The 72,089-nt window shown below is 38.9% G+C and overlaps 3 protein-coding genes across 4 annotated transcripts in view; 1 reads left to right on the top strand and 2 right to left on the bottom strand.

The window, feature by feature from the left end:
* The window catches only part of LOC139688425 (Y+L amino acid transporter 2), a 215,676-nt gene extending 211,903 nt beyond the window's left edge, over positions 1 to 3,773 (bottom strand). For both annotated transcript variants that reach the window (XM_071585996.1, XM_071585995.1), the window contains exon 1: positions 3,534 to 3,773. The gene's annotated coding sequence lies outside the window, so the exon portion shown is untranslated. The remainder of the gene's footprint in view (positions 1 to 3,533) is intronic.
* Positions 3,774 to 43,038: 39,265 nt separating this feature from the next.
* On the top strand, positions 43,039 to 46,840 carry LOC139687655 (pseudouridylate synthase TRUB1-like). The gene is made up of 6 exons (XM_071584895.1): positions 43,039 to 43,503; positions 43,651 to 43,728; positions 43,812 to 43,949; positions 44,038 to 44,158; positions 46,351 to 46,496; positions 46,587 to 46,840. The coding sequence occupies exons 1-6, from the start codon at positions 43,302 to 43,304 to the stop codon at positions 46,838 to 46,840; spliced, it is 939 nt and encodes a 312-aa protein (XP_071440996.1). The 5' UTR covers positions 43,039 to 43,301.
* Positions 46,841 to 50,744: 3,904 nt separating this feature from the next.
* Grx3 (Glutaredoxin 3) lies at positions 50,745 to 68,123 on the bottom strand. Its single transcript, XM_071585260.1, has 8 exons — positions 68,010 to 68,123; positions 65,273 to 65,375; positions 65,028 to 65,189; positions 63,669 to 63,801; positions 59,982 to 60,109; positions 56,018 to 56,124; positions 54,209 to 54,319; positions 50,745 to 51,311 (listed from the first exon to the last, which is right to left on the bottom strand). Exons 1-8 carry the CDS (start codon positions 68,057 to 68,059, stop codon positions 51,125 to 51,127), a joined length of 981 nt encoding a protein of 326 aa, XP_071441361.1. The 5' UTR covers positions 68,060 to 68,123; the 3' UTR covers positions 50,745 to 51,124.
* Between the last annotated feature and the right edge of the window lie 3,966 nt (positions 68,124 to 72,089).

Genomic DNA, 72,089 nt, shown 5'->3' with positions numbered 1-72,089 from the left:
GCTAGGAGAACGGACCGCGGGGAGCTGAAGGCAGAGACATGAACCCTCGAGAGGTGAATGCCCTCGAAACCTTTTTAAGATTCCTGGGGGTTTCTCTCTGGCGGTCAGTCGCTCCTCGCCACCCTAATCCCCTTATCCTCTCTCGCCAGCTCCCCCCACTCCCTCGCGCATCTCCCCAGAAACGAGCTTTGAATCCTCTGCGGTTTGCTAGTCCTCCGAATCTGTGTGAGGGACATGGGATCATTTATAGGAGGCAGATTTAGAGATATATGGTCATAAGAATTCGGGTAGAAAGGGTGTTGGTAGTAAGTGGAGTACATTAAAAAATCTTTGCCTATGGACGCAAAAAGACGGTTTACTAAAGAGTATCCCTCCAAACATTACGGAAAGGAAGCGACTCAAACACATATAGGTAAGAATAAATATCGAGTCGTGGTGGAGGAATGTTATTCCAAAAAAATAGGAGGCAGAGAGGGCGAGGATTGAATTGCCGGTGGTAATAGAGCAGTATGAAACGATTGAGCTCCGCTTTGAGGGAGCGTATTACTGATTAGCCGGAAGACGCGTATAATCGAGAGAGGGGTCACTCGTAAGGCGAAGACGGTCACTTCCGGCGCCACAATTTCCCGCAACTTCACGGTCCGAACGGCGGACCCACATGCGGGGTCCTAGCGAGAGAGAGAGGACGGGGATGAGGGGGACGGGGTCCCCGACACGTGGCCGTCCCCAATAAGGAAGGGGTGTTAGGAGACTTATATGGAGAACGGTGCAACTGAAGACAAGCTTTGGTCACCAAGGGAAAACTTAATGAGCCACTCCCACTGTCCGTAATACATGGGACATGAAATTACTACCAAGAAAAGAGTAATCTAACAACTGTTGACACTGACTGCCTAATTTATGTGCATTTGAAATAGCAGTAATAATAATTACTTTAATTCAGAATAGAACCAAAATTAATTTTCAGAATCAATATAATTGCCAATTATTCAGGAAAATATTTAGGAATGCATAAATTCGTTTCCATAACCAATTTAGCGCAATGCTCCGACGTCTTATCATGTATTAAAAGCTTACGTGGAAATTCAAATCTCACAAATCTTTTCAAACTTGCTCTAGACTACAATAATGGTCTCAGTGAAACTTTGTTTGCCTCACTGAGAAATATTAAAAGACCTTCATTGAAATGATAAAAGGAGAAAGAAGAAATAAGATTTGAATATTGATACAAATGAAGTCAAAGTACCTGTTAACTAGCATACTGTGTTTGTGAAGTTTTCGCAAGAATAAAACTTTAATTAAATGACGAAGAGAGGAGAGCACCACATGTTACCGTAAGAAAGGAGATTATGTTATTAATCAATGACTTGTGATAAGAATGGATATTATGAAAGTGCCGTGATTAGTATCGTATGCAATTATAAACAGTATGATTATTTATAGTCAATATTGCAGCATGGAAAGAAAACATTTGATAAGAAGGGGCACGACGTACTTGTACACAAGCCATTAAGTGTGAAGTGTATCCAACAAATAATGCAGCATAACGAGATCTATAATTATTGTCGGAAAATGAAATTTTCGACATAGCCCTTAATACCAGCGAAGATATTGCCCTGTGTGTAGCCCGTTAGTACCTGCACCTTCAATCTACCTTTCAACGTAACTCCGGGAAATGCAATGTAAAATTGTCCATATGCTATAACAAGACCTGGCAAATAAACTCCGATGTCATTACGCTTGCCTTAGCGACCTGGTAAGAGTCATAAATTATGGTAAACGGAAGGAGAATTGCCTATGCCGTAATACATAAGGATAATCAGCGCCGTGAGGATTAAATACAAGCTTTGGCAGAAACACCCTTAGAGGATCTCGTTAGGCGTTCAAAATCCAAAATGTTCTGTGATGTTCATTTTACAAAGAGTCTGGCGCCACTAAAGATTACTTTCCCTGGATTGAGATTACCTTGAAAAGAAAGCAAAAGGATGTTGTAGCTGGAAATGCCATAATGCAGCTTCGTTGAGTAAGAAAAGGATCCATCATAAAAGCAGTAAATATAAAAAACTACAATTAGTTATAATAATACATTGACGACCTGAAGATAAGCCTAAGATCAACATTTTGAAAGAAGTATGTCTTCCTCGCCACTGATGCGGGGGGATGAAGTAGTTGGGGTAACAATTGTTTATATTTAGCTCGCACGGACACAGCCGAAATTAGATAGAGTTGGAGGTATACAATAAAACAACCTCAACATGAACAATTCAAGTGAAAACTGAAGCAAGTGGAAGACATCGTATTTTCTAGGAAGCGGAATCGTTAGTCCCGAGACAGTGGTCAGAAAGTTACGCTGGTCCGAGTAATGAGATTTCCTACCATAAATCACTCAACAGTCAACTGATAGCACAAACTTAGAAGTAAAGTAACACTTCTTTTAAACTAAACTGCGGAGCTCATTAATCCATGGTAATGAGGTGCCATTGCATAAACAAAGTTGAATAACGGACGAAACGGGCCGTAGTGCTAAAGGAGCAATCACTTGAATGAAAGTTTAAGGGAGCGAGGGCATTGCCAATGGAGAAGTCCTAAGAAGAACAGGAAAAATTAATTTGAATATTCAGGGAAGGGAAAGATACTAGGAGCAAACTAAGGCTTAACAATCTCTCAATTGAGTAAGCCATGAAATAACAAATAAAAGTGAAAGAGGAGAAAATAAAGCTATGAATGGAATCCTGGGAAACTTTATCAGAGTGATATGAAAAAAATGAAAAGAAAAGCCACGAAGAAACTTGTGCGGTGAGCTGCAGTGAGCGAATCTTCGGATTGATCGCCGCTTATTATAAATAGGGCTCTGTGGTCCATGTTTGGGATATTAGGCTCAACTCGTTCTGAAAACTCTTTAAATTGTAATTATTTAATCCGGATAAACACGACGTGATATTGGCTAGTCGGTGTGTACTTAAGCGCTGGGTTTTCCAGGACACATCTGTCGCCATGCAGAGAGATTTGAAGCGCGTGGAGTCAGCGGGGTGCCCACCAACGATTAAGGGTGCAGGGTCGCGGGACCGGACTAATATCGGCCCACGGAGCCGTGGAGCGTGGGGACGAACTAAGAGACCACACGAGTGGGGCACCAATGTCCACCAAGTCAGGGCGCCCGCAATCCTCATCTACATTCCATCACATACCGAAACATCCACATTTCTCCAACCCCCGACTAGGTTCGCAGCCTCGACAGTGTAACGGAACACTCGGATCGACGAGAAGCGAAACTCGCCTTCCGCTCTCACAGGGGCGGAAGAGGTTTCGGGGCGGAAGGGTTCGGAGATGAGCGCCCTCAGCGAAAGACGTGCGGCAGAGAGAAACCCGTGCGTTTTCGACCAATGTCACCCGAGAGCGGAGGCCGCCGGGGGCGAGGGGGAGGCGCCGGCTCACTCCCGTCGGCTGGTTTGCCCGGTGGGCAGTAGTGGCATCGAGAGGGAAACGCACCACGAGGGTAGGGAGGAAGGGGTGAGGCTGGGAACCTCACTTACTGTGCGCTAGGGCCTCCTCTTCCTCCTCAGACGGAGACCTTCTCTGAGTCACGAACGGGAGCCGCACCTAGAGCACACGCGAGAGAGAGACCAACGGCCTGCCGACCGTGAGACACTCTTGTCTGTCACAATCCTGCACACGGTCCGAAGACGACGGCCGACGACTCTCCCCTTCGTAAGGGTTCCCGCTTGGTCGAGAGCCGATTCCACACTGGACGCCGAGTTCGCGATTCCCAGTCTCTATACGACGGCAGCCCCCTCCGCGCACCCCTTTCTTTCCCCCCACCCTCGTCCCACTTCCCCTCCCTGCGGGGAGGGGGCAGGATCCATCCCCCTCCCCACACCACTTCCATTCACCCCTTCCGCCCTCCCGCCGGTGTGGGCATCGCTCGACACCCCTTCCTCCCCCCTCCTCCACTACCCCTGCGGGCCGCGCTTCGATATCCGCCGTGTATCCGTCGGTTGATCGGCGTGGACCGTCCCCTTGTATCCCCTCCCTCTGCCTTCCCCCGCAATCGCCTCATAGCGAGTTGAGAGCGACGTCATTACCGCTCCTCCAATGGGACGGAGGCGGCAGGCTCGGCACCTAAATTTCTCGGCGTTTCGGACACCAACCCGGGGGGGGGGGGCGCGTGCGGGCGGGGACTGAGAAGAGAGATGATTTGGGCGGCACGTGGGAACACTCTGGTGTGACGTCACCAACGAACTGGAGCGAACGATATATATTTTATTCCCGCTCCATGTTGAGTGTGACGTCAAGGGTGTTGATGACGACATCTCTCTGCCCCCCTCCATAGATAGCGAGAGAGAGAGGAGGAGGAGAGTAGAGAAAACGCCAAACTTTTCTAGGGTTTAGAATTCGCGCAGGAGGCAGGGTACGTATGGGAGGGAGGTCCAGGGAATTGGGGCCAAACGTGCAGAAGATCGAGTGTGACGTCACTCTCATCTCATGGCGGACGGGCTCGGCGCACTTCCGCACCGGCACAGCATCCCGCGGGTGGGTTGAGTCTAGAGGGTACGTGGGGTCGGAGTACAACATTATGGGGGGACGGGGAACCCCTAAGAATCTGACCCTTTCCCGCGGTCGAGGTGGGGAATTCCTTGCGTGGGAAGGCCGACCACTTAGTATTTCAATATTTCGAGGCCGCATTTCACGATGTAATTTATTATTAAGGTATGATGGATCCCAACGAATAGGTGGGCATCACCGGATGTAAACAATAAACATATACATAGGAAAATTTTCTTCCCTTCTCCTGCTATCCTTCCCCTTCACCAATCCCGATCTGTCGCCATCCCCTATACTGCCTTCCCTCCCACTCCTCTTGCTCTGAATGGCACATAATCAATTACCTTGCTTGAATACTATTCATACCGTGTGCCCCATATGCTGAAGGACATAACTCTGTAATAAAACCATTAATTGTTTTTCCATTTCATTAGCCATACATTTTTAAAGAAGGTAGAATTTGAGCCTATTGGATTAAAGGCTGCAGAACTTCGCTCTTGATCAGGCTCCTTTCTCATCATGCTAATTTAGAGGTAATTGGTAACACACCTATAATGTAATCAAATTGAAGAAAATCATTCGAAGAAATTTTGGAGAATTAACGAAGATAATTTTTTTAAAGTTGGATCAAGTTAAGAATTATTTTTTTACAATCGCGTCATAGATTATTACACTATGACATATTAGATCCAAGCGTAGCTATTATGCAACGGAGTATATTTATAGCCATGATCAGATGAATTGTTTTGCTGAAAATGCTTCGAGAGCCAAACCTTCAAGTGACTGCAAAAAGTAGAATTTCAATCAGTTCGTATGAAAGACGCTCATAGCTGAACGAAGCGTAAGATATTATGGTACAAGAACAAACAAGGAAGTCGACATAAGTACGGAAAGTAGCAGGAATGAACCAGGAAAAAACCTTAGCATAAAATGAGGCCTTTATCCGTTTATTTTTCCGCATCCTTGGGTTGTTTCTTTTGCGCTATTTCCCTGTTCTCCAGCGACCACGTACTATGCTTGCACGCATCATGCTTTTACTTGTGCAAAGGAAACGGCGACAACGACTCACAGGCCTTGGGACTAAGAGGCGGTATTTTTCGGCGGAAATGAGCGATGGTCAACTCGAAGAGGAAATACAATGGGAAACCGCACACGGCGCTGCGGATGAGAGCAGAGGTGAGGAAGTCGAGAGTGCGACAGCAGCAGGAGAAGGGTGAGATACGCCATGGTACACCCGGTCCCCTCACGCCCAAAGGTTCACGATGCATTCTTTCATCTCGACGCCATTTCCCTGCGGTATAATTACCATATCACGTGGTTTCCCGTGTCCCCTGACCTTCCCTAACCCCATATCACAGTTTGCAGCAAGTTTTCCACCCTCTGGAGAAATTACGTAACACCTGCCACTTTCACCCTCTTGCTGATCTTTTGGAGGGTTTTATGACCGGAGTTCCGAAAAATCAATACGCTATGCATCACAGTTGACTGTCACCTCTTTCACCGCGTATCGTAGTACGAAAGCTATTCATTTACCGTAGCTTTCGAGTTGGGCGTGCACAATTTTCGTGCTTCTCATTTAGGCTCAATCTCTCAAAACTTTATCCGCTATTCGTTCCACAATTTCCCACACCCCTCCTATCGGGAGACTGCACATGGGCAGCTCCTCAGCTGATATTCAGGAAAGAATGGAACACAGCGATTCCACTCGGGAATGTGCTATCTTTCGTCGGGGTCGATGCCAAGGAAAAAAACGGGTCTGAGACGGAGAAAAATTAAAATATTTTCGACCGCAATTAAATGTAACTCACCTAAAACGACCCACGCGTATTGAATCTCTGCATACGCCACCGCCTTATGGAATTCACTTCAACGTAGCCGCGGCGGAAGAAAATGAATACAGGAGGGATGAGGGCGAGCGAAATATCCCCTCTGGGTACTGCACTGTGGCATACACACCCGCCCTCACGCGTAGTAGATACACGATCCATTCCAGGAAGCCTCATCATTGGGATCCACCCGTAGGTGGTGGATGGGTTCAGGGCCGTCAACCACCGGGATCATTTTGGAGAGAAGCGCACTTTCCCGGGGGTCGTGGGTTCAAACCCCACTGGCGAAACTCCTGTCCATCGAGTTGCCTTGGCGTGGGTTTCCTCGATGCGTACATCAGTGTTAAATGACCTTATCCGTCGTCCTCACTATTCGTTCAATTCTAATAAGGCTGCGATGATTAGGATGTTTGGAGTCCAAAGTGCTTATCCCAACAAACTCCGCGCTTAGAAATCCCATACAGTGCCGGCAAGTGGCGTTTCGATTCGGGAGGCATCGAGAATTCGCGTCGCACGGCGCGACCAGATGCAGCGCTCAATTAGCACTCTTAGTACTTATTATATGCATTCCCTTCCGAATCTCGGACCCAGGGGGCGAAGTCAACCTACCTACCGGCGCCAGCGGGGCCCAAAGCCGCCACCTCCTCGGTCACCACGACATGATCCCGCCTCTCTCGATCCCTCCCCCTCCTCGAGAACCGAAGCGAGCGCGGCGCGTGGCTTGGTGCGACTGAATCGATACGTATACGGCCGCCGTCACACGCTCGACTCCCCTCCCCCTCACCTCCCCGTACAGCAGCCTCGGTCCGCCCCTCGCTCCCCTTCGAGACCTTCGAGGGCGACTCCGCACGCGCCCTACAGCTCGACGCGGATGAACGGAGAGGGGGGGGGGGGCGGACGGCGTGGTCACGGGGCAACATGTGCTCGAAGGCATGAATCCGCGACAGCATTTCCCGTTGGTAATAATCAAATACATTTCTAATCGGGAAAAATGGACTGATTACAGAGGCGTGGCACGTGAAGACGCCTGGAAACATCAGTGAAGGCTTCATGTGAGCGATGAAGCATATGGCACCACAATATGAGCGTAGAGACAGGAGAATGAGCAAATATTGGAGAAATTTGCGTAGAGAAAATTTTTTGAACGGAGAGGAGGAATCTGTATCTACACATAACCTCGCTAGCCATGTCGCAAAAATATTATTCCTTACATGAATTTGAATATATATTAGCAAATATAAAAATCAAATCATAGCACGCACTTTGCAACTGGCAGGAGCAAAGATTTTCACGGACATTATCATCTGCATTCATCGACAAGTAAACGACTATTGAATCAAAACAATAACTTCAGCGGCTTCGGAAACAATCAATAGATGCATGAGTACAACTTTGTTCAATGCAACAATTTCAGAGTGTAAAAATCATTCGCCTTGACTGGGATCTTTCCCAGTCAAGGCGAATGATTTTTACACTCTCAAATTGTTGCATTGAATTGCACATTAGCGGATGACTCCGTTACGTTAAAAGTTACTGTTGCGGCATCTCCCGCCGTTTCTTTGGAATTTTACAACCCCGTTCTGACCCACCAATATCTGAAGATAAGAAATCGGGTTTTGCTCCAGGAACATGCCTCATAATTAAGACAGTGCTCAGCAGTCGAAGTGAGGAAGATAATCTTCAAATCAGTGTGGGGAAAGACGCATCGGAGCAAGTGGAATTGTTTTGCTATCACGCCAGTAAGATCACAAAACTACGAACCTACGAAGACAAGCGGGGTTAGGTGAGCAGAAGAGTGAAAGTGATGAAGGCCGTCTGACGGCAGAACAACTAAAAAACAGCAAATAGTTGAAGTTTACGCATAAGAAAGCAGTTCCATACCCCATGTTGTACATGGAGTTTACTTACCTCCTATGGCAGTGTGACCAAGGCAACAGACAAGGAGCAAATGAAAAATGATGAGAAACAATGGAAACATGGGTTACAGAAAATAAAAATGATAGGATAACAATGAAGAATTACTTAATGGAGTGCAGAGACATAGAAGACCAAGGAGAATTTAAGGACTTAAGGAGAGTGAAACTAACTAGACATAGCCTAAAGCTTAGTTTGCCCAAGACCGTAATTGAAGGCAGCATAAAAGAGATGCCTAGAAAAAAGCAAAGGATGAATTATGAGCTGCAGATATTAGAAACGCTTGCGCGGGAAGTTGTAATTATATCACTGTTTGAGAAATGAGTAGGTAGCAGGATAACTGGAGCTGCAACAGACTAAAATTTGAATTAATAATTCTTGCTATTGATATCATATAGAAGATTTCCACACTTTTTTTAGTATTATTTAATTTTTTGGCATTGACTTATTTTCTCAAAAAGTGTGCTGACAATATTATCGTAGAGTTGGCCCAAGGACGGGCGTCGTTCATTGTCCACGATTGCTTATTCGTCGAGTACACTCGCATATGTCGTATCGGGCCCCTTTATGTACAGGTCGACGCAACATCTGCAACCCAGTAGATGTAGAAGGCTTAAAGCGCAGATAAGAGTAAGACAGTAGAACAAGTGGAAGAAAATTATGTTTAGTCCTAGTCCATTATAATGGCATACTATGAATCATAAGAAAGGATTATTAAGGAACTTTGTTGGAGAATGCGTACTTATGAATATTAGGCTAGCCGTTTCACTAAAAGCTGTGGAAATTAAAAAAAAACGTTTTTCAACTAAGGCAAATGAGTAAATATTAAGAATTTTTTCGATTCAGAGATGAAACCACGGAATATGGCCTTTGTAAGACTAAACTGTTCTAACTAGCTAACTATATAGCTAACAATGACGTTTTCTCAGTTTTTGCAGGATATCGAGGATTAAGAAATCGGTCCAAAATTTCGGAGGCCCTCCCTATCGCCACCTTTGTAGAGCGGGGTCATGTGAGTTAGTATCCAGTCTCGAGATATTAAACATTTTTATATCATCTTGTAAAAACAGTTTTTAAATAATATATGAAATCTTCCAAAAGTTCCTTCAGTATCCTAGCGGGAATTTCTTCCGGACCTGAGACTTTGTTTTTATTTTTTGAGTTGCTTTTCTATTCCTCTTTGAGATAATAATGTGCCACTCACGAGATCTTTGGCAAAGGGGAAACTTGCTTTGGACCATAATATTTTAAGATATAAAAAAAAGAAAAAGGGCATTGATTTGACATCCTAAGGCGTGATAGTTCACTGAAGATCATATTGGAAGAAAAAACGGAGGGGAAGAATTATAGAGGAAAGCCTAAAATAAACTACGAGAAGCAGATGATGGAAACTTTCGTTACCAGGAGCAACAGGAAAGAAATAAAGGGATTAATAGGGGACCAGAGAGTTTGGATAACTGCTAAAAACTGATTATCCAATTCTTAACCAGTGATGGCAACTAATTTCTTAATCAACTCGAGGGAAATGTCTAATGATATCTGTATTTGCAGTTCACCTGTGACATCATTGCTGCCAACACCATTGAGCCAAACAAACGAGTTTAAACTTTGAAGATCTCCAAAGCCCGGCTAGATTCACCGCTGAATCATCATGCAATTTTAACACCATTTATTTATAGCAAAATTTTGGTATATTTCTCTTCGAAGTGCACTATTTCTGCTTCTTGTTAGAAAAACAAACGTTGGGTTTCTCAATTTACCTGTCAAAAAATGGTTGAAAGGGTTAGAGAACCTTATCATTCCTCCAAGAATCCCTGTCTGTAACAATTTTCAATGTTGCAGGCACTAACTTTACATCCTTTTGATATTCACTACAGTGTGTTCATTTTATTCCCTTTCCATTTAATGCTTCTGACTCGCACAAATACCATAGATATGGGATTGTATAGGAGATTTGATTCACTCAAAATAACCCCATTATTAGTTTTTCGTAATAATTAATGAATATCTCCCCCCAATCAATTGAACTCCAACATTAAGATCAATATTTTAGCCGTTTTATTCCTAATGGATTCTAATTTCACGAAGAGGGTTTTAGATGATTTCAATCACCTATTCGTCAACATAATGTTACCCAAATAAAGGATGGAGTCTCAAAAGGATTGCCCATTATCACCCGTGATTTTCGACGTATATATGGATGAAGGGACAAAAGAAGGATGGGAAGACCTAGATACAGGAATGAAAGTTGGGAAACTCATTAAATAAGTCCGATTCGTAAATGATCAAATTATGGCTAATCAGTAGGCCAAAGGGTTGCAATCACCTTTTAGCGCATTAGAAGATCACTGCAATAAGTATGGAATGAGAATAAATGTAAATAAAACACAGTTTATGAGGTTTTCGAGAAAGAGGAAGGCTAAGCTTAACGTTAAAATGGTAGGGCCTAAACTACAGTAAGTAAAACAGCTTCCTGACTGTGTATTTTGGGCCAAAATGGTCAAAGAAGTGAGGACATCAGAGGAAGAATTTCGTTAGGCAAACAACCTTTCACAAAAAGGAGGGAGTTAATGGCAGGGAGATTAATTAAGGATGCTAAGAAAAGATTATTGAAAACTATCATATGGAACGTGGTTTTGTAACACTAGGAAACTTATTCGATGAGGCAAGATGATAGGAGTGGATTGGAAACTTTGGTGTAGGTGGGTGTAGAAAAGGATGAAAAAGAAAAAATCGGCGTAAAGAAAAATAAACGAAGACGTATTAAGCAGGGTAGGCGACAAAGGAAAGAATGTCCCACAAACATGATATTAGCACACAAAAATAAGATTAAGGAGATAGACTGATTTCCTCCAGTGTTAATTTCGGTTATATATGTGCCAACAGAGAGGTAATTTGAAATTCTTAGTAGGAAACTGATTTCCTATTGACCAATCTGCAAGCTCCAAAATAAAAACTTCTTGCAACAAGCTTGCATATATTACATATTACACCCATTTTATCGAGTGCTTTAGGTTAAACATCGTTTTCATAGGGTTGTGGAGATCTCTCTATAGGGTTGGTTACCTGGTCGCACTTGTGACAAGTTATTCTTCCACAAAGATCATTACGTCTAAGGCAATTGTAAGAATAGTTTTAGAAGTCCTCCAATCTATCATGCTGCCTGCCAATCACATCGCTTCTAGGAATTGACATATTCCGTCACTTTTTTCTTCCAGTTCTTGCGTACTTCCTCTGTGGTTCACATTGCGACGAAGTAATTTTCCTCTTCTTATAATGGCCTTTAATAAACTCCTCTTTGTGCCTAATCTTCCACAGACTTCTTCATTTTAGTCACACAATCCATCCATTTTACATGCATCTATTTCAATCTTCAGAAACGACACACTTCCATTCCATTTAATTTCCTTTTTCTGATGCTAACATCATCTATTCCTCACAGGAGAAGAGAAGTGCATTACATGGATGTGAAGGTATGTAGGAACGTATTTAAATGCCCAGAATGATAATATTTACCGTAATTTACCGATTTGTTCAGATAAAAGCCTCCTTGTTCTTCGTTATTCTGCTTAATATTTATCTTTCATTTTTCTTCTTTTCTCCTTCAACTTGTCGAAAAGGTTTCGTCTCTAGTTTTATTTGAAAATATCACCACCATTAATCGCAAATACCAAAGAGTTTTTAAGGAGTTTCTTAAAATCCGTGATAAAAAAAATAAGATAGTACCGATGACTCAAAAAACATAATGAAGTCCAATGGAATACCTGTTGATATAATACAAAACGAAGGTTATGGACTTGGTTATGAGAGTAGTACAATAGCTAATTGGTTTTCTTCCCTTTGAAAATATTACATTTTAGCTGAAAATAACGCGCAAAAAATGTCGTTAATATTAATAAATATTTATTCAGTGCGAAGGATTTGAGAATTTTAAAGCATTTAAAATTCCAATTAAATTGTTTATTTTTTATTTTCACATTCCAGTGACTCTGAAAAGTGGTATATAGAACCGAGGATGTAAAAAATTAAGGAACATTTAAGGAAATATCATATTTTCACACCCCAACAACTACGGGGAACTCAGGGCGGGCAGCTTGTAATAGTTATGCGACTCGTAGAACCCTTCGCAATAACGTCTAATTTCTCCCCCGAGCCCAGCCACATCCTCTCCACTATCTCCTCAGCGGAAGGAAGCTGCGCCCAGCACACCAACGAAGCGTGTGCACCTGCGGCGCCTTTCTCCCCCCACTCTCATCCCCTCCTCGGGCCCACACGCGCGGACGTACTCACTATGAGCCGTAGCGATGCTCACTCGACATCGGAGCTGCGACGGGAAGACTATGATGTGCTCACGTGCATTTGCGTCGCAATATCTATACCTTGTCACTTTCACGATACCCACTGTGTATCGCAACTCGTTGCTCAAATTCAAACAACGTAGTGGCCCAACCCGCGTGGCAAGGTCGCGCAATGAAGGTCGTTAGGACATGGGCGAACGTGCCAGTGAACTGTTGCTACCATTACCGAACCGCATACTGGTCTAATAAGTGAGGGTAAATGTCAGCTCGTGCAGACCAGCCCTAATCACGGTGGTCAAATTTTTGATTCTGAAGGGATAAAAATCATAAATTTCGAACGCGGTCAAATCAAATAAAATTCCGCAAATGTAATCTCGATTGACCAACACTTCACTCAACAGGAAAAAAGTCACAGCGAGAGAGAGCGCGAATATCATGTGGTAACGTCGTATGTTTTATAAATTGGCACAGACTGTCGTTGCGTTTGCTTTGTCCAGTTCAATTGTACTCACTCTATGGTCTTTTACGGGATGTATCGCATTGCACAAGCTGACTTCATAAAATGGAAACTGAAGCTCAAGATAAGTGGTTTGGAACTACTTATTAATATTTACGATTAAAACGACGCTTCAAGATCAAGAGGGTATTTGTTAAAAAAAAATAGCTTTCGTACGATTCAGGAGTTTTAAAAAGATTTATACAAGTGATTTACAAAGTTTTAAGCTTTGCCAACTGCCAAACGTCACCCACCAACCTTCACCAATGCCTCACCGAATGCTTCCGATAGCTTACCAATTCGTTCTCGCAAACTGATGCTTCAAAATTGAAATCTCATATCATGGAATGGAACGTTCACTGAAAAATATTAAGCTTAATAAATCCTCTGGGCTCAACAAATTACCTGCTCGCATATTTAAGGAAGTTTTATCGGAAATTGCACCGTATCTAGAAATCATATTTAAGAAGTAGCTAGTTGATTACAAGGTTCCCAGAGATTGGATAACGGCTAACGTAAAACCAATATTTAAAAACGGAGAAAAGGAGGAACCGAGCAATTACAGACCTATTTCCCTCATACCCATGTCGTGCAAGGTCATGGAACATATAGTTGCTAGTTCGATCTTGAGAAACCTCAATAGCCAGGTTATAAATGAAAAATCAGCACGGTTTCCGATGGAGTAGATCCTGCGAGAAAAAACTGGCGCTTTTTGTTCATGATATTCTTATTTCGGGAGAAAGAAATATTCCAGTAGACGCCGTTTTTCTGGATTTTAAGAAGGCTTTCGACAAAATGCCTCAGATGTGCCAACCAACAAAGCTAGAAGCATTGGGCATAGATAAACGTATCTTACTAGTAAACAAAGAATGAATTTCACTAATATTAAGTAGGAATAAAGAAGGACCGATAACACTACCCTGGGGAGCACCTGAAGTAACTTCTATGGACTGCATTTGAGCAAACTCTATCTATCACTACCCTTTGCTATCGACCATTCAAAAAGTCTTTAATCAAACCCAAGATATTTTGCGGACGATGCAGCAGTTTACTGTGATATCCGTAATCCTGAAGATATCATACAGCAGCTTTATCAGATGCCCTAAATGCTATACCACGCTGGTGCGACACTCGCAAAGCAGAATTAAACTTAAAAATGTGCCTAGTGATGAATTTTTGGAAAAGGAGTTATTCCCTCCCGAACGCCTACTGCATCAAAAACACCAAAATGCGTAGACTCGATTAAATACTTACGGTGTTACCTTCACTCACGAACTTTCTTGGGTGACACGCTTATGGGGAAGCAAACAAAAAATTAGGATTTATTAGAAGAGTATCAGGTAAATTTGATGAAAAGGTCAAAAAGGGATGCTATCTTCAGTTGTTTAGGCCTCATTTAGAATATGCTGCTAGTATACGATCGTATAGGATTCTCACTAAGTTGGATCAATTGCTGAATTGAATCGCGTGTAACGTAGAGGAGCTACATTTGTAAAACGTTGTTATGATAACCTTAGTAGCGTATCCAAAATATACGAGGAGCTAGGCTGGGAATCACTCCTGGAGCGAAGATTAAATTACAGATTGAAGCTCTTGCGAAAATTGGAAGGTCTCTTTAGCAGTGATGTTGAAAATGTACGTATTATTACTCCCATCATACTACGTTAGGAAATATCATGTGAATAAAATTAAAAGAGATTAAGTGTAGTAAAGATTTTAGATGACAATTTTCCACGTAAGATAACAGTGGCTCGCAGAGTACCAGAGAAATACAAAAAATGTGACAAAAAAAGCTTGCACGCGTTAAGGACCTTCCGGAATCCGCCTACCAGGGAGTCTTCGAGTCCTAGAAAGGCCTCTACGACTCAAAGGCTCCCTGGTAGGCGGCCTCTAGGACTCTGGCAAAAGTGTGTTGACATTCAATGGATGATTTGAAGAAATTTAAGGCAGTGCAGCAATATCTGAAGTAACTCTATTTTTCCGAAATTTTCCCAATTCTTTATGTACACACTCTGTATAAATATAATATACAAACTCTGTACAAATACGTATTAAGTTATGCAAAAAGGTACTGTCCTCCTCGCATCTAAGCGTGGTAGATAAAATAATTTGGACGGCTCTTAGTTTTTGTTTATTCTCCAAGATACACGATGCATAACGTTAGTGAGTGCTACTGTAGTTACGGCTGATAATTTGATGATTGGGATGATTTCCTCAAACCATAATCTTTGGAGGAGGTGGGGAGCCAAAGGAACGTTAAGGAAAATAAAAAAGAAGGGGAGAGCGCAAAACCATAGATGGCAATGGCACACAACCTCCCACTCAAGTTCGTGTAGGACAGCGCCCCTCGTGAGTCGCAACGCAAACTGAGCACTCCGGGCTCCAAGATGAGAGGGCGAACTCCTATACCGGTGGCCCGCCAGTCGTACTGAAATTTATGGCAAAATTAAAAGTAATGAACCTATATTCACACACGGTCTTCGTCAGCTCCGCAAACAATCACACGTGCTCGTATCAGTCGCCTTCAGAGTGGAATTCCTCTCGGGAGGGGCACTTTCGATAGTGTACTCTTGGGCATTCGCGAGCGATTTTCAGCAAAAATAATATGTGCATATTTAGCCTAGTGATTTTTTTATTGCGTTTTTTGATTTATTAATTTTAGTACGATGGACGGGTCACCACCATAGAGACTCTGCGCAAGTATTTTCCTTTCTGTTGCGTTTCCCTGCCCCCCCAACTTTTCACATTCCTGCACCTCCCGGAAGATTACGGCCTAAGGTAAACATCCGAATCACTTCTCCAAGATACAGTCGATGATGGGAGCGCTGTAACTATTGGCATTAGCGATCTGTTAAGTGGAGCTCAATTCTCGGCTTAAGCTGTAGTTATTTATGAAGGCGACTGATAGGTTACATAATTTACGCCATCATTGATTCAAACCCGGGCTGGGAATCCAATAAATTTGGTACCGTACCACTTCGGGACTTGTGGGAGGGAGGGGAAAAGTGGGAGGTGCATGAAGCGGTGAACCAAGCAATATACGAATGCTCAGTCGTGAAGTTTGTATTTGTATTTATGTGTGATGTGCGTGTGTGCGTGCGTGTGCGTGTATATCTATGTGTGTGTGTATATATATATATATATATATATATATATATATATATATATATATATATATATATATATATATATATATATATATATATATATATGTATATATGTATATATATGTATATATATATATCTATATATATATATGTATATATATATATATCTATATATATATACATATATATATATATATATATAATATATAATCCCTTCCATGGCCTAAAACCTTGACCTGGTGGAAAGGCTGTGCGTTCCGATGACCCCTTGAGCTGTGCTGGCGGGAGAGTAATGATAACTGCTCCTGGTAGGGTCACCCATGCCAGATAGCTCGAAGGTTAGGAGCCAGACGAAAGGTAGTCCACGCAGTGCCTGTTCCTCAGTGAGGCGGCTGCAAAGACATCTGACCCTAGTGGAGCGGCCATTGAATGTTGGTGTCACGTTAATGACACTATTGAGTAAGGCAACTGGGTAGCACCTCAATTATCATTCCCAAGAATAAAATAATGGACACTAGGATACCTGGCAACTACGGCACTCGGCCCAATCGGCCGCTTAATGTGTCGTGCCCGGCAGCGGGGGAGGCAAAGCTTCCACGGTCGTCATCCCACGAAACCCTTGCAGGGGAAAATCGGCAGCAGCAGGACAGAGAATGCTGGAGAAGAAGACCAAAGTAGTTAAAATAGGAACCTAGAATGTTAAGACAATGTTGAGGACAGGAAAATTAGACAATATTAGGCAAGAAATGGAAAGGGGAAATATAAACATTTTAGGTCTATGCGAGGTGAGATGGAAGGATAGCGGGGATTACTGGAATGTTAATATAGAATGATATACAGCGGCGGGGGCGAGAGCCAACGAGGGGTTGCCATAGTATTAAATGAAGAGGTAGGACAAAGCGTAGTCAACATAGAGCAGGTAACGGATAGATTATTACGAGCAGAGAGATATAGCAGAACTGAAGAATTTGGTTACTATTCAGGTATACATGCTACCGAGTAACCATACGGAAGAAGAGGTCGATACGATATACAATCAATTAGAGGACATAATCGCGAGTGTTCCTACAGGGAAACATTTGATAGTGATGGGGGATTGGAATGCGACGCTAGGCGAAGGGAGAGATGGTGATGAGGTGAAAGACTACGGTTTAGGCACGAGGAATGACCGCGGGGAGAAAGCTATTGAGTTCTGCAGGAGACAGGGGTTAGGCATCACCAGCCCTTGGTTTAGGCCCCACAAAAGGCGCAGGCATGCATGGAAAATGCCAGGTGACTCAGAAAGGTATCAGCTAGATTATATCTTGGTTAGACACAGGTTTAGGAACAGTGTGATAAATTCGCACAGCTTCCAGGGAGCGGATGCGGTCTCTGACCACAATTTAGCTGTTATGAAATGAAGCGTCCGTTTCAAAAAGATAAGGCACGGGCGCCGGGTTAGAAAATGGAATTTAGAAGTATTAAATGGATTGACAAGGAAGGAGTACCATCAGGCCTTAGAAAAAATCATGGAGGATGGTAAAGAGCTGAGTACTATCAAAGAAAAATGGTAATGTATCAAGAAAGGTTTATAGAAAGTCGCAAAATACAATATTGGAACCGTTAAAGCGAAAAGGACCAGGAAACCATGGATCACGGATGAGATGATTGCAAAGATAGATGAAAGGAGAAAATGGAAGAACGTAAACACAGAGTTAGGCAAAATGAAGTACAAAGAGTTCAACAATAAATTTAGGCGGGCAACAAATAAAGCAAAAGAAGCATGATTGAAGACGCAGTGGGAGGATATGGAATGTTTGCAGAGGTTGGGTGAAATTGGTGCGTTGTACAGCGAAGTTAAATCTTTATCAGGAAGTAAGAAGGGAAGATCTATGCAGAGAGTTAGGGATAAGTGGGGTAAGATAATAGTTGACGCAGGAAAGATCCAAGAGAGATGGAAGGAGTATATAGAAGAACTGTATAGCAAAGAACTTTGAGAGACCAAGAAAGTTAGGCATAGAAAAGGAACATGACGTAGAGGAAGATAGCTTACGTCCAGGCATACGCGACAATGAGATATAAAGGGAGGGGGATTTAGGGAGATGAAGCTAAATAAGGCCGTGGGGGTGGGAAATATTCCTGCCGAATTACTGAAATGTGTAGGGGAATGTGGGAAAAAGACGCTGTATGGGCTGATTCGAAATATCTATGAGGAAGGAATCTGGCCGGTAGACCTTGTGAGATCAATGTTAGTTCCTATTCCGAAAAAGGTAAATCCTACATCATGTGAGGACTACAGGACAATAAGTTTGATATCCTACGTAGCTTAAGTTGTTCTAAGGATCATCAAAAGGATAGAGAGTAGGGCAAATGATTACTTAGGCATGGTCAGTTTGGGTTAAGGAAGGGGAGAGATACGCATGATGCTATTGCAGTAATGAGATTATTAATAGAGAGGAATAAAGAATAAAACCAGGAGGTATTTGCCTGTTTCGTAGATTTCGAAAAAGCGTTTGATGGAGTGAATTGGGGAAAACTAATGAGTATATTGCAGAAAATAAGAATAGATTGGAGGGACAGGAGGCTAATCCGCAACCTGTACATGTCTCAGACTGCTCACGTGCGAGTGGGAAACGAGGAGTCCGGATGGGCAGTGTTAGGAAGAGGTGTAAGGCAGGGTTGCCCATTATCACCGTTGCTGTTTTACTATATGTAGAGGAAATGATTAAAGAGGCATGGGAAGAACTGGAAGTAGGAATGAAAGTGGGCGGGGAATTCGTAAAATCAGTAAGGTTTGCTGATGACCAAACTTTAGTTTGTCAGTCAGCCAAGGGGCTGCAATCATTGCTGAGTGAATTGGAAATTCAGTGTGACATATATGGCATGAGAAGCACTATTAATAAAACAAAGGTAATGCGATTTTCTAGGAAGAAAAAGACTAAGCTAAACATTATAATAGGAGGGTAAAAACTAGAGCAGGTAGAACAGTTTACGTATCTCGGAAGTGTTTTGGGCCAACACGGTCAAAATAGTAGGGACGTAAGCAGAAGAATTGCGCTAGGCAAAGAGGCTTTCACAAGGAGGGAGGAGTTGATGACACGGACGTTGAGTAAGGATGTTAAGAAAAGACTCGTAAAAACTTTGATATGGAGCGTAGCTATGTACGGCGCGGAAACGTGGTCATTGAGGCAGGAGGATGGACGTAGACTGGAGGCTTTTGAAATGTGGGTGTGGAGAAGAATGGAGAAGGTGAAATGGACATAGAAGAAAACAAAGGAGGAAGTACTTGGTATGGTGGGCGAAGAGAGGGGTTTGCTGGGAGCAATCCTATGGAGGCAGGAAAAGTGGATGAAGGGGGCATTGACCGGCATTGGGAAGTTGAAAACTGTAGTAGAGGGGAGAATGATAGGCAAACGAGGAATGGGAAGGAACAGGATAGGGATTTTGGACGGGATGAAGGGAGGAAGAATGTACTAAGAGATGAAGAGGGACCTGATGTAGAGTAGGATGCTGGATTTTGTGGTTTGTTAGGAATAAAAAAATATTCATTTGGTAGTTGTGTCCATCCAAAAACCTACCTTAACCTGCAGATTACCTTAAAAAAATACATAAGTTTGGCGCTTAGAAAATGCGTGACTTGCGAGGTCGAAGTGAGACGCCTTTTTTAGTTTTATTTAGTACCCTGCGAACCACCACGGTTGCTAGTAGATGCTGAATTCTAAGACGTCGAATATTTTATTTTGACGGGAAAAATGTATATGAGCATTGCGTCAATGCATGGTTATTACTTAAAACTTTAAGTCCTAATCTTTTTACAATTCCGAGAAGAAATTTGTAGCGGGATCTAGGTCCATTGAAAATGTTGATGCGCTACTCAGTTTGTCATAACAGAATTTTACAAATATGGCTCCTTAACGCTGCACGCGAACCAATTCGGCATTTACTCTAACTTCGTGAGGATTCCATTTACTAGCAGCATATTCTAAATAAGGCCGAACGAGCGCAATACAACATTTCTCTCTAATCTTTTCATCACATTTCCCTGATACTCTTTTAATAAATCCTACTTTTTGTCAGCCTTGGACCTAGTACATTGTTATAATGTCAACAGAAATATTAAAATACGAGGTTTGCTATTTATATTTTGAGCCTTGACATAACATAGTTTTTAAGGCGCGATATGACGTTTGCCTCTGAAATTTTGACCCTTTTAACGCTAACTTTCTTCAGAACATTTTGTCGTTTGATTTTAACTTGTGTTGTTTACATTGGGCCGTAAAATCGGTCTCAGCGAAAAAATGGAGTTAACTCGTGAAAACTGTCGTGCGATGATTTTGTACAACTTTCGACGTGGATTATAAAGATAGGGGTGCATCCATCAACTTACTTCCACTTTTGGCGATGAAGCATCCATTGCCACTGTAAAACGGTGGTATAACGAATTCCATCATGGCCGCCGTTCGCTCGGCGATGAAAGTCGTGAAGGTCGTCCAAAATCAGTTGTTTTGCCAGGAAACATTGATTCTGTGCAAGAACTAGTAAAGTAAGATCGTCATATGACTTGTGAGATTGAGGCATCCTTGGTGATTAGTATAATGAGCATCAATAAGATGCTGCAGGAACATTTATCCGTGAAAAAAATGTGTTCGCGTTGAATCCCGTATAATTTGACAAAAGCTGAAAAAGATACTCGTGTCAATTGGTGCAAAGTAATTCCCAAAAAATACAATCGCAAGGTATCAAAAGCTGTGTATAGCATCTACACAGGTGGCGAATCTTGGATCTATGCGTATGAGCCCGAAATAAAACAGCAACCCACTGTATAGGTCTTCCAAGACAAGCCAAATTCGACAAAATTGCACGTGCACGAAGCATATCGAAGCAAATGATCGCCTGTTTCTGCGGAATAACTGGACATGAGGCAACCGCACTGTTAGAGCAATATCGAACCGTGGATTCTGAACTGTACACGAGCATTTGTTTGTCAGAAGTGCTTGGTGAAGTACGAAAATAGAAGTGGCAACGAAGGATCATTCTTCATTATGAAAATGCAAGCTCTCACAGATAGGCTGAAACAACTACTTACGATGGTGGTCCCAGAAGTACCCGGCCTGGCCTAGAGATGGCAGTAGTTGTTTGTAAAATATCACTGTATTGTAAAGTATACAATCTATAAAGAATATGTTTACAGTTTGAAGGCGCTATGTTGTTTAGTATTTGTTTGGCAGCCATCATTTGTGAAAATGGGGAAAATTGGCCGTCGTTATGTGAAACAATACTTTTATTTGAAGGCCTCAGCTCAAACAATATAAAAACTGAGCTGGATTCTACTCCGGGTGAGTCTGTTCCTTCTTTACAAGAGTAAAATATTGGGTAGCAGAGTTCAAACGAGGCCGTACAAGCTGTCAAGACGAGCATCGCATTGGTCGACGAAATGAGGTGACGACTTCATAAACGGTGAAGAAAATCCACAAAGTGATACTCAACGACTCGACATAGTAGGTATTTCAAAAAGTGCAGTACATCGCATATTAACTGAAAATTTGGACATGAGAAATCTGTGTGAAAGATGGGTGCCGCGTTTGCTCGCACTCGAGCAAAACCAGTGTCGTGAAGATGTTTCAATTGAGTTTTTAGCAAAGTTTCATAGTAGTTAAGCAGAATTTTTGCACCATTTCATAGCTATGGATGAAGCATGGGTCCAGTACTCCACACCCGAGACAAAAGAACAATCAAAACAATGGATTCAAAAGGTAGAACCGGCTTTACAGAAGGCGAAGACAGTTTCATCTGCAGGCAAGGTCATGGCGTCGGTTTTTTGGGATGTTCGTGGGATAATTTTCATTGACTCCTATCTTGAAAAAGGAAAAACTATCAACGGCGAGTATTATGCGAACCTATTACAACGTTTGAGCGAAGAAATCAAGCGAAAGCGGCCATATTTGGCTAAGAAGAAAGTGTTGTTTCATCAAAACATTGCACCAGCTCACAAATCCGTTATTTCAATGGCCGAAATTCATGAATTAAAGTTTGAATTGCTGTCTCATGCCTCGCCCTATTCGCCAGATTTAGCCCACTTGCATTATTTTCTGCTCGCAAACTTGAAAAAATGGCTCAGTAGTCAAAGATTTTCCAACCGTGAAGAAGTGAGGTCGGCACTTAATGGCTATTTTGAGGAGAAAGATAGTTCTTATTATAAAAAGGGTATCAAACTCGTTGAACATCGCTGGGAAAAAGGTATAGAGCTGAAAGGAGATAATGTTGAAATATAAATACATTTTTTTCCAAAATTTATGTATTGTCTTTGTTGGGTCGGGTACTTCTGGGACTACACTCGTATTTGACTAGCCCAAACGTCGAATTGATGGGTCATACTCCGTGCAGTTCTGATTTAGCACCACATGACGTCTTTTTATTCCCGTTTTTCAAGGAAAAATTGCGTGGCTAACGTTTTTCGGAGCATGGTGAAAACGTTGATGCATTCAAAAACTATGTTTTGGAGGTACCTCAATCGGAGTGGAAAAAGTGTTACGAAAATTGGTTCGAGCGCATGCAAAAGTGTATTGATTATCATGGAGAATACTTTGAAAAACAATAAAGTCATTTTCAAAAATAAATGACTGTCTTTTCATTATTAGGCTGAAAATATAAATAGCAACCCTTGTACGTACCTCCAAGGATATTATCAAGTTAATAGCCCGCATGTGTTATCTCGTATAAATGTTATATTCGTCATTTAGCCAAAAAAAATGTCAACATACTTGAAAAACAGAATTTCATGCAAAATTAAGTGGTCTTCTTCTTAAGAGTTTAATTTTTTATTTACAATGGCCATTCAATAGCAAATGAATAGCATAGACGCAATTGATGTTGTTAGTCCGAAAAGTTAAAGATTATCTACGTACGTTCTGGTCCTTCCAAACGTTACGTAATTAGTGCCTATTAACTGCTTTGTACATAAATTCATAATTCTTTCTCACTCTGAAAATTTGGAGAGGGGTTTGCAGATACATGTATAATAGCTTAAGCACGAAGGAAAATTGACAGCCCTAAGTGGACGTGGGATTTATGGCAATAACTAACATTGGCACGCACTCATCTTCTCTCCAGTTTCTCTCGCATATTCGAACGATATCCTACTACAATTCCCTGTAACTCGTGGCATGTGATTACACGGTATTTTACATGGAGAATAAGCAAATATTTGGGACGCTACCTACCCATCTTTAACTTTTTTACACACTTGCTAACAGTACGCAGCTTCATAAAATATGTTCCATTACTAACTAGTTGATAAATGTCTAAAGCATGGTTTTATTTGCACACTTCAATGGACGACGCATCCTTCGTCTAGAATAAGGTTTTACATTTGGCCTCAAGCTTTATATTTCATCAGTATCATTTGTAGACACTGTAAAATATGGGTAAAAACAACTTCTTAAGTAGTTCCTCATAACGCTATTGCGCTTCAGCACTAATTTTATTTGAGAAAGAGTTAAAAAAAAGTGGCGCCCAGGTGATCAAGGAATTTTCAACTTCAGCCAGCAGAAAATAAGGTAAAGTTGAATTTTTGCTCAGTCATTCCATTTGACGTCCTGAACAAAATACAAAAAGTCGCAGACGGTCACGTTTTCTCGGGACCTAAAGTCCCATTTTCCCGAAAAGGTGCATGGCAACATCAAAGCATGCCTTCACTGCAATTTATACTGATTTGCTCTACAACAGTCTCAAATTTAAGATAAAGGTTTTCTTTGCGAGGCAAAATGATAAATGATGCCATTTTCGAATAATGCTGCATTTAAGTTTTGCGTATAATTTTCTGAAATCAAATCGATGGCCTTCCAAATAAAACATTCATCTTTATGTGATATTGAATTCTTTTTACGGTGTGGGCTCGTCAGTCGTGGAAGAGAACAAAATGGACATTGTTTAGTGTAACTCATCAGAATTTAAGAAAGGAAACGAAAATACTTGTAATATTATGTGTGTTGGTAGCACAGAAGAGTTCTAACAGAAAAGACGTTGGAATTTTTTCTAGGGAGAATCGGCGTCGATCGGTCATAATAACCTTCCCTTTTATGTGAAAAGGGGCTGTATGCGTATAGCAGAAATGGATTCATGTCCAACTGGCTGGCGCCTGTCGATGGTGCTTACTTGTTTACCAAAACGATTTTTTCACCCCTACGGAGTTGATACCACTCGATAAATTACGCACTACCCGCCTCCATCGCGCATTTCAACATTGCTTCAATAACCGCTCAATTTTTGCCAATATGACCTCAAAATTTAAAACAAACGGAGACGCTGCGGGCTAGCGTTAGCTACCCCGGTCTTAGCTCCGCAGCTTTTCTCCCACTAATAAGGTTTCGGTTGCTTATGATGTCACATTTCTCTCTCACATATTAAACCAGTAGAATATTTTACGTTTTTACTTTATTTTGCGTATAGATTACATTATTAAGTCCAAATATCAACTGGATTGAGAAAGCTAGGAAATCGCAAGTTGAAAGCCGAAAAATAGGCAAAGTATGGGGAGAAAATTATCGATATACAGTGGAAGTTAAAGGTTGTGATGGTGAAGGGAGAATTTTGGGAAAGTGGAGGAAAAAATATGCTTTTTGGATGGCAATAGGTTGATAGGGTAAGGAACTGAAAGCGGAAATAATTTAGGGACACGCCAAACTGGAGAACTCTTTAAAGAGACACGCGGGATTGTTCATGGCCAATGTGCAGAAGAAATGGATGAATATGGGAGCTGACCTGGCACCGTCTACCAAATGCAGGGTTGATGAAACAAACTTAATTTTCGCAAGGTAGTTATACTAGCCTAGAGCGGGAGAGAGAGGGCAAGAGGGGAGACAAATGGTGCATTTGATTCATTTGACAAGGGCCTCTAAACTGAGAGTAGCCAATATTTTATTTTGACGGGAAAAAAGTTTATGAGCATTACGACAGGGGTTGGGGAAGTCAGATATGTGCGACGTGGCAGCATGCCAATACCATGACGACGCGTGTTACGTACATATGAGGTTACCTACACGGAATACGAACGAATATATATACCTAGTTCGGAGAAATTATCGCCGATACTGACGACTTAAGATGATATTCATTGGCAGGGCAGTATCCATCCCGCGGCCGGATTTTTTTTAGGTCAAGCAAATGGGTTCGATGCACTGTCCGTCATGGTGATAACCTACTGCATATCATTTTATGACTTAGTATGTAGCTAGCTCTTTAAAAAAATGAAAAATGGAAGTCACTTTGGCAAAAAATTCGCATGGATATTACAATATTGCCCCACAAGTTGGTTAACGCAGTCGGTCCGTCCCCACCCCCATTTGCCCTCGAGAAGATTCCAGATTTGTCCATGAGCGGAATGAAATAACTGCAGAATAAGTTTAGGTAGAAACGGCTGAGCAGCAAAATAACCCAAAGGGCATCCGCCAGACGCCCGCGAGGTCGCAATCGATGTCAATCCTCATCCGCGAACTTCCCCGATTACTCGCACTCGTTCATAAGAGTTTCTGTTTCCCCACGATGATCACATGAAAACATGCGGTAAGTAAGGTAGTAGTTTGATCTATAAATACAATAGGTAAAACTAATTACTTGGTCACAGACTAACGACTTTTTTTACAATATAGAAGAAGCCTTACGATACATAGTAAATAATTTTTGGCGTTGCATGTCAAAAATAAAATACACATTAACTACAATGTTTAACTACCTGATTCATATTTTGAACGCCGAAACTGAGATATTCGTATTATGAAATTATTCCTGACGATTTTTTGCGCTATCCTCACACACTGAGAATCCATCCAAAGACTCTTGTGTAATTCAATCGTTGCATTTTCATTTTTTTATACCATACAGTAGGTTTAACATCAATAATAACCAAAAAAATGATTTGATAGGCGAAGATCTAGACCACTTGATACTAACTAGAACTAACTCTACGGGGGAATTAACAAGTCAGGGTAATAAGGGGGGGTAGTCCCTTTCCCTGTGCCGCCTGCAGTATCACAGGAAGACCTGATACAAGAGCCAAAACCTCCTTTGAGGCATCCAGAGGACATGCCGAGATCTAAACTCAGGTCCTCCGGCCGCCAGGAAACAAGCGCTCTCTACCCACAAGGCTAACGCGCCGCCGGTACGTATGTGGTTCTTTTCCCGCGGTAATCAGCCGGAAGTCTGTTTTTCATAGGTGTAGAGCTCACTCGGAACTGCTTCAAGGCAGGCAAAATTCGTGCGTGCAGGGTATCACTTATCAGCCAGCTCTTATTTTTAGATGGGAGCATTCACAGGCGTCACTAGGGATTTGAAACAGGGGACACTCGGATGATCTCACTCTGGCGATACTGACAAATTCGGTAATGTCGAAAAGAATTGTGCGCACTCAATGGTCATCACTCTTTACATTAACAATATGTTACATATATTGTTACTCACTGCTTTAGCGTTTTCTCTAAAAACAAACTCACACATGTATTTAAACAGAGGATATCAAAACAAGAAATGTCAGCATGAGTCATAAGGTCCGAAATCACTGTGAATGACGCCTACAAATACCGTGAAAAATGATCGAAAATCACTGTTTCTGAAATTGTGGACGGGGAAAAGAAATGGGGGAGGAGGGAGGTAGAAGGAATTGTTACACTGCGTCAAAAATATAATGTCTTATGTTTCACAGTCACGCTTCTGCTCGTTCTTTTGGCATAAAGACTTATTCTGTATACCGGCAAGACCCTTAACATCAAATGATCGTGTTAACCCTAATACGTTGATCATCAAATGGAAAATGTCCAAACAGCTCTTTTTTGTTCGCTAACAACAGCCGATATCTCGTTATAAGAGAGTAGGGCAGCATGAACAGCATTATATACTAATGCAGTTCAGCAAATTGAATTGATAAAAAGTTAAAGTCAAAGAATTAGTGATTACGACATATTACTTTGTTAACTGAAGTTTTTGCAAATTTCTGCGTGAGTAAGATTAACAATGCATTAATCTGAATCCGCATGAAGTATACAGCCATTAATCGAATACTTTCACTTGAGCTCACGAGGAGCATATGAGGAGCAATTTTATTGTTATAACACAAACATTTAACTGACCATACAAATTACTTATTAGGTCGGTCACATTGAATTGGTGATCTGTATTTTCCCGCCACTCGCGCTCTCTCTGCTCTCGCCCAGTGATTTGCCGAAGGTGATGGCATTCACATTTCGGCGGATGTGCGCGAAATGTGGGCCGGAGGGGGGGGGGCACTCACGAATCATCCCCACGGGGAAGCACCTCGCAAGCACCGCACCCCCCCCCATCAAATCTGCGGAAGGTCCCACCCAATCCGAGGGATCAAACCCGGGTCAATGGCATGCGACGGGGCAGCCAAGGTCACCACTCTCACTCACCCCCAGTCCTGCGCGCAGCGGCCGGGAGGCTGGGGGAGAGAAAGTGGGTCAGCAGGCCGAAGGATGACGGGTCTCCCGGGGAAGAGCCCCCTCGCTCCCGCCCCGCCCATTCCCGTCAGCGCTGGGCCGAAATGGAGGGCCAATTATTGCTTCTTCGGCCCGAGAGGGACACTTCGGGCCCAGTTCGGGGAGGAGGGGTTGGGGGAGCGGATAAAGTAGTAGGGCGGCTTGTGTGTCCGTGTGGGAGGGGTTTGAAGGGTTTTCGGCGTGATTGAGCCCCTCGATCTTCGGAGGAGGGATGAAACGAGGCTAGCTCGTGATCGCCTCCTCTCCCATTGGATATCCACTTCCGGCGTATCGCGGCGATGGAATAATACCAAAGTATTGTGAGCACACGTTTTAGAGTGTACTAAGAGCATGTTCCCTTTCAGTCCGCAAGATACGGGTGGCTGGGAAAGCATTGGGTCACAGGAAACAAGTCATGTGGTCATTTCTTTATCCCGTCTCCCTCATCTCCGACTTGAATAAATGAATACTATATAAAGCCCATTAAAATTGCGACGACATCTCCAGAAGGCTGTCCAACTCGAGATCAACACAAGTACGGCGCTTTTTTTTAGCAGAAAAGCACCACAATAGTAAAGAACGTTAATAGCAACTCTCCTCTTGATCCATAAGTTCCTTAATCATAATCCAATAATGTCTTCGCATCTAGGAATTTCCCTCTTCTATTCCTTTCATTCACTTTTTTCAGTTCCATATCGCTGGTGGCTCCCGCATTTACATTTTTCCGAGCAACTGGAAAGGTCCAGGTACTCTTTAAAAACTGAATTCGCGTTTGAAACATATCAAACTTACCTTCATCAATGATATACGCCGCCATAACTCTCATATTTCACCCATTCCTATGATTTATCCCATTTTTCTCCATCAAAATCTTGTTAACATTCCTCAAACTCGTATTTCGCGTAAATGAAATTCGTTGCTCGACGGCGCTACCCACCCAAAAATTCAAAGCCCTAAAATCTAGCAGTCTAGTCCATCCAACTCGTGAATACATAACTCATTTCTTTTGGCCATTGTCACCCACTCGCGGAGCAGATGATCTAAAGGAAACCCTAAAAGGTAGATTCTAAGGTAATATGGCGTTCCTGAAAAATCAAGCTAAGTATACGTAAGAAAAAAATCGTAAAGTAAGAAGCAATGCGAGCAATAAAACAAAATAGAATATGTAGAGGATATTGCAAAAGATGAGGTTTGGATTCGATGGCAATGCAGAAGAAGTAGCAAGAGATACAATTTACGAGTCTTATACTAATCGGTGTAATGAATCCCAAAATACACGATCGCACAAGTAAGAAGCAGTATACACAGCTTATCTATTTACTCTAAAAATCCACCACTTTTTTTCTTAATTTAACGATCAAATCGGATATCTTCAATGGGCCATTGACCTTAACGCATCGAACATATGGCGCCGTTGAGAAATATAATGCAGCTGTTTCTTTTATGAATTCTAAAATGAATTCCGATAAATTTACTTTGATCGCCAAGAAGGAAATAGTTCATCGCCATGATTGACAAAAAAAGCCCGAAAAATTATAACATAATGTATGCGATTGCAGCATTTTAGGTTTGGCTGTTCTTGAAGCACTCCATGGACCCAGTGAACACGATAAAAGAGCTATGAGGGTACACACGTTTTAAAATTGTGCCCTCAATTGGCAACAAATCGTAGCCATTATCCTTAAGTACCAATAATCGCGGGAATGGGTTAGGAAAGGTCTAATCGCCCAATCAAAACCCAACTCCGATGGCAATTTAGAAGTGACGTGATGAGTTCGTCCGTCCAATCACGTCCCTGGAGAATCATTTAAAATCATTTCCCCTGGAGTTACAGTCAGCCCGCGTTTATAAAAGTTGGAGGTATTAACAAGTCATGGTCATGAGAATATTTCTTAAACTTGTGACCACTTCGTTCTCGAATTAAAATTGATAACAAGTAGGGAATAAAATAAATATTCAACCTTCGGAGCCGTTACACCCAAGTATTTGCGAATTCTCAACCATCCTACCGAATTATCTCTTAATCGACAAATTCATGAGCTGAAAAAATTAACCGGTTCTATTTCCGGATTTTATTTCGATACCGCGTTAATATTTTCCAGCCGAATCAAACACGCTGTAATTATATTACACGGAAAATATACCATAAAACTGCAAATTTCCACATGTTATATCCAAAGCTACTCAGAAGTTTTTGCAAAAAGGCTATCATACAAGGTCAGTCCCTAAACTTGCATGACTTATTTTTCCGGATAGATGGACGAACGGACTGGGTTCGAGGGACGGGAGTCTCAGGAAAGGTTGGAGGGCGGTGGGAGTTGGCTCCCAGCCTCTACGTAGTGCGGATCGTTTGTTTTCGGTACCTCTATAACGTGACCTCATTACCCTCCGTCATGAACTGGTTATTGGAACAACGCTACGACATCAAATTTTGCCTGAAACTGGGAAAAACCAGGAAATAGACTGAAGACATACTCGAGACAGCTTATGGTGATAACGCCAAGAGTAGATTGGGTGTTTTTGAGTGGCACAAGTTGTTTCGGGAGGGTAGAGAGGATCTTGATGCGCCGAACGTCCAGGACGCCCTTCAACCTCAAAAAGTGACGAAAATCTTGCACGAGTGAAGTCATTTTTGGACAGGGATCGCAGATTAACTGTTCGCATAGTTTCTAATGAACATCCGTAAAAGTGATGTGCAGCGGCTTTTGACCAAAAATATGGACATGAGAAAGGTGTGCGTGAAATTGGCGCCGCGAGCGCTGTCGGGGGAACAATAGGAAACTCGCACGCGGATCTGCCAAGAATTACTCGACCATGTTAGTGACGATCCAAATTTTTTTGACAATGCCCCACTAGACTTCTTTCTCTAACCCCGCCTCAAATCCGTGCTGAAAGGACTTCACCACGGCTCGGTGGAAACGTTACCAGAGGCCGTGACGAGGGAGCTTAGCAGCAATCCCGGCGCCACCTTCCAGAGGGCGTACAAGGTAGGGATAATTCGCTGGCAGCGGTGCGTGGACGCACAACGATGCTGCAGTCCCGCTACTTTTGGGGCAGATCTTGTATCCCTGCCTGTATTAAAAAATATTAAAATGACCAGCACATAGCCTTCTTTGCGCATGGGATATCCTATTATAAAAATAACACAAATATCAATAATGAATACTTTATTTAAACGATGTTAAGGCTATCATGATAAAGAAAATAACAAATCAACAAAGCTGTTTCTCTTCTGATTCTTTCATTAAGTTAAGTAAACCAATTGCCATATAAATAAACTACGAAACACAAATTCTTTTCCCCTAGCTGATTTCAGGAGTGAATCCCTAAAAATATCTTGCCTTTTCGAAATGATGACCGTGAATACGAGGGTAAGGTGAAGATTCTCGGCATGACAATGTAAGACTACGATTTTCGGATAAGAAATTATTTTAATTTTCTACATATCTCCCTTGACTTCAACACACTTGGTCCAGGGTTTTTCCAACATCAGTATTCCTTCCCGGAAGTGAGAGTTTCGAAGGCTGTGAAAATATCCATCTACGGCCCTCTCAACTTCTTCGTTGGACGCGAAGCGCTCCCCCGATACGAGTTAAAATGCCTTCAAGTTAGGGAATAGATGGAAGTCTGAGGGTGCTAAATCGGGAGAATACAGGGGATAGCTAAGCTAATCGCACTCCAAATCCCGTAGTTGTACCATCGCCAACGCACCTTTTTGAGCATGTGCGTTGTCTTGGTGAAAGATATATTTTTTTCTTCTTCAAATAAAGCCTCTTCTCGCGAATTTTGGCATCCAGCAGGTCAAGAAGACTGCTGCTGAAGGATTCCTTTTGCATTTCAAAACACACTGCCCATGACCTTTCCGGCAGATGCGATCGACTTCGCTTTCTTTGGCGCTGGACCACGGGCTGAAGCAGGGGCTTCCAGCCCCTGCATCAACTGATGTTTTGTTTCTGACGTGTAGTGGTGGACCCATGTCTCATCTATGGTGAGAAATCGCCGCATAAAATCGGTCGGTTCCGTCTTGAATCGGTCTAAATATTGCTGCGAAAATTGTATGAGAATTCGCTTTTGATTGCGGCACCCACCTTGCGCAGAGCTTTCGCATCCCTGATTCTTTGTGAAAGATGTTTCACACCCTTTTTCCTGATATCCCCCGGCCTTAGCTATCTCAATCGCCTTCACTTGCCTATCGTCCAGCATGATATCGTGCACATTTTCGATGGTTTTCGGTGTGGTTGCGGCTTTTGGCGGTCCTTCACGTGGGTCATATTCGAGGAATGTGCGACCACGTTTAAATTCAGCTGCACTTTTTAACGGTTGATATTGCAGGAGCTGAGTCCCCGTAAACTTTCTGTCAACTTCGGATGAAATTCCTTACTGGTTAATCCATCCAAAACGAAGAATTTTATGACCACACGATATTCAAGTTTTTCCATTTTAACGAAAAACACGCAACACATCTACTGCAACAACACGTGTAAACAAAGTACTTGAGGGAACAAGTTGAAACTTGTCCCTCGAACTAATGACACGTGCATCCAGGCAGGAATCATAAATGTTTGCTGAATGGGATGCCATCTCTGTGTCAGGCCGTGGATTTTTCACTTTACCCTCGTCTTAAGTAATGTCAGAGCTTACATTTTCTCTTATAATTGAACGCCATTTCCATTGGCTTAGTCTTGGACGATAAACTGCAGCTCACGAAATACAGCAATCAGCTCACGGGGAATAATCGTTCAGTTTACAACTGCTATTGTGGCAGCCATCACATAAACAGGTAAAAATTACGTTAATATGTTAATGTTAATAAACTAGCATAAATCAAATGCTGTGTGAATAGAAATTGTTGTTAAAAGCTTTCCTATAATTTGTTTCTATGAATGGAATTTCACTTGAATATTTTATTTCTTTGTTTAAAAAGTCTAGCGTCAATATTTTCGTAGTCCCAAACATAGGTGTTGCCAAGGCCTAGGTCCACTATTCACGGATTCCAGTCGTAAATATTTTTTTCCTGATGAGTTATTAGTTGCTAGCGAGTACTCAATCGAAAAATATGAGGACAAATTGACAGATCAAAGATATTTTGTTTGACATGGCAGGGTACATGGGCAATAGAAATGACAAGGTAATCACAGACATGGCTCTCCTAATTTGCGACATTAGGAAATTATTCCTGATTGGATAATGGCACCTTATAGAGGCGAATGGGGTCACTGCACTACATACCTACCCACGCGGGACATGCGATTGCACTCCCTCGGATAGAGCAGGGATTTCGCATTTCGGATCCCTAGCCCGTAAAAGAATCGTAGGGAAACCGTACTCGTTTTAGTGCTTGATACGAGCACTCTCGTAGACTTTTCTGCAAGCTATTTAAAATTGCTTACAGGTCCAGGATGACGAACCCACAGCAGAAGTTTACGCAGTGTCTATCCCTATTTGAAAATCAAAAAAATCTTTAAATCAATTTCATGTTATCGCTGCCACATTTTTAAATGCCTTTTTCAACGTTTACCGCAATGGTTTACAAATGAAATAAAATGCTCTGGGGTCTTCTCCGGAGTACCGTTCTCGAGAAGAACGAGTATAGCTAGTTAATCTTTGAGCTTACCTGCTTATATACACCTCTATGGCTTGCGGATGACATAATGCAATCCTCCAGCTTAAATTACCGTGAGCATATTGCTGTACTCCCACAGTCTTCGGAGCTGCTAACCCAATGCTCAACTAGGTATTACATTACATTCTGATATATCTGTTTTATCTAATTCATCCCTGAACTTTTTAATACAGGAAATGTTCCGAACTAACATACGTACAAATAAGTAACAAAAATAAAAAACTTCTTCAGTCGTATGTAGGTGGGTATCGTTAATTTTCAATTAACACTAAAAAATGATCGAAATAGAAACTTCATCTCTATTCATTAACCTTAAGACTCCTCTACTCAGTCGCCATCCAGAGTTATACATCTCTTCTTGATCTTTCGAAGGCCGCCATTGTAGAACTCAGTAGAATTTGTGGAAAAACATTGTTCTACCTCTCGAATTACGTCATTTGTGTCGCCAAATCTCCAACCCCGCGATGTTTTTTTGTGTACTGGGAATAAGAAAAAGTCCTTTGGGGTGAGAGAGGGAGAAAAGAGCGGATATGGCAAAAGTTCAAAGCCAAATCGCTTTGATTGCTAGTCCCACCGTAGTCGCGATTGCAAGTAGTGCCGTGTTTGCCTCTGAAGAGGATTAGTAGTCGCGGAATCCATTCATTCAGAAGAGTATCATACAAAACAAAGGAAGGAGTCAATAGCGACAGGCGCGCGTTATTACACCTATTATCGCAAGATTATTATAGTGCAGTGTAGAATAGGAAGTGGTTGCTTTCCAAGGGGGTATTGTGGTAGACTTGCGAACGTTAGAGGGCGAGCGTTGAGGTCAACAATATTATGTAGGAATACACCACAAGTTTTGCTCTTTCCGTTTGATATCAACGTTCCAGCATCATCTTTGAGGTTAATAAACCTTGAACGCGTCACTGGGACGGAATCCATCATAGCAAATGAAAAAGTTCGTGAATAATTCATCTTTAGCATTACTTTGGGTTACCCACCAAAGATTCATCATTGCACGAATTAAAGCTCGAAGGAATCGGTAGTTTTGTATAAGGTATAGTCCAAAGCTTGAGATTACAAAGCACGATTAACATAGAGCGAGGCACGGCCAGCCAATCTGCAATGTCTTAGCTGACTGAGTATGTCTTCAGAGAACAACTAGTACCAAGAACTAAGGCACCATAACAGCCAATCCTCTAAATCTTCTTACCTTAGGATGCCACCACAACGGCATGTGGCAGGCCGAGCGCGGCTTGAGATCTCTTACCGGTCTGACACTTCGCCTGTTTGTGGTTTGTTGGGACATCCTCCCTGAAAGTGGAATTATCGATAAATAATTAGCGTTATAAATAAATATGAGCGGATGGATTTTGCAGAGAGGCTTTCCGCAAAATGTGATTTTAAAAAGGATGTAGAATTCGATAACGTCATTTACATCGATAAGTCATGATAATGATATTTCCGCGATGCATATGGCTGTGTAGGTTTTCGCGGCGGTGGTTTGAAGGATTCTGCATTATCGGGTTTCACCGCGTCGTTGTTTGATTCTGACAACAGTTTCGCCGAAGTTGCATTCGGCGTCTTCAGGTCGAAGATGAGGGTTTAGTTTTACAGGTCTTTATTTCTGTATAGAGACAGCGTACAAGAAATGCATAAAATATATGATTGAAACATAACATAACAATACGGAAACCCCGTTTTAGGATAAACTCCTCCTCGGAGGAAGATGAGGGAATTTTGCCACCCTTATATAGGTGGTCCCGTCTAGTGGCTGCTCGCTGATTGGTCCGTTTCCAGAGAACTCTCTTCCACGCGTTGTGGAGATGGTAGCCTTCATCTCGGTGAAGATCACAGAGATGAAGAGAGTTCTCCGGAAACGGACCAATCAGCGAGCAGCCACTAGACGGGACCACCTATATAAGGGCGGCAAAATTCCAGAAATCAAAAAGCAAATAGAGGAATTAAGAACCAAAAAATTTAATCAGCAACTTAGCGACCTAAACAAAAGCAACAACTCTGTGTGGAGGCTAGCCAAGAAACTGCGGAAAACCCCACCAAGCGACCCGAATATAAAAGCAAAATCGAAGACTCTCACGACGTCCGTGGAAAAAGCCAAACATATGGCTAGCTTCTACGAAAAGGTTTTTACGATAAATGACTCGGGAACTGAAACCGGAGAAATAAAACAGCAACACGGAAGCTACATAGAGGCAAAGGAAAAACCACCGGAAATTAAAGTAATAGATGTTACCGAAGCAATATCGAAACTTCCTAACAAGAAATCTCCTGGGGAGGACAACATCCCAAATGAACTATTAAAAAGGCACCCGGAAGCGGCAGGAGAACATCTAGTAAAAATTTTCAACGCCTCAATCTGCTTGGGATACTACCCAAAAAAATGGAAGGAGGCACTAATCAGATGCATCCCTAAAAAGGGGGGAAAAACCATAATAGAAGAACACCTAAGACCGATATCCCTCCTCTCCAACCTCGGTAAGCTATTAGAAAGGGTAGTTGCACCACATATTAGGAGACATGCGGAAATGAACGAAGTAATTCCGAAAGAGCAGTTTGGTTTCCGCCAGGGCTACTCCACCGACCAGCAAATTCACAGAATCACAGATTTCATCAGCGACGCTTTTAACAAAAAAGAACGAACCATTGGTATCTTCCTAGACCTATCAAAGGCTTTTGATAAGGTATGGCATTGGGGACTTATACACAAAATGGAAAAGTGGAAATTCCCGAAATGGACAGTAAAGTGGACGACTTCCTACTTAAACGGAAGAACCTTTAAAGTAAAATGGGGGGAAGAAACAAGTACTAGCACAAGTGCCAAAGCCGGCGTTCCACAAGGCTCCATACTAGGCCCCCTCCTCTTCAATATATATATACAGCCGATTTCCCAAGAAACAGAAATGACTGGCGTAGCATAATTGCCCTATACGCGGACGACGCTGCAATCCTTGTTAAAGGAAAAAATATTAGCTCGATGCAAGAAAGAGCGCAAGATGCACTTGATGAAATAGTGAAATGGTATAAAAAATGGAAACTGCATATAAATACAAACAAGACAAAATCCATACTATTCACGCCCCCTAGAACTACAAAAACTACTTGCGAATGCATCAGGATCAGACAGCAGCCGATTGAATGGAGTAACACCATAAAATACCTCGGAGTTGTCATTGACGATAAATTAAACTTTAACAGCCATATTAAGGAAATAAGACAAAAAGCGGCCATATAGTACAAACATCACAACTGGCAAAAATTCTAAGAAATAACGCCACCCCTCAGGAAATAAAATTATTAATCTACAAAACCACTATAAGACCAATCCTAACCTACGCGTCACCTGCATGGACGGGGCTAGTGAGTAGATCCCAAATGAAAAAATTAAAAACCACTAAAAGGAAAATACTAAGACTTGGACTCCCTCCGTGGGAGAAAAACGAAAATATATACAAAATAATAGACATAGAGACACTACACAACTTTTTACTTAGGCAAACTAAGAATTACTTCGAAAAACTGAAAGGAAATTCTAACGAAGCTATGACATACACTAAAATCAACAAAATTGGTCCATACGATAAGTACAAAAGACCAAACATGGTGTTAAACCCCTAACACATAGGAAAAAAAATAAATAATATATAAATAATGAATATAATGACAATTAAAAAATGGAAAAGGGAAATAAAAACGACGCTGGATTGGTAGTCCAGGAAAATACGGAAAAAATACACAGGACACAGAGCAAAAGCCCAAATAAGGCGATCTCTGAAATAAAAAAGCCGCCTAAAAAACGGCAAGACATCTTCGTCGTATCCCTCATCTTCGACCTGAAGACGCCGAATGCAACTTTGGCGAAACTGTTGTCAGAATCAAACAACGACGCGGTGAAACCCGACAATGCAGAATACTTCATATTTCCGCGATATTCAGTACATATTGCACCATGGTGTTTGAAGTCGAATGTCAACCAGCCTCATTCTGTGCCGTAACTGATTGCGGTTTAGTTTAAAAGGGAAAACTCTACGTATAATGATTCACAGTGAATATTTAATTCAGTAAATGTAATATGACCTTTGAAAAACTAAATGTGCAAATGAAAATATAAAACTAGGCCGCTTGAATATCTGGGAGTGACTGATATGGTTCACACACAACTTAGGAGCCCCGCTCTTTTGTCAAAACCAGTTGCTTTCTGACTCTTACAGAAATTATTACGACTCCGATATTCCCAAAGTTTTCAACCCGAGGGTCGATTGCATAGGATAGGGTAGAGATCACTTAGTTAGGAAGTCCATTGGTGTGTTATTAACACTCATCAGGGTACTGGGGAGGGGGGCTTTCGTTAAGCCGCCTGTAGTTTCTCAGAAATATCTGGTACCGGAAAAATTATGCAGCTTGGTTGAAGCTGAGGGTGCCCAGGGACGTGTCGAACTCGGTCCTTCCGGTCAGTAGTCCAACGCTCTACCCATTGGACTACCATGTCTACTAGGATACACATACATCATATGTATATTTGTTTAAAAGCCACATTTAGTAAGGAAAGTGTGCAGGTCATTAAGCTTATTATAAAGTCACTACAGTTTCAATTCTTAAGTTCATAGAATTACATTCGAGTAAAATCACCACTCATATAATCCTGAGAGCCGCCGATTCCAGCCAATCCTTTTGTATCGACGACCCATTCGTTCTTTGTTACATTATTCCACTCATCCGTGGCGCACGATGTCACATCACAAATCCTTTGTCATATCATTGTGATCCGCTTATCGGATAAATTAATTTACTTATAATTTCTATTTTTTCGGAATTAAATACAGGTATTTATAAATTTATTTTCCGCATATATTATGAAACTAATTATAGCTTTTTGGTAAAACGAAGTTGCATCGTGTCTTAATGGAAATATTTCCAGCTATCTCTCAGGAAAGGCGAACTCACACACTAATTTATCAACAGTGTCTTTGGAAAGTACTTCTCTGCCTTCGTCATTCGGTTTCATCGGACTCGATATTTAGTCACTCGTTTTAGAAACGCGGCTTAGAGTACAAATGGAAACTGCTATCAACAGGCAGCACCGCAAGATATTATCTTGAATAAAATCAGTGCGGGAGCCACAGATTTTGCACTGACGGGTCCTTTGCGTTTAAGTGATAAATATTTCGTGTGCGATTTTTTTCAAATCATCTCACGTCGGTAATTCAATTTTGTGATAAGTCCTTGGTTGGGTCTCAATTTATCAGCAGCTCACGCGCCATCTTACGACGGAGTACTCAACTGTTAGGTTTATACCACATCCCAAATAGAAGGCAGAGAGGATTTAAATATATAATCGGATGTTCAGTGCTTCAATGATTAATGCGCAACCATTAAGATTTCATTATCATGGGTGTTACTATCTCATGCCATCAACTTCAGAAGGTAGTGAATTCGGCCATAAAAAATGGACCTACTCGGAGAAATCTCGGAATGCACGGGAGCTTCCACAACACCCCACCGCGGAAACCTTCAGTAGGAAATCCATCCTAATTTATCAAGCATTCCTGGATAGCGTGACACGTGGAGCATTTAATATTATGTAGGATGAAGATTCTACCACACTCAATAAATGTGTAAAGAATTCGAATATGACAAGAGGGCACCTGCTCATGTCAACAACTTGGACCTACATAGTCATAACTTGAATCTACCTCGAGTATATGCTATTTTCTTTTCAAAATTAATACGCAGTTTCCATGGGATATTTTGCTACTATCAATACTTCAGCTTATTTTTCCTAAATGTAAAAATGACCCAGTACCAGCAACAAAATATCAAACCAGTAAACGGATGGACATTTTTAAAAATTCTGAGAACGCTTTTTCTCCCAAACTGTAGTTCTGTTGCCATTTTTCTTTTTACAGGCAATAACAAGAGTTTTATTATTAAACCCAATCCATTTTAATGAAAACCTCGAAGCAAAGCATCTTGTTAATAGACACTTGTGCAGGCATAGCTGTGAGAAGTGAAAACACATATGCTTTAGAGGAAAGGCAAGGAGAGAATGAGAGTGAAATACTATAAGTATATGGCTGGGAGAACTGGAGTGGCAATCAAAGTGAAATGTGAAGATGAAGGAAAAATGAGGGTGAACTGTATGTTTCAGAGAGAGTGAACATGACAATTCAAAACTGCCCATATTTTTCATTTTGTATGTATATTCACGTCTGATTTGTCATCCAAGTGTCGAAAGATCAATTAACATCTGATATTCATTACAAACTGCATTTATTTCCCTCCCAAACACATGTATCACCTGAATAGTTCATTCTCAACAAGAACTAGAAACAAATCGTGTAACTTTTAAATAAACTGTAAAACTTATTTTAGTGAGTAATTGTAGCTACTACTAACTCAAACTTCCAATCAAAGCTAGAACCACCACTGGCCCACCAGATTTACCATCATTAAATTACAGAGACCTAGCAACTAGCTGCAATTCATAAAGGAAACATGTCAGAAGTATTAATACAAAATAAGGCATTTCCAAAGCAAATTGATACTTCCACTGCATTATCTTGAATCATGGTCAACCAAAATGAAGAAATACTGTAAATTGTTAGATGTAGTCCTCAATGGAATGAATTATTGGACCAGGAATTAATACCTCGATACAATAACAGAGTCAATAATTTTATTTTCAATATACTATAATGTCCATGCAATCAGGAAGTTTGTAGTTTCAATTAGTGGGAAGTCAAGGAAGAAACAAAATTGGATGACAAATATGCATTGTTACCTACTAAAAGGACACTGATTAGGAAGAGGATACTTTTAAAAATGATATTTAGAAATGAGAAATTTTCCAGTATTTGATAGGCAAGAAGGCATTTCCAGACCACTAAGACAGTCATAATCTGTCGCACTACTTTATCTGTGGGATTAAGTGCAAGTAAGCATCCAAAGCAAAGATGACAATTAGGAAAAATAATTGCTTTGTAAAATTACCCCTTGCGTTAAATAATTAGGCAATACACACACTTCACATATTTATTACCATTATACTCACTCAACATCAGATGGTTGAATCACATTCAAGTTATTCACCCATCTGATAATCACCCTAATCCATGCCACCGCACTGCTTCATACATGTATTTCTTTCACTGTTATATATGTCACTTAGTAATAATATGAGAAAATAAAGCATTATCTACTGGCCTTTATGAGATAACTTTTGGTTATCAGAGGTATCTAAGATGCAAGATCATGATGATCACTTTCATTTATTATGATATTTCAAGAGTGGAGAGCAATGGCATCCTTTTCATCTCGATGTATTCTTCCCTGGTCTCAATTCCTACACTTTGCCTCTTCATGGCTGCCTGACAAGGAAGTAATCAAAGGCCTCATCAGGAGTAGACAAAATATTACTTCCCAGTTCAACCAATCAAGAATTTATTCAATTATGAATACCTTATGTACATTTGAATTCATCCATCTTGAGAGTCAATTTCATTGAATCGTGGGACATTCTTCAAATACTGAAAATGAAAAATACTGTTTACTAAGAAGTTATAAAAAGGAGAATGCCTGCCCTCTGCCCAAACTTTTTATCACTTTTATTATACTAATTTCACACAAGTAGCTTTCTGTGCCCCTAGGAAAAGACACCTTTACACACATCCTTATAGTACGTGTATCTTTGTGGTCATATTCTTACTATCATTGATTACATGTGACACCATTCACTGAGTCAAGCTCTTAATATCTTAATTCTTCATTATATCAGAGTCTAAACATGTGTAAATGGAATTACTTTGTGTCATCACTGTCAGTAGGTGGTTGACATGAACTTGTATCTAGTGGTCAGGAAATACAATCAATTATGGTGCACTAGACAAGGAAAACATTTTGGAGTAATCGATCCAAACACATATTGCTGCAAACCTTTGCGAACTTCCAAGCTGTATTAGTTTCTTGCGACTTCATCAGAAACCAAATGGCAGCAAATGTAAAGAAGCTGCTCCCCAACCCTGACATGTGAATTACACATGCCTCATTAATTACCATAAGATGAGCTCCATCTTTATCAACCAAACCAACTTAAAATCTGATTACTAAAGTGATTACATGTTATTTGCAAAAATATATATAGAAGATGTTTGATCTTAAGAATATGCATAGAGATGTGTAGCAATCATTTTGAAAACTATACAGGGAACCAAAGAGAAGATTTATTTTTAGATATAAGCTTAGAAATAATAAGCAAGTAGTTTTCTACAGATAGCTGAAGAAGATATCAGCTTGTACATTGTTTCAGGAAACATACAAGATGTACAGGAATTGTCCCAAACCAAACTATAACCCAAATTATTGGTGTACATACTAGAATTGTAGGAATACCATAAAATTTTGAATTAATTACAACAATAAAAAAATGGCAATACAAAAATGACCAGTAACTATAGATTGACCCCAAGGCTATCCCAAGGATATGGCTATCACAAACCAGCCTCATTTTGAAAGGATTATACAGTAGATACAACAAGAAGGGAATTAAGTCAGTCTCCTCTAGATACCTTCGGTAGAAATATGTTCAAAGAGTAAATGTAAACAGAGAAACTATAGAACAAAACAACCAACATGCAATAGCAATTAAAAGTATTATCAGGATCTAGTATGTAGTTACTTTTCACTTGCAGAACTACATTACTAATGAAAGTACAAGTGCATTACTACTAAAATCCAGTAGCTTACAGAGTAATCAATAGTTATTCTTCCAGAAGGTAAAAAATGCGAAATGAAAATTATTCAGTGCTACATTCATTATAGAAAATGTAACGAGGTAAATACATAAATACTTCAAAGATTGTACATTTTCTATGAATTAATTAGAGACTATGCATCCCTGCCACCCTACCCATGACCCAATATAAATGAAGAATTGATATTTGAAATATATATGAAATTTTATACTATGATATAATAAAAAATAGTAAATGCTATCAAATTTCTTTACATGACTATTTGAGTCTGAGAACATGTTCAACATTAAATAAAAAAACAAGAGCTGCGTACTTGCACTCATGCAAGTGAGTGGATTCAGAAATAAGAATATATTTTAATAAACAGCTTTGGTCGATTTGTGCCCAGTTAGAGGTTTTCTATAGGATACTCAAATTGTATATGGACCCATGAGAGTGAAATGGAGCCTGGCATGAGACTTCAGACTGGCTCATAAATGTATGAAAATATAATTTAGAACATTGAATTAGGTGTTTTCAAAGTCATCTGTTTGATATCATAGCAAATTGCAAAACTTGACACCACTGTATTATACTGATAAATCTTGATGGCTATTTTCAGCTTTCCTTAAAGATAAAGGAATTTCCGTTGAAGTCAATATGTCCTTGCGTACAATCTACATAACTCTAGAAAACTGATTCAATTATTACAAGTTGAGTAATCATATGACAAAACCTACTTTTATTTGCTTATGATATCCGTTGAGTCCTATCTCCGGACGACAGTTTGGATGCATAATTCACGAAGTTATTGTCAAAACGCATTTTTCCAACCAATACGCTGATCATCGTCGTGGGATATGCAAAATTAAATATTCAACACTATGGCATATATAATTACATTTCCGACGATACAGAACGCTTTGGATATAAGTTTTCCCAGAGTAACACATTTTCTCTTGGTCTTTTAAGTTTCAAAACTTGCGTACCTAAATGTGAAACAAATGCCTTGCGAAATTTTAATTGCGAGGAGAATAATCGAGGATATGTTAACTATTGAAATGTAACTTCAATTTTTTTCATCTTTAAAATCCCGTGGCAAATGGACTTAAGTGATGGGCCCTACGTAAAAGAGTTTAATATGTTCTTCGATTTAGCATAATTGATGATGGATAAATGATGTGCAGTTTTTCATCGCTTAAGAGTTATTATATACAATATTTATTTGAAAGAGTTTCGGACCAAAGTAAAACGAGGTGTTGTGAAATAAGGACTAATTGAGTTTAGCATTGATTGTAATCATGATGTTCTTTGAGCGTGCTCTGAGTATATCTGGAAAGATTCCTATGAGTCGGTTGGCACACAATTTTCATGGGCATACCAAAATAGAAATCCTCCATAATGGGCCAAATATATTTGAATGTGCATTATTCGCAGTTAATAAGCCGAAGGATCTCGGTTCTACGGATGCGGTGAATATTATTAAAAATATAATACAGCCAGGTAGTCCATTGTGTTGCCTTCATCTTAGTCTGGGATCGCGTTGTTATCTCATTGTATGGATGTCAAGAATGATAATAATAAGATGAGTCATAGCCAAGCTGAAACACTCCTTTGCACGTTTTTTACACATTTATTATGCCTTTCTAGCAATTCCACCCCATGATCGGGTTACTTTTAAAGTTGGTCATGGTGGGGTGTTGGATAGACCTGCGTCTGGAGTGTTGGGTAAAATTTTATTTATTGTTATTTTTGCGCCTCGAATGTTTAATCCGCTACATTTTGGCTCCTAATGAGAGTTTATTTTTTAGCGATTGGGGTTGGTAAAGGGTGTAAACTATTGCCCAAGTTTCTACATGGTATAAAAGAATACACAGTGACAGGAAAATTAGGTATCTCCACAACCACATACAATGCAAGCGGTGATGTTACAAATGAAATGCCTTTTGGTAATTTTTTGTTATTTGCGGTTCTTTTCTCTGCCCTGTTGCGTTCAGCTTATGTGATTGCTAACTATTTATTTTGATTACCAATTAGGTCATGTGACCAAGGAAGATTTCATAAAGGCGTTAGATAAATTCTGTGGGCGCATCTCTCAAACACCTCCAGTCTACTCTGCATTAAAGCTGCAAGGACGAAGATATTCTGACTTGGCTGGGTAATTGGTCTTTGCTATTTTAATTTTATCCCCTGGCACAAAATTTTCTTTGTGTGCAGGTAGGCTACTTATGCTATTAAGGAATTACATGTCTCATCGGCATTAGGTGTGACTGTAGATCTTAGTCTTCTATCGTTGTTAGTTGTAATTCCAGAAGTGTCAACTAAAAAGTTGTAGATTATTAGGAGAAAATGGGTGGGAAGATTGGAGTAATAATACATTGTTCTTCCTCCATTCTGATATAATTAGGATATATTATACAAGTTCTTGTATGACCAAAATAACCATTGAAGTTCCACAGAAATGTGTTCCTTTTGATTCTATCCCATCCAGTTTTGAATTATTGCGACAGTTCAGAATTCTTTTGCAAAAATGTTTGTCTGGGTGTTTCCCGCTCCCTTTGAATCTTCTCATCTTCGTTTAATCACCAAAACATTATTCAGATGATCATTTTTTTAGAGCTAGTTATGTATTTATGCATTCGTTATTCTTAATGACAGCTATTCATGTAATATAGTTATTAATTTAGATGATTGTCCTGTGCCAGTTAACTTCATAGACCCTCACAATCATTGATTTAATGGCCATAGTGCCCTTCTGCATTTTCTATTGAATTATATTATATTCAGTGTAACATAAATTCCAAGCTAATTTGTACTATCAGCATGTTTATTTTGAAAATATTATATTGAAAAAACTTCCTAGCTACCAATTGGTTCCTCCAACCACCTTACAACTACCTTCAAGCATATTTAACTTTTTTCCGAACAACTGGGTATCAGCATGTATCATGGCAGAAGAGAATTGGTGAATGAAGCAGGTCCCAATTACATTTATCTGTTCAAGTCCATGTCCCTCTATTCTCAGGTGCTCATGGTTAGATCCATTGCCCATCTGCAAGCACAGCAGACTTCAGAGAAGGCTAAAATTGGTCATCAGTCTGTTTCTGTGTGACAGCCAATTATTAAAAATATTTTACTAACACTAAGCAGGTTTTGTTGGTTGAGTGCGCCCCCAAAACAGTCAGCCATTTCTGAGTCTGAAAAACATGTATGTATGCTGGGTGTAAATTATAAACATCCTCTTTTTTGGCACAAGTAACTTTTTTTGGCATTTAGCTTAAAAGATATTCATATAATCCGTGTCATTGGGGTAAAAATAAATAAAAATTTCCATGGAAATGGATCAATTGGAAACTTTATCGATAAACTCTCCAAAATCCTTTTTGTTCATGAATGGTTTTGATGGAGATATATAGGTGCATGATAACTGAGGATCATGAGCAATATTGAATGCTCAAAAGAATGTTCATTTTGATGATGCTTGTGTTCCATTTTCATTAGACCAGTTCAGAAACATCTTCAAACAGCAAAGTTTATTTGTTGTGAGGTGACAGCAAAGCTAATGCTTTATTGCCTACATATTTGGAGCTATTTATTATCAAGAGGTGCTAGTAGCGTGGATCTCCAATGTCAAGATGGTTACATTAACACGCATTCACATCTATTCAAAGGATGCTTGAATAAGCACAGTCTCTAAGTACTGTTGGATTGAGGATGAATTTCAAAAGATTTCTTTGTTTTTCATTGCACATATCAAAAGTTTTATCAATGTAAAATAGATACCTCGGTAACCATGAGGTTTCTTGCTGTTTGACAGATTTTTACTTCTGAGATCCTATTTTATCTTTTTATTTTCATGTTAGTGGCTCAATAACTGATGTATGAATAAATGCAGACATAGGTATTTCTCGTGAGTAATAAAATATTGAACGTCATCCGTGAATCAAAGGAAATTTTGTCCCACACCACATTCCTCATCATCACTTTGTCATCTTTCCGAGAAGTAGAACCATCATGCATTGCTTCATTATGTATGGCTGCAGTTAGGGAGATTCCAAGCCAGAAATTCCTTGGCTGTGCCAGTTTCCATTGGCACATTCTACATTTAATTTGATAATTTTTTTTAATGCGGCCTGATGCTCAAAGTACAATAAACAAATTATTGGTCTAATTTTTTATGACATCAAGTTTTCAAACATTTTAACTTTGCACAAATATATCTTTGTATACTATTCCTTTGCCTTTCAGTGGATAATTCTGCAAAGCAAAATAGGTTCATTAGGTTAAGTAAATTTTATTCACTCAATTTGGAAAAATATATGAAATACCAATTTGTTTTTGTCTTTATAGAGAAGGTGTCAAAGTAACTCCAAAACCAAGAATGGTCAAATGCCTGTCTTTGGTATGCACCAGCTTTGACCCCCCATTATTTACTTTGAATGTAAAGTGTGGAGGGGGTTTCTACATTCGAAGTCTAATCAATGACCTTGGAATAGGTGAGTCCTTACCATCTCCATTTGAAGTGTTTGAATGCAAATCTTACTAGCAAATTTATTTTACTTCAATGAAAATATTTCTCATTAAAGTGGTTGGCAGCTGTGCCCATGTCCATGAGTTGCATCGTACACAGCATGGACTTTTCAAGGAAAATGAAGCGATTGCTAGAGATCAGTGGACCCTGGAACAGATCAAGTGGTGTATCCAGGAAACCAAGAAGAAACATGGGCATCTTTTCAGAGAACAATCAGAGAAATATGAGAGAGAAGACCCAATTAACAAAAGTAAAAGTACTAAACATGAGAAAAGCATAGCTTTTAGTGATGATTTATTTGATTTATGACATGTTAATAAAATATTTTACTGATATCATGTTTCACTGATTACCCTAATCAATTCTGTAGATATGTACTCATATATATTTAAAGATTCGCGTACCCAAGTCATTGAGGAACTTTCTTTCCTTGGTGCTGTATATGCTTAGCTCATATAATAGTTTGTTGTTGATGCATGTTTCAAATTATTTGTTGATCAATGGGCATAGAAGGGCCTAACTAGCTACATGAGTGCCTCCAGGTATTTATATTTAATAATATTAACTTTCAAGTATTTCTATTTCATAACTTGACTGCCTGTGCTGACATTCATCAATCATACAGCAACTACAAATAGTCATTTTAACCTCCATAAAACATTTTCTTCAATGCTTTACAATCTTTCTACTCACTTGTTCCCTTCCACCATCAAATTTTTAACCCAACTTCAGTTGACAAAATTGGATTGCTGCACCAATGCTGACTAATTATTACAAAGAGCTCTAATAACTAGACACACATGTATTATAAAAGTATACAGATATATTAACACATTTTTAAGGCGTGGATAGCCTCATTAGTTTGTTATGTATCACCACAATGAATAGTGACATGCTAATGCTATGAATGCCACTCAAGTCTTCACTATCATCCCTTGGCACTTCTCCTGAAAGTAGTGTTGGAGTCTATTTAGGGCCTAAATTTATATGAGAATCATCAATTGCTTAAAAGGGCAGGAGCTAATTAAACTTTACTTACTCTGCTCCTTTTCTCAGCTCAAATTCCAGATAACAACAATAATGACGTCAATGACTTTTCTCAGTTGCCAAAATGAGATTCATAATTCATAGAGGGCTAGATGCTATCCACGATTTTGAAATGCATAGGGTTTCTTTGAATACTCATCATTGAAGGAAGTATACCAATTCAAGTTATGTTTTCAATGCTGAATAGCAACTGTTATTTACATCTACATTTTACCCTGAAAGCTGCCATAAGGACATGTGGCCTGGATTGTCACCAGCCATTAGTATGATTGCCAACTGATAATGGAATTCAGGAAGTACAATTAGTCAAATGTTAAGTTTCCTGCAGTTGTGGAATTGAATTATGCAAAAATGTGCCTAATAGTGATCCATACCGCAGAAAGTTTCATTAAATGTTTCACCCTGATCTTGCCTGGCAAAGTTGTGTGGCACTGGCATTATTCCTTTTATGTCAGCGTACTCATCATATGTTTTTTCTCCAGTGTGTTTGGCTGGCTTTATTTCTTTTGGCAGTTCTTTCCATATCCCTTCAAAACCATGTAATTAGCACTGCTCTTCCCCTGTTTAACTATTAATTTTATGTTGACCATGGCATCTCAGTACCTTTCCTAATTTCCTCCGCCCACTTTTCCTGCCTTATTCAAATGTCCCTCTCCTCTCCCACCATGCTAAAATACCCATATATGAAGTCTCCAATCTGAACTTATGGTCTTTCCATTGCAGCAATTCCAAAATGTAAAAATCATTCACCTAGCTGGGGGATCCCAGTCAAGGCGAATAATTTTTACACTTACAAGTTATTGCATTGCAATGCATATTAGCAGATGATTCCATTCGAAGTTACTGTTATGGCATTTCCCGCAGTTTCTTTATATTTATCATCTTTCCCTCAAAAAATCATTGTTTCAGATTCATACAATGCTTCCTATTTAAGTATTTTGTTTTATCTATTCTTCCTCAGACCTTTTCTTAACACCCTTACTAGTCATCAATTCTATCTTCTGTACAGGTACTTCATTATGTTAGTGTAAAGCTATTCTTAATCTCCAAAATTCTAGTCTATATTCCTCCAAATTACTGCCCCAAACATAAAAACTGTCCACATGATCTAACATATTCTCCCCTTGAAAGTTAAACAACATTCCAGTATGCAGATGATATAACCTGATATCCTACTGATCAAGCAACCAGATTTGCACACCAAGTGTAGAGGTTGCAGAACTTAATCAGAAAGGATTAGGAGGAAAGAGCTGACAAATCAATTTTTTGGACTAATACCTAATGCAAGCAGTCATAAAAATGCAAACTCAGCTAGGTAGGAACTCATAAATCTAAAAGAATCAGGTAAAAAATAAACTCATCCAAAACCAGGAATAGATCAAGCTCAAAATTTATAACTCTTTGAATGGCAAATCATATTAAAAATGTGGATGGTATCTCTACTCTCATACATGGAAAATTATCTTAAAATTATTTATTAACAATGAATCATGTTTTCATTTCAAAATCTGCTAATATAGAAATCAGCTGGGTCAAGATCTACTGAATTCTACCACTCATATATATGGTTTCTTATGAAAGTAATTTGCATGATTTTATTGTGATGCAACTATCCATGGCAGTATGGTAAAACCAGCCTGGAAATGTGGTGAGGGGTCTGCCCTTCCAACACAGCCGGTTGCCAGTTTGTTCCGAGCAGAAAGACATGCCTCTCTGCATGAAGTTTTTGTTGACTTTGTAACAGCACGATGGAGAGCCTAGCCACATGTACTTCATTATTACCAACTTCCTAGCCGGGAGCACCCACCCAGCAATGGTTACCCCAGCCCCCTTACATTCTCGACTTGGTTCTGCGCGACAACTTTTTTTGTTTCCCTGACTGAAAGGAAAGCATTGGGAGACCGTGGAAAACATCCAAAAGCATCCATTACAGCGTTCCTGAGAGACATTCCCACAGAGGAGTTTCAGGTTGCCTTCCAGGGGTGGCAGACACGTCTCCACAAGTTTATAGATGCGGGGGGAGAGTATTCTGAAGAATTTTAAACATTTGTATAATTATAATCAATTAACATATTTTTCCCAGAGAATGGAGCTTTACTTTTATAGTGAACCCTGTATGAATTTCAGCATCATTAACTTTATTTTCAGTTTTCCAAATTGGATGTAATGTAATCTACCCAATCCTCTGATGATTAAACTTGAATAATTTAGCATTTAGAGATAGTTTTCTTCGCATAAACAATATTTGTAAATTAGGAAAGCTCCCTCTTAGCAACAGTTGAGGTGAACATTTCATTTAATTCAAACATTATCACACCCCAGCCTTATTAATATTTGTGAAGATGAGCACATAATCCCAGGGGAAAACTATTTATTACAATAATATCGCTATGTTGCTAAGTCTGTCGCTTATCGTGACCCCATATCAGACAGATAACAGCAGGCTTTCTAGATAATATGAAAGTCCACAACAATAATATACTTCTCTGATAACAATCCATTTTCAATAAATATTTATAATTTAGAAGATTTTTAAACTAACAAAATTTTAATGATTTCAAGGTTGATACTTATGAATGATTTCCCACAATTTTCCAATCCTCTTGGACAACTTGGGGTCTAAGGCTAGTAGTTTTACATTCTATGAATTCAAAACCATTTTCATTAAATTTTATTCATCCAACTCTTTACCCCATTGTTTTCCAATTTATAAAGGAAGTTCAAGTTACTAAGACTCAACGACCAAGCAATGCCTGCGCTACATACTCCACATCAGCACAATGGTACTTTATTATGAATGGAAACATTGCACTTGATCACTAAATATAATAGTATTAAAACAAACCAATTAATCATTAATTAAGTACCAAATGTTTCTCTGGTATTGTGTCTAGTTTTCAAGAATTGTTTTTTTCATTCATAAGGAACCATTTCTACTAAGTTATGCCAAAAAAGATGATGCTACCTCTTTATTGAGCTGATCAATTTATAGCAAGCCGCCTATCCAAGATCACTTGTATGTAATCAAATTCCCCCAAAAGTGTTTGGCTTTTTGCTGCATTTCACTAAATTCTATTATGCCATCTGTGCAAACTACCTTGATTAGTTGAAATCAACATGAGAGGGTATTACTTCTGCTGGGTAAAACAAATAATAGCATCACACATTCCAATTCACAGTATAGAATTCAAATAAGTGTTATACAGGTGAAGAATTTGGGAATGCATTACAGTACTTCTCAATAATATGGCACCAAAACATGAAATTAACATCATAACATTTCATGAAGTGTAGATTTACTGGATTTTAGGAAAAACACTTTGCAAAACAGGGAAAAAAAAGATTTAGCCAATATTTTGGCAGATGGTTTGTACCTAAAATTATATTCTTAAAGAATAATTTCACACAAACTTCATTCTGCTCTCTTAAAAAAATCAGAGGGTTATACACTGGATTGGAATTATAACCAGATTTATACAGCAGCATAGTCAGTCAACAATCAGTCTTCCAGGTTCTACACAAACACTATTATCAGACATGCTGTCCTTATGTCTCTTCGCCTTTGAGCGAAGACATTAGCTCTCCAGATTCCTTCAGTTCTTTGATAATGTCCAGCCCTCCAACAAGCTGCCCCTTGACATAAATTTGAGGATAGGTTGGCCATTGGGAAAATGTTTTCAGTCCCTGTCTAACCTCCTCGTCTCCAAGGATATCAAATGTGTCAAACTGCAACCTGATTAAAAAAGAGAGAGATCATACATTTTAAAATATTGCTCAGAAAAACAAGCTTTTAATGCTAATGGGAGTTCACATAGAAGCAACTAGGGAGAAGGCTTCAATAGGAGAGGACAGGAGGGCGAGGATGCTGGATGGGAGGGGAAGGCCGGGAAAGTTTTGGGAGGGGAAGGTTTGGAAGTGTAGGAAAAATATGGAAGGTTTTGGGAACAGAGGGGGAAATGAAAGTATCTGGAGTGTGGGGTAATTTATGGCTAACTTTAATCCCATACTTATTCCAGGAATTGAGGAGTCAGATGTATGCCAGTTATATTATTTTGAATTTGAGTGGAGGGTTAGAGGGTGGGAGGGATGCTAGAATAGAGACACTATAGCATTTATTGAAGGGAGTGTTACATTCGGAGATGTGCTTTGGGATTTATTTATTTATTTATTTATTTATCGACTTAATTGGGCGAGGTTGAGACTAATTGTCCCTTCTTCCACCTAACCCTACATTACAGACATTATATTGAAGACAATTACATACAACCAAGCCCTAGGTGGAGGAAAATCCACCTAGGCGGGAATCGAACCCGCGACCTTTGGGTTGGTAGGCCAGGACGTTACCCCGCCGCCACCGAGGCCGGATTGGGAGCATCCCAAAGGGATGGGATGAAACCTTGCACCAAGCAAGGTGGTTATTAATCCTAATAGTTAGAGGTGGGTACACTGTTCAATATAGAAGGTATTGTAGGCACTTTAAAAGGTTATATTCTACATTACTGGGGGTTCACGAGGAGTGGAAGATTGATAGATGAGATTTTAAAAGTGGTAACATGGAATGATAGTGGGAATTATTATTTTTATTATAGGTAATCTAATGGTGAATGTAGGTTTTTGCATGGACAAAAGCTGCCAAAAGATTGACAATTCCCGAAGTGACAATTAACCAAGTTGGGACGGGCAATGTTAGCAACAGGGGTGAAATGGGTGTTTATTATTACACATGCTTTTCAACATATACGAGGACAAACTGGTATAAGAGGTATGGGAAGAATTGAAGATAGTAAGCGGAAAGAGTATTTATAAAATCAATTAGGTTTGTAGATGCTCAGGCTTTAGTTAGCTAGCCAGTTAAGAGGTTACAAGCATTGCTGAGTACAATAGAAAGTCAGTTTGATACATTTGGGATGATAACCAAAGTGCTCAAAAACAAAGGTTACCTAATTTTCAAGAAAAAGGAAAGCTACATTTGACATAAAATTAGGTCATAAACTAGAACAGGTGGAACAGCTTACCTATCTCATAATTTGTTTCTTAGCTCTTTGTACTTTTTTTCCCTATTCTGAGTTCACATTTTCTATTTCCTTTTCTAATTCATTTTCGTTATCATATCTTCTGTAATCCATAACTTTTCAGCCCTTTTTATAATACTGTTCTCCTTGTTTTGTACACCCCTTTAATTACTCAATATGTGAGATATCCCCATCTTCCTGATGCAGTATGTGGCCCCTTTTCCTCCCTCATTTTAACAGCTGTATCCTGATACTCCCTATTTGCCACAATTAAGTTTTTGCACTACATTTCCTTATACTTCTTCACTTTCTCAATGTCTAAAACTTACCATTAAACTTAATGAGCACTAAATTATGATTCAAATCCACATCTGGTAAACTATGAGAAGTGATCATGTAATTCCTAAATCTATACCTAACGATTATATATTCTATCTGATTTCTCCCTATATCTACTGGCATTTTCCATGCGTACCTACATCTGCTGAGGTGCTTTAATCATGTGTTAGTAATAATTAACATATTTCTTTTCAAAAATCTATAGATTTTTCCAGAAGTCCAATGGTCTTGACCCATACTCTCCTACCTCACTCCTATCTCCTACCTCACTCCTATCTCTCTATTTGCCAACCACTGAATACCAATTCACAATCACTTGCAAGCATTTTCTCCAGGGTAAATTCATAATCGTTTCATCTAGGTGATCATTAATGCCTCTACTTTTCTTTCCCATGACTGCTTTTCAGCATGTATATGTATGTACATCTGAATTACTACTGACTAGTCTGCTCTTATTTCTATTGATAATATTCTGTCATTCACCTGTTCCATGTCCACTATCCTTCTCTCTAGTTTCTCATTCAGTAGTACCATGACTACCTCACATTCACTCTCTACCCCTCAGTTATACATTACTCTATAACTATTGCTTCAATAATCCCGCCATCATTGAATCTCACCTCATACATGCCTAGCATGTCCATAGTTCCTCTCTCTATATGTAACTTGATGTTTTTTTAACTTCCTTACTCTCAGCGTTGTCCTGACATTCTAAATCACTATTTTCACATCGCTTTTCCCCCTATCTCTTCAATTCTACCATGACATTCTTGGCCTTGTGAAATTGCTTTTGATGATGACAGTGGAGGCCTTGCCTGCTCCTCTGCTGCCGGCATAACACTTGAACCTGTGGGCCAACTCCCATAGTTGCCATGGATTATTTTTATATTTGGATCCATTATATTTACTTGGGATATTCAATTCAGTTGTTTGCCTGTTACCTTCCTCAATAGTATTTTTAATGTGACATTATCACTCAATTTGCCACCGGATGGGGGTCAGACACCTTCCCAGGTCCTTCAGTGAGGTACAGAGGCTGCACAGACTGACTTTAGCCTGGCCCCTATCCCTTCAACCTATCTGCTGATCAGCATGGTTGATCACTCCTCCAGTCAGCACAGCTTTTTGGTTAAAATCTTAATGCCAAATCAACTTGACCTAGAATATTTCATGGCCCAACATAAAGGTTTTCAAAATGCAACTGACTTTTGGAATCACCTACAACAATTCCTTTATTCATAATTATGTTCCTATTTGAAGTTTGTAATGAAATTTTTACCCAGTTTCTTTAAGAATCTCCATTAACTGCCGGCTAAAACCACATCGTGGTTGATCTCTGTCACCTTTCATGAATACCATAAGTGGATGCCGGTTGATTAATTTCTTTAGTCTGAAATGAGAAAATGATTCCACAATAAAAATACATATTTAACATAACAACGAATAACATCACAAACACCCATTAAAGTTACAGATGCAGGGTAACCAAAATAATGAATAGGAACTTGAGATCAATGCCATTTCTTTTATCTTCTTACTTAACTATTTCTTATGCATAATGTGCAGGGAATAAACATCTATTTGAGATTAAAATGTAAATATAATTTTTATTTGTTCATCTAATATGATTATATTGAAGATATCATATATCTACTGCACTTTATGATGTCCCATATTTTCGGTGTATGATCCTTAGATGAATAAATTATTATTACTATTATTAGTACAGTCAAACCCTCATTAATCTGGAAAGCCGCTTAATCCAGATCAAGTCTTGCCATTTCATGCAGGTGGTTTCTAATGAGGTCACAAGACACATGTAGGTTTAGGCGGAGACAATTTATGTGATAAAAGTGTCCAGTGAAGTAGTGATGAGTGCTGATAGTTACCATTTGGGATGAAAAAGCAAGCCCTGATGAGTGAACAAGACTTAAAATTATGTCTAATGGGTAATTCAGATAAATTAATCCATAAATTTTATAGATGAAATGTTGAACACAGACATGCAACAATTTTATGGAAATTTGAGATCTCTAAGGGAGATCATGATTCATAAACAACTCACTAAATATAAGCAAGAAAAGTAATAAAATATTTTTGATTCGCTATTCTCCCCATACATTTCTGAAGCCTAGTGCATCATTTGCCAATGATGGAATGTACGAAGTCCATATGCATGCATGTGTATTATAATAATTAAATCTTTTCCAAGAGTAGTTTAAAAATAATTAATTTTTCCCATTATGGTTGTAAATTTTCCTCTGCAATAATTCTTCTTCATTTTATATCATCTTATTCGTATTTGTACTTTTTAAAACACTTTGAGTTTCATTGAATTCATTTACAAAAAGTGGCATCAGTACTAAGCCTTTCAATTTTGATTAAAGAGTCATCTAGCACCAGTAATTCATCAAGCAATAATCTTAGTTTGATTTCATTATAGCATGTATTATTTGCAAGTATGTTTCTTCTGCAGACGATATCATTTAAAAATGCCTAGAGTTAACCCAAGCACTGCATCAACACTACTCAAATTCGCCAAAGAAAACTAGCACAATTTTCTAAAGTTGAACTTGCAAGTATCAAAAATCTCTGATAAATTCACTTACTGTATGTAAATAACCCAAATGAATGGGATGCCATTGCTCAAGTAACTAATAATACATTATAATTTTTGATTGAAATCACTTCAAAATAAGTGAGCTAATTTCTGAGGACGTCCTGTGACGTAATTTATTCAGATAGAATTTTTACAACTTTGTACGAGATGTTTTTACACTTGAGGCTTCCTGTTTACCATAAAAGTATTTTTATTCATTGGCAATTAAGTGTACCCAAGAATATTGGTGAAAAACACTCCATGGGATTGCATGTGTCAAATCCTGTGCTAATCAGGACAAATTCTGGCTTTGGCTCAGATTAGTAAGGGTTTACTGTACCATTAAAACTCTGCAATCAGATATCTTTTGTAAATGGTACCCTTGAAACCCTATTTACTAATGAGTTTTGGTATTAAAATAAATAAAATTTGCTCTAGTTTGTTTTAAAATAGCAGATTGAATCAACTGTGCCCAGTAAACATTCTTACCTTTCTTCAAGTGAAGGTTTCTTTGGAAGCATTGTAACAAGGTCTCCACTGGCTACCATTTCTTTTATTATGTCCAGGCCACCAATTAACTCTCCTTTGATGTACAGCTTTTGGGAAAAAAGAGAAAGTTAAGCCTTGCCTACAATAACCATAAACCATTCCCTATTCTCTCACATAATTCAAATTTATTCCGTTTTTTGAAAGTGTATATATTATTTTCAAATTCCAGCTTGTAGTTAATGACAGATAATCAACATTAAGAGATCATTATCAGTTGTAGAAAAGAGCAGCCATGGGAATGGCACTTCACTACTTTCGCAAACCAAAGTCAAATTCATCTATAAGGCCAAGTGGGACACTTTTTTCGGGGATATTTGGCTATTAAGTGTGTTCTAGTCATAAGTACAGCAATTTTTTTTCTTCAGGACTGCAAGTAGATGGAAAGATATGGTTGAACTTAAAATATACAGGTACTCTTAAAGAATACAGGACTTAAGACTACCGCAGCATAAAGTGAACATGATTAGTATAATTGCCCATAGAGTGAGAGGTGTTCTCAATATTTTAATGGTATTGCTTATTGTACAAGAGCAGTGTGATCATCCATTTTCTTCACTTTCATTATTCAACACCCATCAAAATTCATCGCCGATTGAGTGAGATAAGGGGTGATACAGTTATGGAAGTGAAAATTGTGCGTTTATGGGTACAAAAGTTCAAAGAAGCCTGAAAAATGTGTCACAACAAACACAAGCCATGGACCAGTCAGCTTCAGCAGGGAGCAAAAAGAAGCACTATCGGTAGCCATGGGATCAGTGTGTTAACACTGTAAAAGAGTGTCCAGCCTGATTGGAAATTATGCTGAGAAGTAACAGAAGTTTTAATTTGATGCATGTGTAAGCAGTTTATCACAAAAAATTAGTTACAACTTGAATACACCTCCGTCTCACATTGTGACCCCCATTCACTCCGATTTTTCACTTCAACAAGTTCTGCATTCTGTAAAGTAATTATCCCAGAAGTAACTGGTCGCCATAGTTACTATCTGCTCCCTTTACTCTCCAACACCTAACATTTTACTATTTGAGCCACCATAACTCTCTTGATATGCAAAATATTTTTATTTGTACGTGCACAAATTGTCACTCATTAAATACTCATTTATGAAATTGTATCCAATCAAATGCATGTGTAAGGAAAACAATCATAAATAATTAGAAGTTACACTTTTATATTTTTCGATGATGTGACTTAGCTAGATCAGCTAAGCAATATTTCTGTTGAACACAGAAATATATATATTAATATTTTAGGAGTTATTTTGATATCAGCCTAAAAAAGTAATTGTTAATACTTTGCATCAAGTTGAGTTGAGCTACTTCTTTTGGGCTTTGGATGTAGCCATTACGTACAATTCAACGATTTGCAAAGAAAAACGCAAGAAGAAACTGTTGCATCTTCAGGGGAATTCTAATGTGGACAAATCAATTCACGAGTGCAGTCAAGTAAGTAACTTACGTTTCAGCTTAGCGTGGCAGTGGGTGGAGCTAGAGCCACCATCTTGGTGTCTAAACATCCCTACACTCAGTATGCAACCTTCTGTGTTAGTGTGCAGAATACAGTTCTTCTACTTTGCTTACTGCGAACTGTTAAAGTGTGCACTGTAATAGAAAATCCTGTGTGTTGTGAAGTGCGATATGTGATTAGGTTTTTAAAGGCAAAAAAAACCACAAAATGATTGAAATTCATTGGCACCTTTGGGAAGTGTTTGGAGACTGAATAATGAGTGAAGGCAGAGTGAGGCAATAGTGCATTCAGTTCGGCATAAATGGCTGCAGCAATGTTCACGACAATAACTGCCGGGGATAGCCTAGCCTTGTGACACATGGCCAGTTCTTGCACATTCATCTGTTCATTCTTTAATTAATTACACCACTAATGCACAACACTGCCACTCATCATTTAGTTGGTGCACAGCCAAAATTTCCCCATTAATGTCAGCAGCTTTCAAATTCAATTGCCAATAAAAACCTTATCACCAGACAGATTTTATATTTAGGGGGATTTCCAATTATAATGTTCATTTTGATTCACTACTGTAAACCAACGACAAGCGGCACAGCCTTCCAAATACTGCAGCTCAAGGTATACTGCCCTAGTGTGTGTGTCGATACATCAAACATTCAGCTAACCCCACTACTTTGCTCACTAAACGAAAACGTATGTTACCTTCTGGACAGCCTTCGTATATTAATGATGAAATATGCACATACATCATCCGGATGTATGGAAATAATTTCCATCAAGTTATTCTTTTTAAAGAGTTTGACTTAAATTATCATATAGGGTTAATGTTAAACCTTTATTTGAAGGCAAAGAATTTGAAGCCCCAATTAAATGAAAAATCATCAAATTTACTGGAATAATAGTTTGTTTTAAATATAAACAACTGAAGATGCCTCAGAGGGAATTTTGTTGATTAGAACACTACAGCTGTAATAGATACTCTCGGTCATTTATGTATCATGAGTAATAAAGGGTCCATACAATAAGTATAGTGACTGGTTCGCTGTAGCCTCAACAGAGTGGTGGATAGGGGTCCGACTCATCGGCTCAGTAGAGGGGTCCCCCACCACTCAGGCACACTTTAGTTCAGTCACCTCCGGGCATGCGTTGAGACAGGAAGTGGATTTTTGTGACGTGTGATTGTTTGTGGTGTCGTTGTGCCAGCATGGAGTGCACCGTCGAGAAACGTTACGCTGTGAAGTTTTACATTTAACTCAGGAAATCTGCATTGGAGACCCTTGAACTCATTAAACAGGCTTATGGGGATGATGAGCCGAATAAGAGTTTTTCAGTGGCACAAAATATTTAAGGAAGGCCGGGAGCTCATCAAAGATGAGCACCATGTCGGACGCCCGACGACCGCTCAAACTGATGCTCAGGTGGCCAAAGTGAAAAAAGTTTTAGACTCTGACAGGCATTGAAACATCGCCCTTATCAGTGAGGAGACCAGCCTTTCAGCCGGAACCATCCACAACATTGTAACAGAGGATCTTGCGATGAGGAAAGTGTGTATGAAGCTGGTGCCGAAAGTCTTGAGCGAGGAACAAAAACTGCCGCAGGTGGAAATTTCACAAGAAATTTTGGACTGCATCCAGGAAGATAAATATTTTCTCGACAACGTTAATACCTCAAAGGATAGCTCAAAAGGAGCTCAAAGGATATCGGTTCGATTCCACCAAGACGGTTCAAGCGGCGACGACAAAGGCTCTGAACAGTATTCCGGAAACTGACTTCCAGTGGGCTTTTGATGAGTGGCAGATGCGCCAAACTGCAGGTGTATCGATGCAGGAGGACTGTATTTTGAAGATTATTAAGTAATTGTAATGATAACTGCAATAAATTTTGATTTTTTGGAATTAGTCCCGATACTTATTGTACAGACCCTGTACATGTATTGGGTGAACTCTTTACAGTTATCTGTATTGTTCTCACCTGCTGACCCAGAGGTTGCAGGTACAGTTCCCACCAAGTTGAGTTTTCCTTTACATAGGTTTTGGGTGTTTGTAATTGTCTTTAATGTCTACGGGTTGGAACTATACATGTATAGTCAATCTTGCCAATGATAATGATAATAATCATGTTTATTGGTTCCAAAGAGACATTGAGTTTGAGATATGTATGGAACATGTCACATTGATAGCAAATATTTCAGATAAACACCATAAAATTGCTATTGGAGTAGGAATACCAATGATACAGTCACAGATAAAAAATAAAACAGGAGCAGTAACAACAAACATAAGAATAAAAAATTCTAAATACACCAATCTAATATCCTTATCTTGTGTTTGAAAATCACGTCACACTGTTATCACTTATTGAATTATCTGGTTCTCGACTAAAAAATAGTTTGTCTGGTTGATAAGTAAATGGATGATTGCTAAATGTCTGTACTCACCTGTGGATAGGTAGGCCAGTTGGAATAAGTTTTCAATCCTTGCCTCACTTCCTCATCATTCAGAATATCAAATGTTTTATATTCAGCATTTAACTCATCCAGAATTGCCACAATTTGTTTACTAAACCCTGCAAAAATTAAAAACAATTGTCCGAATTGAAATTTTCATGCTGATTAAACAAAACTATGGAATCAGATTTGGTGATGCATACATATCCTGTACTGGTACGTGGAATTTTTCGACACTACATTACCATACAGCGATGACTATATGGTGGTATTGTTTTTAAGTAATTATTAATAAGAAATAACTGAGACATTTGGATAAAATTGATTCCTCATATTACTGTATTTCCCGGCCCATAAAATGAACCCTCATTTTTTTCAGGTTTAAATTCAGTAAAAAATTAAAAAGTTAACATTAAAAGTTAGCAACTACTTAAATATCAACAGAAAGAATAAATTGAGCTTCTTACGGCCCTTTCTAAAAATGACTTTAATCTTAGAACTCATAAAGGGGGACCCTTTACAACTTAAGGAAATATATTTAATATAGTCAGTCTAAAATATATCAATGCTTTTTCATTTTAGAATCACAGAAATTCGTCATCACTGCTGCTGATTTGTTTCCGCAAATATTTTCACTGGGGTTGCCACTTTCTTTACGCATAATGTCATCTTCACTTCCATCAACAGATTATTAATTTCACATTTAAAAAAATACGTTATCATAGTCTTACTTTTAACTTTGTGGCAAGGCTGTCCAAACATTCGCAAACTAGAAATTAACAGCTGTTTAATTCTTCCCATAAAACAAAATGTTTTAAGGTATCAATTCATGTTGGCATACTGATACATTGGTATGTCAACATGAATTGGTGACTTATAACCTTTCTTTTGTATTCAATAGACAGTTTCAGTGGATGACCAATTGGGAGCAGGTGAACGTAATTTTTTTCTCTCATCTGCATTTGCGCGTCCATCTTCTGCTCCCTCTATTCTCACATCATTTCCTGTTTTTATGCGATGCTTGGTTCCTGTGATTATGTTGATAGCATCAAAATCTGTATTAAAATCAACCATTTTCCATGCCTTTACCACTCTCACTATTTAAGGTTGAATACCTATAGACTAAGAGTTTGTTGGGAAAGATATAATGCATGTACATATGAATTAGCAGAGGATCCACATCCCTGTTAGCTCCATGCATATCAAGTTTCATGGCAGCACCACATGTGAAATGTAACTAAATGCACTACATTGAACAAATTTATGATTTGGGAATTTTTTTAGGCAGTACTTTCGACAAAATATTAAAACTCTGTTGCTTAGTGCTGCCTCTAAACAGTGATACTATCAAAATTTGTGAAAAAGGCAACCATTTCCTATGCCTGATGCGGGAAAAATTCTTAATAGTAAGCATTTTTCTGGTAAACCAGGTATTTCTACGTCATTTTTCTGGGGCCATATTATTGCCTGGAATACCTAGAATACCTGGAATTTCTATGCAATTTTTGAAGCCAAGTGTTTGCCAGTAGTTGAACTTACGAGGGTCATCCGGAAAGTAGTACCCGTTCGTGCCGCATGAAGTGCTGACGACGCGAGTAGCCGCTGGACGAGGTCAGATAGCTTCAGTGGCTTGTCTGCCTTCTCTGAGCCAAGTTGCGTGACGCTAGCATTGCCTGTGTTGTTTCTGTGATTGTTTACAATGTTTAAAAAAATTGAGAACGCCGCCAGTTGTGAAGTGAGGGCAGTGATTAAATTCCTCAATGCAAGAAACGTTCGCCCATGTGATATTCATCGCCAATTAAAGGAGGTGTATAGAGACAATGTAATGGACGAGTCGTCTGTTCGGCGGTGGTGTCGCAACTTCAACATGGGGAGGGGGAACACACACGACGATGAGCGTTCGGAGAGACCGTCTGTCATTACAGACCAACTGGTGAGCTCAGTTGACGAATTCGTGAGGAACGATCGGCGCGTCACAATTGATGACATCTGTGAGCATTTTCCCAATGTTTCTCGAACAATTGTTCATGAAATTGTTAAACACCATCTGCATTATGCAAAAATTTGTGCAAGATGGGTCCCTCGCGTATCTCAATGAGCTGGCGGCGAAGGACTATGCAGCAGGAATACAGAAACTTGTCACACGTTATGACAAATGCCTTAATTTGCTTGGAGATTATGTTGAGAAGTAGTTTAAAGTATCCTCTTTCAAATAAAATTTTTTATGTTTGTTAATATTTACTTTTGTGTCTTTATTTCACGAACGGGTACTACTTTCCGGATGACCCTCGTATCTTGATTTTATTCTGTGAGGCCCAAATATATTGCTATGCACTTGTTTCATCACAAGATGGGAGTCTGCTGTATTCTGGTACAAATAACAAATTGGTCATCTTTGAGTGCTTATGTATTCAGGATTTAAGACTAAACCATGAACAATGACCACAAGAATGATACTTGGTGCCAGGTCCCCAAGATTTATGAAGATCCATGAAGTTTGCATAGTCAAAAAAATTTATAGTTGACAATCAATGGATTTGTTGGGATATGCAAATCCTTAATTGCAGATTAAGGTAATCATTACACAATACTATAGGCATAACCGGCCATGGGGTATCTTAAGAATTGGAGTTCAAACCTCACAAGATTCATTATTCTATTAGAACTTGGCTGAGAACAGTAGGTTTTTAAACAAAAATATGAAATCTTCCTAAATGTGTTAAATAATGATTAGAAAAGTAAGAAAATTAATATAACTATGCTACTGAATTAACTTTAATTCAGATATGGTGACTATTGATATGTTTAACTTAAGTCTTTCAGTCAATATTCTGAGCTAAGAAAGCAAGCAAGTGGTTCAACACGGACATATTTAATTTTTTTTTCAAGAAAATAATGAAGAAACACTTTGAACAATATGTGATGGCTCTGAGGAAACTGAAGGAATGTGTCTTAATTGAGAAGAGATCATTAATTAGAGCTAAGTGTTCTAAGATGCATAAATAATATAAAACTAAATTAAAAAGCAGTAATGACTTAGCAACTAAAACCTTGCAGATGCCACTATAAAACACAGTAAAGCTGCAGCAACATCTAACATACAGTCATAAGCACTACTTGGTGTCAACACGAAAGCGAGTGTTGTCAAGAAAAAAAATTAGTGCCACACCCACCCAAAATATTAAATACATGCGTTGAGGCTCCCAACAATTCTGTCGTGAGAGATGGAGGGAGTAAGCGGCATGGAAAGAGAGTATTGATTAGAAAACCATACAATTACCCTTTATGTAGAAGCACAAATGAATTTGATATAAACAAGACTGAAGGAGAATACATAGACATGGTAAGCACAGAACTTCCAGCTCAAGAGACTGACTCTAGGCAATCCCATGGGACTTCCTCCCACTTAAAAAGAAACTTTGCTTCTCTCCACACCTGTCCACATCACTCTCCCCTTAATTGTAGGAACCACACAACCTAGAGAATTTTGCGCACTCTTGCTACCACTCTCACGTCAGACAGCACCCCTTAAAGGCTGAGAAAACCACATTAAATTACATCTTCACCCCATTACAATGGCAATAATGAGAGAAAACTTGCAGACATCTTCAAGTGACATGACAATAGTGAGTGACATAGCATTCATTTTGACTTTTTTGAGGCATATTTATTTCTTACCACATCTGGGCTCTTGAGCAGAACCTTTCATGAACAGCATCACAGGAGAAGCATTTATTAGCTTTTTTAGCCTTGAATTCAAATCTTCAACAGGTTTAGCTACAGGTTGAGGAGTATAGGTGTCCTTAGATATCTAGGATAAAAAAATGCAAAATTAGCCTTTTTTACAAAAATTAAGGAGTTTGATATGCATATTATAATGTTTGTTTCTCTGCCATCAGAATATTTTCTTACGACGCAAATGCTTGGACTTGCGTTTGAAGAAATAATTTTCACAAAGCACTCACAATGGGAAAAATGAACTGCAAGTACCACACAATTTCCAGAAGTGAATAACATTATAGAATAACACAAAGATTAGCTCAATGCATAAAGTAATTTCTAACTCTATCAAATCCAAATTAGGTTGGTATTGGCAAAGTAAAATATAACTCTACACCAATTTAAATTCACTAGCATCATAATTCATAATTGAACAGAAGAAGATGACTACAAAAAAGTAATTATTGCATTCCACAGTTTTTTTTGAATTTGTCAAATGTAAACACATGCGTGTTAAAACACTGACTTCAGTCTCATGGACCATAATGCAATGTGCACATACATGATTACATTATTTCACTGTATGCATGGGAATTCAAGAAAATATGTTGTTCCTTTAAAGGCCATAGAAATTCACAGCATAAAAGGTAGCCTTGGTTATTTACCCGGCTTAAGTACTTGGATGGATTTTGAGGGGTTCTGGTTTGAATACGATTCCAGGAGAATGATTTTTACAGAGTGAAATCCTAGCATTTACTTCACAGTAATCTTGCTAATCTAAACTACTTAGAGCTGGGTCCAAGTTTGAAGGATATGAAATTCATCTGGAGTTTGAACAAATGCAACCCCATGGAGTTACAAACAACAAACGTTTAACCACCACGACTAATTTCATTCCCAACACATGAGGTCTATTTGTCTCCACTCCCTCACTTCACCAACCACTCTCTCCCAAAGGTATCAACCCCAGTCACACACTCAAGACTCCCACTTGTCATTTGAAAATCTCCCTTCCCCCCCTTCAAGTTACTTCATCGAGCCCTTCCATGGGCATCCCACCAATCTCCAAAATGTATGCAAAGATAGATTTTCTGGGTTGCTAACAATTTATCTTCCATGCCACACCACTGCAATACATCCACCAAGAGGTTTGAAGTATAACTCATACATCCATATTCTAAATTCTACATTCATAATAATACCTGTATCAGGTTGCTGGATTGTGTTTTGTTAGAAGCCACAAAATATTTATTTGGTAGTTGTGTCCATCCAAAAACCTACCTTAACCGGTAGATTACCTTATAATAATAATAATACCTGAGTCATAATTTTTTTGGTAAGCACTGCTGCATTTGCACCATCTACTCTCTCAACTTCAACTCCTTTCCGGAACAAAATAAATGTCGGAACTGCTGACACCTTATATTTCAATGATACCTCTGGAACATCTTCAGCAGCCACTTTCATAAATTCGACATCCTTTGAAAATAGGAAAATCACTGCGTCAAAGTCATTTCAAAAATTTTACATGAATATATCCATAGAAAAAGAACTACAATTACCTTATACTCTATCTGCTTGGCTAATTCCTCCAAAACTTCATTCATGGGACCACACTGAGCAGCCCAACTTGCCCAAAAGTGAATTACTACTAGCTCAGGTGAACTGAATGGAAAATTAAAAGAAACTATTTCAATTACCCATAGAAGTAGTCTGGACAGCTGACCTTTGGGGTGCAGAGTGATGCAAGAAAAGGTAATGGTATGGGGACTATAGCCCCATGAGAATTTTCCTGCTTTGAAAATATCATTAAAAATTACTTCATTATGCCAAAAATTTCAATGATTATAAGTTGAATAAGATAAAAACTTGAATGCAAAGTGAATTACTCATTCTGCCATTATTGCATGTTCCTAGCTTATTATAAATATGTCCAATAGGAAACAATAAATACTATCATTATCAATCTCTCTGGTAATTTTCAACAAGGATTCCAGCAACTCAAAAAGCTATTTCAGTGCTGCGGAACTATTGATTGCTTTTGCAAAGGTGGAAAGATAAAAACACTTATCACAGGAAAATATATCCTTCTTCTTTCTCCTCAACCTCTAGGGTTGAGGTTGAGGTTAATGAATTGATGTCTGTCTATATGTATTTATGTGTACATATGAATGTAACTATAAGTTTAATGCCTAATATAATATGCATACGACGATGGGTTAAATGGAAGAAGGGACCATTTGGTCTCAATTTCGCCCAAATAAAGACCACTATCTATCTAGGGTTAGTGGGTAGCATGTGTCATTTCTGTGTACAGGGTTCTCTGTTTACTGTCAGTTCTTTCAAATCCACAAAACCATATTAATGCCATCCATAAAATCCATTCTACTCTTTTCCCATTACCTTCCTTCTTCCCTAAACCATATTTACGCATTTTATATCTGAATGCCTCTGAATCAGGTATCCTAATATCCTGTTTATTACATTTTCTACTGGTTTTATCAGCTGATACACTTTCCTCTACCTGTCATTCCACAACAAAAAAATCCAGCTCGCAACCTCATCATAAGCAATCTTGATCAAACTAATATAACATTTACTTAATAGCAAACATAATAAGAAGTGGTTGCTAAATATTTTCCATGAATTATTTTTTAGATACAGCGGTCGCCATGTGTCCAAAAATGACAAGTGGTATTATGTTTAACGTCTTCTAATTTGGATCTCTGTTTAGTAAGAACTAATTAATAAAGATTGTCGATCATTATTAATTATTAGAAGAAATGAGCAAAAGAGAAAAAAGGAAGTCAATCTTTTAGGTCGTAAGTACTAGAAATAAAAACGTGATAATTTTGGAACTCATTGCATCATTGATGAAATGTTCCAGCAGTTGAAAGAAAATTTTCTCTTAAGTACAGGTAAAACATACATTCTAAATACATTTTCTAGAAAGTGGACAAAATGGAAAAGTCAACATAGAAATGTGGTGTAACTAACTGAACAGCATTTAAGGAAAAAATCTACAAAAAGAAAAAGAGAAGATGAATTTACTGATCTGCAACCTTGAAAAAATTATATAATCAGAATTAGCAGCAAAGGCTTGGTCCCTTTATACGCGGTGGCATAGCCGATGCCGAAATACTTTGCCTCAGTTAAAGTAGGGAGAAAACGATAGCTTGTCATCAAACAATATCCTTTGAAACTAAGAGTTGTTTTTGAAGCAGGAACTTCAACATATTAAAGTTGGAATTTCTAAGGTTTTGCAACTTTAGGCATAAGCACATTGTGCTCGCTTCAGTTTGTGGTAAACAATGCTTTTGCGAGCATAGTGCATTAAAATTCAAACCAGAAGTTCCCTATGTGAATTCCCCCAATTGAAAAAGCAAACAAAAAAGAATAATGACGATATAAGCAACATTAAAACTTAAAAAATGCTTCATGAGCAACTATATATGATATCCGTCTAAAGTCCAATGTTTTGACTGTTCAAACGGCCCATGGCCATGGGTTTTAAAATATATGCTAGGATAATGTTTTGCAGAGAATATAATTGAGAATGTACCATAGGAACGGTGATTTATGACTAATTAGAACGCCAGCTAGGCGATTGTGGCAAAGCCATATGCGTTATTCAACAAATTTTCTTGCATCTCTTCCAAAACTTCTACAAATCCCCCTTACGATGAATCAGCAATCACCATTTCTTAGCATAGGTATCTAGAATAATACTCTATCAGCAAGTTTCCAATTACATACAATTGGAAAACACTGATAAAAAGCAACCCATTTTAACTGAAAATTAATATTTTTGGGAACATCTTTTCAAATTAATGCAAATCCAAAGCCCAATCAAATATATTATTCCATGCCTCGAAGTCGCGAAAATTCGCAATTCCCGATTGGAATAGCTAAATTGTGGCCTGAGGTTCTTTTAATGAGACTAGAGAAAATATAGTTATCATAACAAAATTCAAATAACCTTAAAACACAAGCTTTTATTTTACATTACGCTAAAGGTGATTCACTGAGAGAGTAAATTCGTTACCAGTCCTAATTGGCAATGCCATCTGACTGTTAAACAAATGCAGAAGAACTGTATTCCAACCTGAAGACTAGTCCTAAGGACGCTTTCTTCGCCTAATATAATGTCTTTAACCATTGGGACTAATAGTGTGAAAGAAAATGATACAGAAAAAGTAACAACAACAGAGTGACACTCGTAGCATGAAAAAGCAAAAATTGAAGAAATATAGAGATACAGAATAAAAATACCGATGCTTTAAAAATCTCATAACTTACGAGATTTTGTCTTCAAAATCATTTTTGTTGCTGATAACTTTCACAGCCATCCTAATTTTTTATTATTTGTGACCAGGTTTCAGCATCAGCTTACGAACTCTTCGCCGGTAGCTGCTCTTTCCAAAATAAAACTGAAAATGACTATCGCGCAGCAAAGGGCCGGGTGTTTAAATTGTATGAAATTCGAATAATACTGACAGGTCTTAACAAAATCTTTATTGTTAAATTCATAATTTTTCATTCTTAAAATTAAGTTAAAAACGATAAAGGAAGCATTTCCATGCTTTCTTTGAATCAAAACAAATTTTCAATGAAACCGAAAGATAATTTTATGATCACAATTTGGTTTGATTGTATGCGAATGAAATGAAGTAATTATCTGCGGATCGAAATATCTGGATCTTTCTTTGGTTATTTTTCTGCTCTTTACTCGTGATAGAATTTGTGTTGCCACAAACAGTTTACTTAATTGGAGCCAAATAAATATAAAACCATTTCTCAAATTACTCCTGTGTCTGTAGCCGCGAAAAACACTACACTTAAAGATTTATTTCCTTGGAAGCCCATCGAGTATATGTAAGCAAACGACCTGTACAACAAAAAAATGTATCTCATTCATAGGGTCTCTCTGTAAGAATTATTTTCTGTGTAAGCAATTTTTAGTATGCTTAGGTTATTTTAGGTAAGTATTTTTAGATTATAAACTGTATGCAATTGATAAGCCTGCGTTAATAACTTGAAACGATAAAAGGTAAGGTTATATTCGTTTGGGCTCTCCCTATGCAAGGTGAATGACCATCTTCATCTTTTTGGTCCCTAATAAATACATATCTTAGAAACGGACACCAATGAGGAAATACTCTTCCTCCTAGATTGTAGTTTGGTTTTCCCGGGATAGTCATTTTACATTGTAAATTATGCAGAATAAGGACTAAACAAAAAATTCTTTTCATCCTCTTAGTAATTAATTTCATTATGCTTCATTTAAAAATCATTGGTATTTGTGTGTAAGATCTGGAGACGGAAAAGTGCAAGTAATAAATGTTAAGTCATGAGGAAGCTGCATAAAGCTTCCATAGTAGATACATCTACTTCTGCTGAAAGTACTATTGTAATCTCGTCAGATACGCATTTGAAAAATCATTCTATGAGTCCTTCAAATAAATCTTCATATTATCTAGTATGTGTTTATTCGAAATTTACTTTGTTTTCCTGAAATTAATTATTTAAAAATACATTATGAAGTTAGTTCATGGTTTGTGTATGTTAGTAGATCAGTTTGAAAGTTTTTTGGTGCCTTCTGCCCCAATCATTTTTTAAGAATGTGAAGAAGTGGATGACTTTCATTCACGTTAATTATTCGGTTATCATTTAGTCCTAATGACAAGAAATTATTCGGCCTAACGATCTTATTTTCAGAATTTATGAAATCTAATGAAAAAATAAGTTTGAAATTTCTTATCATTAATTAAATCCATAATATATTTTGATTCAGTTTATTAACCTGAAGATACTTTAGTACTGTGCATGATTTTCAATTCATTAGGAAAAATATTAAATCCCATCGCATTAGGATTACAATAAATAATGAGACACTTGCAACAATAATAGAATTTTATTGGTCATTAAGTGCCTTCTCATCGAATGGGCCTAGTCAAATAGCCAGACCATACTAGGACGTAGGCACATTACACATAAAATATAAGATCAGAAGCAGTATGAGCAAAATATTCGTCAACTGAGAGCAGTTAACTATATGCTACCCATTAATGCTTAACCACTTTTAATTTGGTGAAACTGCTCATTTAATGATAACAGGTTATGTTGGCCTTAAATAGAATGGCTATGGACATTATTTTGTTTCAAAATTAGTAGGTAGACAAGGAATTTGGTGCAATGCATTGCAATAGCCAGAATTTATGTTGGAGGGAGAGAACACCCTATTATCATTCTGCCTGCCTTTGCCCAGCCAATTTGGAATAAAGTTTCCCGAGCACAGTAATTCTAAGCAACTTTCTTTTAGCCCAAAGAGCTACCAAAGATCTGCCAAAATCCTCAACAATTTGAAAACTAGGGGGTAAAATAAAAAATGTAAATCATGGAGTACCATTCATGTAGTTAACAAGAGTATTTTGCCAAATTACGAAGAAATTTTTGCTTTTTTTCAACTTTGTTTAATTTGAACTAAAGCTCTCTTGGATGCAAAATGAAGCTTTTTTGAAACTGAAAAATTTTTCTTAGATTAGCTGAAAAACTTTTTTCTTGTATTCATTCCTTTTTTTCCAAAGCAATTTTTTTGTGCACACTCAGTAACAATAGGCCATAGAGACAATCGCCTGTCTTCATCTACCTTAGCCAGCTCTTCACTCTTGGCAAAATACCAAATGACTGTCCCAAGGTGCACAGGGTGAATGGCTGAGTGAGAGAGATGAGCAGAGACATTTTTATGATAGGGTTAAAGATTTCAGCCTCTTTTATTAGGTCTGCTACGTTTAGCTCTTTACAATGTTTTTTTCAGAGTTTCTCCTCCTACTGCATGGAGAGACATGTTTCAGCTTCAAAGTCTTGCAACATAAAACTTGAGAGCTGCTTGTTTTTCATCTTGAAGTCTTGATGAGGAAGTGCAAACCCAAAATTGAAGAAGCAGGTGAATGCTTTTCTGAGAAACATTGCTCCAAGGAAAACAGTAAAGCATTTAAGTAAGGAAATACTGAGGATCTCTTCCACTACTCAACAAGGCTGGAGGATTGGAGTGATGCCACTCTTTGCCGAACAAATCTTGGCACCATCAATTCCACTCAAGAATCCTGAGCAATCTCGATGGTATCCTCTGCAAACGATGTAGCAAATTGTTCTGCATCATTGTGGTGAGTTGTTATTACTCCAAGGATCTGTTTGATTTGCTCTGAAAAGTATAGCAAGTCCAGGCTTTTAGACTACAGAGCATTTACTGCAGGCACCCATTAGATAACTTGCCTATCAGATTGCCATCAATGATATATTGAGTTTTTCTGGAAGCAGATTGTGGCTGGAATGCCTGCTCCCTCATTTTGCCATATTCTTCTAGTATTAATTTGTCCTGCACATAATGTACAGCTAAACACTGATCACAATTATAACAGATCAGTTGCTTTTGTGCTTTGTCTAACATTTACTCAGACTTTAACATACTTATTGGAACTTGCAAGTATGGACATTTAACCATTGCTTTTTTAAAACAGATGCTCTCCCTTTTTCAAAATTGAAATATATCTGGTGCCCATGCTTAGAAGCTTTTACAATCATTGAAATTAGCTGTGATGTATATAACTCATTGTGAATGTGAGATGTGCATAGTAATAAATACAATACATTTATCATATATTCTATTTGCATTTGTTACACAGTTCAGAATACATATTAATATGAAAGCAATAAGTTTAAAAATACATATGCACACTAGGCTTACAGTTAATTATGCTGCGTACAATATTTATAATTTCTTTGGTACAAAGCTTTAGTATATAATATCCTTGATTATTAAAACAATATGGTAACTGATGTCAAAATCTATATTATAGATCTGATCTAGTTCACTTATTACTTATTGGTACAAGGTCAAATAATGCCTCTGTTTCCAAGTGGTCCCTGAAGAGGTAATAAACCACTATGCATATTTCAGAAATAAGTTTCCATCAGTCTTTTATACTGGCTGTCTAGAGAACTATTTTCTTTACATACAATATGTTAACCATCTGCTCCATAACCAAACTTTTACCATTCGTTCTATAACCGGGTACCCAGCTACTGCGTGTCACGTATACCTCCATGCATGTCACATGGCTAAGCGGTTAGGCTACCAGGCAGGCACAGACACATTTAGTTAAGGTCCTTACCCCTCCTCTCCCTCCCCCCCCTCATCACGAACAACAAAGGAGAAGAACGGTCGTCAGTCTTAAGATTGCGATCGAACCGAGCAGATTATTATTATTGCTATAGCAAGTTTTCTAAGTGTAGTGAAAAGTAGACAATTATAATGCACAAAATTTGTTGTGAAAGTGAGAAAAATACAGAAAATTATATATTATAAATATTATAAAT

The sequence above is a fragment of the Hetaerina americana genome, unplaced genomic scaffold (genome assembly GCF_022747635.1).
Source record: "Hetaerina americana unplaced genomic scaffold, ioHetAmer1.1.p SCAF_2, whole genome shotgun sequence".
NCBI lineage: Eukaryota > Metazoa > Arthropoda > Insecta > Odonata > Calopterygidae > Hetaerina > Hetaerina americana.
The sequence above is the reverse complement of the archived record's forward strand: the minus strand, read 5'-3'. Positions and strand labels throughout refer to the sequence as shown.

What these genes read in the sequence shown, in the direction of transcription:
- LOC139687655 (XM_071584895.1), top strand. Translation starts at nt 43,302, where the DNA reads ATGATGTTCTTTGAGCGTGCTCTGAGTATATCTGGAAAGATTCCTATG. An exon ending in TACAAATGAAATGCCTTTTG is followed by an intron (nt 43,950 to 44,037) that starts GTAATTTTTTGT and finishes ATTACCAATTAG; the next exon opens with GTCATGTGACCAAGGAAGAT. An exon ending in AGATATTCTGACTTGGCTGG is followed by an intron (nt 44,159 to 46,350) that starts GTAATTGGTCTT and finishes TTGTCTTTATAG; the next exon opens with AGAAGGTGTCAAAGTAACTC.
- Grx3 (XM_071585260.1), bottom strand. Translation starts at nt 68,059, where the DNA reads ATGGCTGTGAAAGTTATCAGCAACAAAAATGATTTTGAAGACAAAATC. An exon ending in CCAAAAAAATTATGACTCAG is followed by an intron (nt 63,802 to 65,027) that starts GTATTATTATTA and finishes TTTTTATCCTAG; the next exon opens with ATATCTAAGGACACCTATAC. An exon ending in GAGATTCTTAAAGAAACTGG is followed by an intron (nt 51,312 to 54,208) that starts GTAAAAATTTCA and finishes TTTTTTAATCAG; the next exon opens with GTTGCAGTTTGACACATTTG.